At 32.8% G+C, this 72,089-nt stretch overlaps 2 pseudogenes; both read left to right on the top strand.

Moving 5' to 3' along the window:
* The first annotated feature begins 31,830 nt into the window (after positions 1–31,830).
* On the top strand, positions 31,831–33,955 carry LOC149535186 (uncharacterized; annotated as a pseudogene).
* Positions 33,956–56,088: 22,133 nt separating this feature from the next.
* On the top strand, positions 56,089–56,772 carry LOC149535187 (phospholipase A1-Igamma1, chloroplastic pseudogene; annotated as a pseudogene).
* The last annotated feature ends 15,317 nt before the right edge of the window (positions 56,773–72,089 follow it).

A 72,089-nucleotide genomic window follows, 5' to 3' on the forward strand; every position in this document is an offset into this window, starting at 1 on the left:
TCCACATGATTTTCCAAGATCTTGTCTAGATCACCATTATCCACCTCCAAAATTTCTCCTTCCTTAAAGTAACCCTCTATTCCATTATGTTCCTACCTCTCAATCTTATTTTGGGATAGATGATTTGGTTGGTTTGACACAATGTCTTCTCCTACATTGTTCTTGAGGGGGGATCAAGAGGAATTTATACCATCCTCATGGTAGTATTGTGGGGTCTAAGGAAGGAGGAGGACTTGAAGGGGTCTACAAGTAAGTGTGAAATTTATTGCACCATATTGTAGATTACTTGTGTAGTGGCTTGATCTATCTTTCTCGTGGCCTATACTTCTATGTGTGGTGTTTATTTGAGTGCTTGTATTCATTGTGGAAAGTTCTTGTTCTTTTGACTTAATTGTTTTCTGATCTCCTTTTCATAGTCATGGTTTAGGGTTTGAATGTATCCTTGGGTGTGCATGTGTGTGCCTTGATTACCTTAGATTTTTCATTTTTTAGTGCCTGCTTTGATTTAACCTAGACTTGATTATTTGATGGTTTCTTCATTGGAAAATGATGCTAGAGAGAGGCCAAAGGATGTGAATAATGACCCTAGTGATATTCACAGTTTTAAAGCCCATAAATTGTCTTATCGAGAGGTGGTTTTTGTGTCATCACTACCTTTGATAGTGGAATTGGTTGCCTTTAATAGAATGGTCACAAGAAGAGAATTGAATCCAGGAGGAAGAAGGACTTGTTCCAATAGAGATAGACCCAAAGGAGGAGACGATGGAGGAAGGGGTGAGGTGGTGGGCATTAGGGAAGGTAAGGCCTCATTGCATACTATGGAGACTCTCACTCTACTGCTAAGTAATGACATGATAAAGGGAATTAAATGTGAACAAGATAGATTGAAAAATCTTGCTATGTTTTTCATGTGAATAGATATTAAAGATTTACCTACTCTTAGATTTCTAGATGAGTGGTTTAATAATGTGTGGGGAAAAAAGCTTGAAATCATTGTTAATTTTAGTAGAATGGTGCAAAAAGGTTTATTTGTTGTGTTTTTGAAGCATCATTTTATGTAGGAGAAAGTATTGAACAAGGGTCTTTGGAATGTTGGGAAAACTCTATTTAGGGCTTTTCCGTGGGCACCCAAAGCAATCCTAAGTGTGCTCAGTAATCCTCATCCCTATTTTGGGTGAAAATTCATGGAGTCCAACCAAAATTTTGGTCTTTTATTTCCCATATGTTGAAACCCCTAGTATTTGTTCTATAGGTTGAGGAATCTAAACTACTTTACCTCATCTAAATGCCAGGGCTTTAATTTCCATCAATCCTAATATTTTGTTTCTGAAGGAAATCTCACTGAAAATTGAAGAGGAAATATTTTTTTGGAAAATTTTCAAACTAGGGGATGTGGGTGCTTGTTTTAATTGTAATATTAATGGTCATAACTGAAGAAATTTCCATACTGCAAAATATTCAAAAGCACTGTTTCCATAATAATATGGGGGGTAAGAGTGATACTAGTAATATTACTAGTAAGAAAGATCAAAATAATGGAAATAAGAAAGACAATCTCATTTCTGGGAGAGATATTCAAGATAGTCTTTCAAGGAAATTTGTTACTCTAACCAACTCCTTATATGAAGAGGATTATGTTGTTGTTCAAGCTTCTCATAATGATAAATTAAGTCCTACTAACCTATTTTGTTTCTTGTCTTAGTAAATTCCTATTAATAGGGAGAAATTTAATGAAGATAATCCTCCTATTCTAAATGCACAGAACCTAGCCATTAGAAAAATACACCACATGAAGGACTCCAGACTTAATTGCTCTATCCTAGGTCCTGATAAGGTTGTCCTTTACTCCAAACTTCATGATATAGAGATTGTGAATGTAATTTATTCCACCCCAAGCAATGACTTAACTCTAGCTCTAAGTGATGGAGGTTTCAAAGAATTCATCAATAAGAAAAATAAAAGAAAAACTTATGAAGGAACAAATAGTTGATAAATTGGTCTATCATAATTGTCCACCTTGTCATAGAGATATTTGGGCTACTTTTCAGAATAAAGAAAGTAAAGTCAGTATTTGTAATATTTATGCCCAAAATGATAATAGGGGTAGGGATAGATTATGGGATTGGTTAGTAATTAACCTCCCTGACAGTAATTGGATTTTTATAGGTGATTCTAATATAATTGAAGAGAGGAAAGATAAGAAAGGATGGACTATGCATGACTGGAAAGGTAATGAACTTTTCTTTTGGTCCAAATTTAAAAGAAGACTTAAAATTAAAGACCCTGTTGAGAATAGAAGACAAGAATTTGATGGCATCTGGTTTACATGGTGTAATAATAAAGGTAAAAATAGGAGAATGTATTGTAGACTTGACAAAGTGTATATGAATCAACACTTACCAAGAACTTCTCCTATTAAGGTAGTGCCCACCAAATTATTTGATCATTCCCACATCTTTATGAACTTTCATTTCAGTGAAAAAAATGATAACAATCCCTCCAATAGAAAAAGGCTCTTTCAAGTTGATTAATTCTTTATTACTTGATGCTCAGGATATGATTTATGGTTTTAGGCAAGTCTCTACCCTCTCAAAATTTTGCAATGGCAAATGTTCTATTAGGAAAAATTGGGAGATTATGATAGACACTTGGAAGAATCTTTTTCAGATCATAGGGAATAAAGAATCCAAAGTAATTTAATGAATAAGAATTTATTTTAAAAAAGACTCAATGAATTTGAAAGAGAACTTCAAGATAAGGGGAATGATGTTAGTCTTGAAATTAATCTAATTAACACTAAAGCTCAATTAAGAAAGATTCAAAATCATAAAATGTAGGGTCGAAAGTTCAGAGCCAAATCCAATTGGCTTAAGGATGGAGATAGAGGGTATAAGTACTTCTTTAATCTACCTAGAAATAAGCAGGCAAAAGAATCAATAGAGGGTATTCAAACTGACAATAGCTTAAACATTAATAATAAGGAGATGTTAAAGGCTTTTCATAAGTACTAAAAAGAAATTTTAAAATTAGAGATGGATCAAAGCAATATGGAAGATCTTTAAAATTGTCTGAGTTTTACCCCTCGCAAGGTCACCAATAAGAAAGCTAAGATTCTTAGTCAAACCATAAACATTCAATAAATTGAAGACTTTATTAACTCTCTTGCTAATGCAAAGTCTCCTAGTTGGATGACATCCTTGTTGAATTTGATAAGAAGACTGTAGAGTGGATTTCTAATGAACTCCTACAGCTCTATGATGAGGCCTATGAATTTGGTTCCTTTGAAAGTAGTATTAATAAAGGGGTGATTAATCTCTTTCCCAAAGTGAGGGATAAAAATTAAATTAAAAACTGGAGGCCTATCACTCTTCTAAACCTTTCCTACAAAATAATTGCCAAATTACTTGTGAGAAGTGTTGCCAATATGCTCAATGGAATTGTTTCAATTTTTTATTCTAGCTTCATTAAAGGGAGATATATTATTGAAAACCTTATAAGTATTTGGGAGGCTAAGAAGTGGGCTAGAGAGGCTAGCTACATAAGAAATAAAAGATTCTATCATCTCAAGTTAGCTTCTCTCTTTGAGATACTACAGTTTCTTGAAATTTGTTTTTAGATTTTGTTTCTTGGTAAGTATTCTTTGTTGGTGTTGATGGACATGTATCATACATATTTATGAAGATTAAAATTTTTGGATATAAGTTTTGCGTTTGGTGAGGCTACTGAATATACATGGATATTATCCCTCTGGTTAGAGATAGCATATTATAGCCATGTTTGTGAGGATCTCAATATGGATGGTTGTCACAAGTAATTGAGATCTATAATTTGAGAGATCAAGATTGGGAGCTTAAGGGTTGAAGGGGCAGCTTAATGAAGCCCCACTTGACTTAGAGTTTTTTATTTGAATATGGTCTTCACAAAAATGTCTATTACTATTGTGCAACAAAATTTTTTGGATGCTAATTAATAAATTATGAGAACATGAGATCCCAAGGAATTTTCTTTAGAATTTTACTTTCTATTAAGGAATCTACCCTATTTTTTGTTTTGAGAAGGATGATGTTCCTATATGATATCTATTTTTGGGAATAAAGAGATAGAGGCGAATAAATAATATTTTAAAGATTTGAACTCTTTTTTTTTTGGCAAAGTGGACTAGCCAATATATATATATATATATATATATATATTATAATCTGGTTCGAGGACTCAAATGGAAAATAACTAGAGAAGAAAACATGGTATCCTTGTCCAATACATAGTATAAACCTAATAACCTTTTGGAACCCAATCCTACATCAGATTACTTAGATGTAGATTATATACATCTAAGATGACTCAATGTAAAATGATTTTTCTCTCAAAAACTGGAATTGGGGAGTTGTTCATTTCTATCAGCCAATTGACAACCAATGATCCCATAATATGATGCACCCTAATTCCCATTTGCCTATTGTCCATAATCTTGAGATGGAGAAAATATCATTAATACCAATGCCATCATGTCTTAACTGACTCACCATTAATAATTTTCACCAATCTTGGATGAGCATCAATAATAGTAACCACTTCATTCTCATGTGTTGAAATGTCATCACAACCTAAGTTTGATAGGTAATATTTAGCTTGGTTTCCTTCCCAAAATATATGCAAAAAAACACATTCTTGAAAAGAGTCAACCAACCTCGAAACTTGTTTAAAAATATAATCTAATTTTTAGTTATGCACTACTCTACTAAAGCAAGCATGGATTGTAATGAGAGATTCACCTTCAACATGAACTCAAGTGAGATTGAGAGAAGCAACAAGAACTAAACCTTGCAGTAAAGCATAGAATTCTACTTGATTGTTTGTACCTTTAGGGATTGGTAAAGATTTTAGTGCTAATGGAATTCCATAATGATTTATCAAACAAATTCCAATGCTAGACTTACTTGGATTGTCCCGAGAGGCACCATCAAAGTTGATCCTGATAATCCCATGCTCAGGATGTAGCCAATGAACATTAGATGTATCCACTTTTGCAACTCCATTATAATTTAGAAAGATTGAGAGAGAGATATGTTTCCATTCTTTCAATGTGGCATCATCCCAAGTGGAAAAAATAATATTCAATGAATTGTTTCTAATGTTTTCTAAGACTACTTCTGAGATTGACTTCTCAATAATTAGTATAACGTTATCCAATGAAGAAGTGGATTGTCTAATTTTTTTTTTGTTCATCTCCTACCATAAGGCCCAAACAACTAGAGAAGGTGCACATTTCCAAATGGATGCGAGGAGAGAGTTATGATAGGGCACTAGCCAAGACTCAAATAGGTCCCATCATGAATTAGGAAGTGGTATCATGTATTTCAACTTCCCAAGTACAAATTTCTAGTAATTTTGAGCAAAATCACATTGTAAGAAAATATGATTAGCATCTTCTAAAGCTTGATGGTAGAGGAGACAAGTGAACCTCTGGTTAATATTAAATTTCTCAAGTCTCTCACTTGTTAATGGGTGCTTTCTAAGTGCTAGCCAAGAGAAACAACCCACTTTAGGTAGTGTACATTTATTCCAATAGAAAGAGAAAGCTCTATGTTTATTTAGATCATCCTCCTTCTTAGAAAGAGCCTCATTACTTGCCTTAATTGAGTAGCACCCATCTTGTGCTGGCACCCAAATAATCACATCTTCATGAGCATGCAAGAAAACCTATCTTGTGCTAAGAGTTTTTTTGAAAATCATAATAGAAGGTTGAGGAATTAGAAGGTTTGAAGGGTCTTTCCAAATAACTTGGCACGATATAGGTTCCACTAGTTCAACATAATAACACACCTTGTCACCCCAACTGGCTTAAAAAATCTGCACATAGTTTACAATCTCCTAAACATTGATAAGAGGTAGGAGACCATTCCTTGAATCTTCCCAAAATTGAGCTTTGTGTGACCATCATTGATTTCCCAAGAAACATAATTTGTGATAACTTCTCTTGAGCTAGCTAAAAAGTTCCACACGTCTGAACCTTGAGGAAGATTTTCCACTGTAATAATATGAATATGATTCGTAGAATCAAGATACTTTGACTGCATAATGTTACACCCCATGCTATGTGGCTTATTTAACATTTGTAGAACTAATTTTCCTCCACAAGCCTTATTTCTTAGAGCCAAATCATGAATTCCCACTCCACACCTTTTTTTGTCAATCATCATATCATGTAGTGATACAAGAGGTATTTTCTTTTTCCCTGACATATTTCCATTCCATAGGAAAGTGGAATTAATCTACCTAATCTTTCTTAACACTAAAGGTGGAACTTGAACAAAAGAGATAAAGTAATTAGGTATATCAAAAAGCATTGATCGAATAAGGAGAATCTTGCCTGATAGAGATAGCCATGTGGTTTTCCAAGCTACCACTTTGCCATTAATTCTATCTATGATAGATTCCCAATATGTTGGCTTATTAATTCCCACAAAGAAGCGAATTCCCAAGTAGACTGACGGAAGTAGCTCTTGCTTAAAACCAAGAATCTTTACAATCTTTGAAGAAACTATGGCATTGGTAAAAAAGATATAAACTTTAGATAATTATTATATCCATCTTCAAAGTTTAGAGTCATGCTTGAGTGGATATCACATATTATAGAAGTGAATCTAGTTATTAATGACATAACTTTCAGTCTTGTCAATATGAGGAGAGGACATTTTGATAGTGTGATTCCCTAATATGTTTTATCTTGGAGGGCATGAATGAATAAATACTTGCTCCCCTCTTTCGATAGGTTGATTTTTTCATCTATAATATCATGTGAGACTTGTTTAGTTATACTATTTATCTCACTAATCTTATCATTCATGGTTAAATCCAATGAAATAGACTATTTTAGGCCCATATCCAACATTTTCCTCTTTAAATCAATTTCAAGTGAAATAAAATATTAGAGGAAAAATAGATGCACTTTTCCCATGACTAGAAGCTTTTTGTAGCATAAAAAAAGCATAAAATAGTTGTTGAGATATGTGAGATAGATCATATAAGTAATTATCTTTACTTCTAAATCTATAATTATAAATTAGTATCTATATTACTACATATCTTTATTAGAACCTATATTAGAGGAGAAATAGATGTGCTTTTCTTATGGATAAAAGGTTTTCTTATCATAAATAAATGCCTTAAAATATTGTGGAGAGATGTGAGTTACCATATTATAGTACTTATCTTTACTTCTACATCCATAATTTTCAATTAGTACTTATACTAGTATGTCTTTTTTATTACCAATATTAGTACCAATCTTAACTAGTAGCTATGCAGTACCTAGATTAGTACTTGTCTTTACTAGAACTAGGATAAAAATCTATTTTTCAATAGATTTATTGGAGATTGGATTGGATTCCTAGAACTAGGGTTTTAATTTCTCTTATGACCTTGATGTTATATCAACATAGTTATACTTTTTATATCAGTAATCTTATTTGTCATGATTAAATACAATGGGGTAGATTGTTGTAGGCATTCCTAACATTTGTCTAGTAAAAACAATTTCAAGCAAAAAAAAATATTAATCTTAGCATGTTATATAAAAAAATTAATCTTACCATACTAGAAAACTTATGACACCTTCTTTCGAAGTTTGTGCTTTATGTCTATGGGTTAGCCCTCATTTTTTTTATGATGGATACAATGATGTCATTCTTGTGTTTGGGTGTTGTAGGAGAGATGGCTTTTGGTTCTAGATCTGTTACTAGGGATCATAGCTCGGGATTTGGTACAACTCTAGATTTAAAAGTATTATTATTATTTATTCTAGTGACAATTTTAAGATCAAACAATGTGAGTTTGACACACAAGTTAGCTTTTATAATTGTAAATGTAAATAGTTTCTAATGATAATAAAAATTACATCCTTCCTCAATAGTATATATGTTTACTATTTTCTAAATGATATAGGTTTATAATAAAAATTGGGACATTAGTTAAGTGAAAGATGGGGAAAAGTGTAAGAAGAAAAAGAAAGAAGAAGGTCGTTGTGTTATATATTGATATCCTTGTTGAAAATTAATAATATATAGTTATTCAATAAGTTATAGTTAAAGAAAACATTTTTTTAAAAAGATACAAGTGTCCTAAATATATATCTTAGTAAAATTTTGGAGAAATGATGAATGGGTCTCATTTCTAGGTTAGAGTATTCATATGGAAAAGCGTTACTTGTTAAATTGTACTCTAATAATAATAAAGGTCTTTCTTGAAAATAGTTTTGAATAAGAGTATTAAGAATGTCCTTTTGAATAGATTGGAAATGGAATCTATATAAGATATGCAAAAATTAATTAAAGTTCATTAAGTGATCTCTTGTTGAGTCCATGATCATTAATTTAAAAGTAGTTGAATTTGTCATTGTGGGATTCTAATAGAGCATATTTTTACCCACACAATTCACTATATACCCAAAGGTGTCTAATTACTCTAAAGATTTAAATATAAAATTCTTGAAGTTGCAAACATTGATAAAATAACTTTCCACAAGATCATTGACATGAACTATGAGAATTGGAACATTTTGTCATTTCACATTTGTAGATTTTTAATTTTGAAACTAGAATTGCAATAATTCATAGACATAAAAATATTCATTACATCAAATTATAAAAAATATATTCACAAAATATATTAATATTTTAAGTGTTCGAAATCTAATTGAATGCAATAGCTTTTTAATTAATATAAATAATTTTAAATTCTAGCTTAATCAACTAAATTAGATATTCAGGAATTAATTAAATTGTTGAAAGTAATCTAAATATTTAAACCTATAATTCAGATTACCACTGAAATTGGTGAGGAGGACTTTGATGTTGTTGGGTAATTGTAGGTTGATTTATATTATTGAATATTTAAAAATTGAAAAGAAGAAAACTCAAATAGAAATGTGATTTTAATGTCAAATGAACGTGTAATGTTAATTATAATCTGAATTTTTTAATATGAAAAGATGAAAATAAATTAGATCTAAAATTTTAAACCTATAATTCAAATCACCAGAATAATCTTAATCTTAATTTTGTTGACTTGTATTATAGAATTTTTATAAATTGAAAAAGAATTGTCATAGACATGTGACTTGAATGCGAAATGGGCGTGTAATGTTAATCATGAATGGGACGGGGGAGATGAAAATTGAAGATTAACGCCAAGATTGCTGCTGCTCGGAAATAGAAAATTCCAGTTCCACCACTGTTCACAACAATTAAAATTAGAACTTTCATGGATAGTTGTTAGATTGCATGGTTGTCGGCAGTTTTTTAGTAATTTCTAAATTTGATGGTTAATAATGAATGCAATCATGCTGAAGATGCCATATAGAACTTGAGATTAGGTAGTAGTTTTAATTAGTTATTTTCTATATAAGTATACCAGCAGTGGTATTAAATGTAATGGTTTTTTGGAATAGTATAATCAGTAATAAAAAAGTTGTTTTGATTCTGCTCTAAAAAATAGAGCGTACTCTGTTTCTTCATTGTTGGAGGGTTGTTTATTTTGCTTGTTTATCATCTTTGCTGTTATAGATTGGATTGTGTAGGTGTTCATATTCTACAAAAATCAATTTGAATTGACAAGGGGTGAAGAGGAATATTATTGATTTTTTAATAAACGGCACCTGAACGTTAGGTTTGAAAACAGCAACGCAGGATGAATAAACGGACGAGACAAGTAAGAATTCATTGAAGAAAGGGAACGTCTGGTTGGAAGATTCAAACGCATTCCACTTTGGCCACTGTGGGAATTGTCTATTTATTCGCTCATCCTAATCCTATCGTTTGAATCCAGTTCCGCTTTTTGCTCTCTCTCAAACATTGCACTTTTCTAACATGTAATTTCACATTTAATCACTTCTATGTGTGTGAATGAATGTATTCAATAAGGTATGGCATTCATTGTTGTTTGATCACACGTGAGATTGAAGCATGATTTATCATCTCATCATCATGTGTTCTCGAGATTACATCCATGTCCAATGAACTCTACATTAAAGTTTTTCAACATGTAATTAGTCAATAGGCTTTTAATATGGGATTTCCCTTGTACTTTTTGCCCGAATTTTTTTGTCTCACACTATAAATTACTTTAAAAGTTATATAATGACCTTTAGAAACTTGTAAAACCATTTCCTGGCAATCAAAACATCTATTCACGTTAAGAAAACGATGTCCAAAATTACATATTTTTAATTTTATTTGAAAAAACTCTTCTTATCTATTTATTAATGAGTAAAATAATTATTGCTAATTATTTTTTTCATTAATCAATTTGAAAATTAAAATAAACAATAACATTGTATAATATAATAATAGAATATATAAAAATAATTGTATAGAACCTAAGAATTATGCTTTTTAGGTAAAAAAAACATATGCATGCTTTTTCTAATAAATTATCATATAGCAAGTTTATTTCTTCTTTAATTTAATTATTCTTTAAGCAATAAAAGTAAGAAAAAATATATATTTTAAATTAATTTAGATAATTATTACAAATTTTAATTTTTATTAACTAAAAATAATAGTATTCTTGAGTAAATAAAATAACATATATATATATATATATATATATATATATATATATATATATATATATATTCTTATAAAAAATAAATTGAACATCTATTGAATTAAATTAAACAAAAATAGTATACTAAGTTAAGATTATTATTATTATTTTTGGCTATAGAGGAAATGATTCCAATGTTCTTATCTCAGACGGATCTACAAATTAATTCCTTCAACTTCTACTTCTTCCTAGCTATCAATGCATTGTTCTCCCTGCACATTAAAAACATATTCTTCAAAATTTGATAAAATCTAATAATATGATGTTATCTTAGGTTGCGCTTTGCAAGAAGCAGTGAACTAGACCTTAATTAACAACGATTCTTATCAACTTTAGGAAGGGAATTGACATAAAGAGAGAGCATATTGCTAAGGACAATTTGATGTTTCTTGGCAAGAAATAGTTATGGGTGAACAAAGGCATTTTTCCAGAAATATTTATTGGCCTAGAAGATCTCCTCATTGGATTCCATTAGACTTTCATCAAATAATATCAATGAATTTCATCAGACTTTCAATTAATGAATTTCATTAGCAAATTCTTTTAGATAACCTTCAAAGTTTCTATCAGGGAATAAGTAAATAGAGTCAATGAATTCTATCAACAAATTTTCTTTTTTAGCAATTGGATTCCATTAGAATTTCTCAACGAACTCTGGTTGAGAATCATCTCTCTTTACATTCGATTTCCTTGTGAAGATCCTTGGTTGACAATCGATTGATTCAATTGACACCAATTTTTAAATATAAAAGAGAATACTTGGATATTAGAAACATAGACGAATATGAGTTAACAGATAAAAAATAAGCATTTTGGGCACTTACTCAGCAAAGCAGAAAATTGAAAATTTGAGTTTATGAATGGGTTAAAACATACAAAGTAAGGAAAATAATTAATATATTATAATGGCCATGGATGTGAACTTACCAAAAATGGAAAACAAGGCATAACAAAACCCTAAATTTGTGTAGCTTGAAAAAAATTCTCAAACCAAATCAAACCAAAAAATCAAAGTAAAGGCCTTTGCATTCACTGCAAAAATAGTTTCACTCTATTGGCTGCCCTCTATGACAATAAAATTAAGGAAATTAAGAAAGAATGGAAATCCAGAGGAAAGCAAGGTAGTAGTAATTCGAAGGATAAAACCATAGGTAAAAATCCATGGCACGAATCTAAAAAAGAGAATGGATGGAAAATAGTGTGAAGGAAAAGGAAATTAAACAAAAAATCACAACCATGAAAAAGAGGAAATCACAGAGACAAGTAAACAAGATTTCAATAGGGCACACTTCTTCAAAACTAAGTATTCATGCCAAGCTACAAATGTCCCTAGCTTGAATGGACGAAATGGTAACCTTTCCAAAATTGATGTCATGGCTAATAAGTGTTCTTTTGGGGCTCTCAATATTAACCTAGGAACTACACAACAATGCAATAAAGAGCATAATTTGATATTGAGTTCATATTTCCACCCAACAAAGTATGCCAAAAAAGAAGTTGTCATTGTAAAACACTCTGGATTTCTACATCACCCTCATCATGAACTAGAAAAATTCACCAAATTATGACCAAACCCATGCTAATAAGAACCCTAATACCAATCACCCACTCCCCAATTTCATCTTTGAACCTAACAATTTCCTGCTAGGTCTCCCTTAAAATCCTCCAAAGAGTCCAATTAGCTATTCAATTTCATGCCCGAGAAAAGTATATATACCTTCCCACAAGAGAGGCTTTCCTCCCAATAATCCACTCCAGAATCAAAATTCTATTATACTTTGTAAAGAGGGGCTTAGATTAATGAATAGTAAACACGAGGAGGAAATATAAATAATGCAACTATGTAAGCAATTCTTATAAAAAAAATCTCTATTGAAGATATAAGAAAGAATCTTAGAAAATATAAGCATCTCACTAATGAGTTTCTATTATTTCATAATGGTATAGGAGACCATCTCATCCTTTGGGAAGAAGCTCACAAAAAAATCTATAAATTGTTCAAAATAATCAAAACATACACAAAAAATCTAGAAAGATGACCAACATGTAGAAGTAGGCATTAAAAGAATCTAGGAAAACAAGAATCATTCAAGAAAAGGTGTCTGGAAAACTAGAGGTATGGGAAATGAGGCCAGTGATATTGAAAAATGCAAAGAATGGAAACTTTGAAAAAGAAAAAGAGATTGAGTGTGATTACAATGCAGAAAAAAATGAGATTGTCATCCTAGACATGAACAAGATAGGAGAGAATATGGAAAATAGCTACTACTACAATGCAGAATCAGAAAAAGGTCATCTTCCTATAAGTGATGAAAGAAACCATTCTCAGGTTACAACTAGGATCCTAGAGAAAAAACAAGTCAATAGAGTCACAAGCGAGGAATTAAACTCACTCACTCGATAATATTATCCTAAGGTGGAAGTAGGTAAAATACATAACAACCAAAAGCCCCTTAACAATTGAAAATATTCACAAAGGAAAGGATGACTAAGATTCTTTCCTTAACCCTCCTACTCTATTCACTATCATTTTCCTCCTCGTAGTGGACTTGTATTAAGCCTTGAGGTTATGTCAATAGTTCTACTATATTCAATATTGTTGTTGTCATTTCAGGCACCAACTCGTACACAATCTTTCAGATTACATCGACAATGCCCAACAAACACTACATTACAATTTTCAAACATGTAACTATATATCAAATTACTTCTCATTTCAATTATTGAATGAATGCATTCAAAAAAAATTTTCATTTATTTTTGTTTGAAAACAAGTTATCCTCAAAAACTAAGATAGATAGTTTACCTTTTTTTAAGATTTCTTTCTTTCCAAAATGTTACTCATGTGATCAAAGTGTACCTTGTATGTGTCTACATTTGTGCAGAGGTTATTATAAAGTCTTCATCCATTATTTTCACAGTTCTTAAACTCACAATTTTTCTATCTCATCTTTTTATTTCTATTAATGGATAATTTTTATCAAATTCTTTGGTAAAAACATTGCAAACAATCATACATATTGGTAATATGTTTATTAGATAAAATATATTAGCTTATATATGTATATGCTTTATAAGGGGTAAAATAATTATTTTCATAGAATACATTCAAATGTATAATTGATTGAAGGGTACAACAAGTAATTATTAGCAACAAAATTATGGATGTAGAAGTAAACATAGGTACTAATATGATAATTCACATCTTTCAACAAGTTTTTTAGGCATTTATTTTATGATAAGAAAATGTTGTATTCATAGGGAAAGAACATCTATTTCACCTCTAAAATTTGTTTTCCCTTGAAGTTGTCTAATCTAGGAAAATGATTGTTATGAGCCCATAACCATCTCTCCCATTGTATTTGATCAAGAATAAAAAAACATTCGTGGGATAAAATTTATAATTACATAAGTATCACATTAGATTATGTAATGTGAATTCAACCCGTTTAAAGAGCAGAACAATTTGGATTCATCACCTAGATCCAATGAGTGTTAAGTGTTCCATTTATTTTCATGAGAGATGGATTCATGTTGAATCACTACTCATGAAACATTGGTCAATGAGTTTGACTCAAAAAATCACACAGTTAAATCTTGATAGCAATATCACAATTTGACTTGTTGTGGAAATTATCTCCTACTTATCAGTTGATGAGCTTAAAGGGATTTCTAATGAATGGTTCATAAGGCACAACACTTGGTGAAGGTTTTGCAAATGGGGATGCAAGCTTTGGGTTTAACCATGGAGGAAACTCTGTAGTTAAGTGTGCTCAGGCTGGAGTAGTACTAGGATGGGCGACCTCTCGGGAAGTCCCAGTGCTTCACCCTTGTGAGCATCACCTAGATCCAATGAGTTCCAAGTGTTCCATTTATTCTCATGAGAGAAGGATTCATGTCGAATCAGTACTCATGAAACATGGGTCAATGAGTTTGACTCAAAAAATCACACAGTTAAATCTTGATAGTGTGGAAATTATCTCCTACTTATCAATTGATGAGCTTAAGAGGCTTCCTAATGAATGGTTCATAAGGCAGAACACTTGGTGAAGGTTTTTTAAATGGGGTTGCAAGCTTTGGGTTTAACCATGGAGGAAACTCTGTAGTTAAGCGCGCTTAGGCTGGAGTAGTACTGGGATGGGTGACCTCCCGAGAAGTCCTAGTGCTTCACCCCTATGAGCATCACCTAGATCCAATAAGTTCTAAGTGTTCCATTTATTCTCATGAGAGATGGATTCATGTTGAATCACTACTCATGAAACATGGGTCAATGAGTTTGACTCAAAAAATCACACAGTTAAATCCTGACAGCAATATCACCATACTAAATAAACTATCAATTAGGTGACTAGATGATTAGTCACTAATAATTAACCATTTAATGTACTTCCCTTATTCACTTTATCTAAGGTTTAGTTATCAATATATTAGGTAAATTTTATTTTCCATAACTCATTCGTGGCCCTTGTATATATTATTTCTCGCACTAATCATGGTTTCACTTTGAATCTTCTAGGATACATGACACTTTATTAAATGGCTTGGGAGATTTTATTCACCATTTTAGAAGTCGATGCAACCTCATTTGGAAATGAAAGGAGTCACTATAAGTTACTTATGGATTATATTAATTTTGAAATGGCTGAATTTTTGTCTTCCTTTTGTCTTGTACATCTTCTATAACATTTTGCTCTAAAAATAATTGCTTGTTTGTTTCATGTGTCAACTGATCTATTGATGTACCTTGATTTTTTCATGATAGAAGTCTATTATTATAGGATGAATCTGTTGGAAATCTGATTGAAAAGATCATTGTTGAAGATCAAAGAAGGAGATTATTGTAAAGGAATGTTTTCAATCATTGTTTTGTCATTGATGTCAAACCTGCTATTTTTAGGAATGACAATTGCTTATTAGATCCAAGTACTATCACTTAGTTGATTGATGAAGAGGATTTGATCAACAAGATGTAACAAGAGCACCTAAAGGAAAGGTTGAGTTATGGTTTTGTAATGAAGTGCAAGGATCAGTTAAGACATTGATAAAATTATGTATTGATAATATACTTGAAGATACAAAGGTTGGTCACACTTAGAAACATTGGAGGAATAAGTTGGAATAAGGTTGACTACAAAGCTTAAACTAAGTTCATTAGTAAGTGCTGAGCAAGCTAGTTCAAGTCAAGTAGATTCTATAGTTAGAGCCAAGCAAATGAAAAATCTAGTGGGTGCCAAGTGAACTTCAGGTGCCGAGTGAAGTTCAAGTGTCGAGTGATATAGAAGGAGCCGAGTAAATGAAAAACTTAGTGGATGCCAAGTGAATCCAAAGTAGGTGCCGAGCATCAGTAAAATGTAGTGGATTTCGAGTAACACAATGTGTGCTAAGCACTAGAATTTCATTTGTGCCGAGCTGTTGCATTATTTAAAAAGTCAAAGATTTGCCAAATCTGAGCTAACAAAGTTGTTACCTAGAAATTTGTGAACTAGATGGAGGATAAGGATGATGAGCTGGAAGCACAAAATTTTATGTAAACCATTTTTGAGTGAATTCAAGAGGATTTTTCAAGATGTTTCTAGAAGGAACAAGATATGGGTTAGATTCAATGAATCCTACCTAATCCATTCGAACTAAAATTAAAGGATGGAAGAATTGAGCGAGAAAGAGGATTCTAGACTTCTATTTAAGAAGTCATAGGCCAAGAAGCAAGAGTTTCTGGTGTGCCAAAAATTGCAAAGTGGTTAAAGGGTGTCAAGGGGAAGACATCAAGGAGAACGAAGAACAGAGCATAGAGACTCTGCTTTGATAAGTGCTGAGACAGATGGTTGCACTGGTACATTGAGCATGAAGACTCAAGGAGACAAAGCTTGAAAGAGGAGGACAAGTTGTTAGAGTTGAAGAGATTGAAAGCCAGAAAAATGTTGTGAGCTGATCAGAGATCTAAAATCTGCAAGATAAGTTGTGAATTGTAAGAAGGTCAAAACCTCTTATTGTTACTCTCTAGCAATTGTATCGGTTAGGGTTAAATTCTATGGACTTAGGTTATTTTAATAGCCATTTGTAAATCCTTTAATAGGGTGGCATTCCAAGTGAATGTTCTAAAGTCCTCTAACCAGGCTCACTTCTAACAGGGTTGTTGAATCCTTTAACCAAGTCACTTTTAATAGTGTGTTGTAGCCTTTAACATGGTAGGCCTTTCATAGGGCATCACTTCAGAAGAGTGAGAATTGAATAGCATGTTACTGGTGGTTTTTCCAAAATTGGGTTTCCACATAAATCACAATGTTATGTGTTGATTCTTCATGTGTTATGCTTGCATGTTGATTTACAGTAACTTGCTAAGCAGGAAAGTTTTAAGCTTCGATAAAGAACAGTTTAATAGGCTCACTTTTCTAGATGAAAAAGTTTGAATTGGACATTTGGACCTTGAATAACTAATTTAATCCCCCCCCTCTCAATTATTCTAAAGCATTTCTAACAATTAGTATCAGAGACATCTGCTGATTTAGTTTAAAGGTACTAGAAGCAGGAAGATCAAGATATCTAAGAGAGAAGTTCCCAAGCTCAACAGAGATAACTTCACTGCATGTCAAGTCTAATGAAGCTACACCTTGGATCAACAGGTGACTATGCAAAAACATCAATTGGAGTGGAACATGTAAATCTAGCTGGACCCCTTTTTGCAGATGATTTGAACAAAAGGAAGGACCACAACCAAGGAATGTTGGAGATTGCCCCTACACTCAACTATGCTAAATTTGATGACATCAAAGGATGTGATTTTGCATTTAAGATGTGGAAAGCTCTATTAGATAAATATGGAGGAGATTTGAGTGTTCAAAGAGCAAAAGGAGAAATCCTTAGAGGAAAGTTTGATGAGATGAAAATGGAAGAAGCTGAAAATGTTGCTTAATATGCTACTAGAATGAAATAAGTGGTAAGTGCAATAAAAAGTTTGGGTGGTCAATTGGAAGATGATACTACCAAAAGAAAATACTCAAGAACCCTACTCTCTATCTATGCTATTAGAGTTTCAACCATCGAAGAGTTAATGTGTGTACTAGGAAACACACTAACCTTTGAAGGTATAGTGGGAAGACTTACTGCATTTGAGTTGTCCAACTTTGATAACTACAGACCTAAGAATCTTGATTTTTCTTTCAAGGCCAAGCTGACTTTGAAACACACTGAGGAGGTGAAATCAAAGAAGAAGAGCAGAAAAGGAAAACATGCATCCAGTGATAGCATCACATATGAAGAAGATGTGGAACAATTGGAAGCATTATTGGCTAGAAGGTTTCATAGAGGCAAAGATAAATTCAAAGGTAAGCTGCCTATCATTTACTTTAATTGTAATGAAGTAGGACATATTGCTATAAGGTGTACATAAAAGAAGAACTTCAAGGAAGGAAACAAGTATAAAAACAAAAGAGAAGATGATAGCAGAGATTACAAGGACAAAGGCAAAAGATTCTACATTGTTGAAGAAGATTCTGATGAGAATGATGATGAAGTAGTCTATGTAGCCATGAAGGATGAATTAGATGAAGATGAGGCAACAACACTGGTAACTTGTGTGAACAAAAATGACAAGTGGATCATAGACAATGGATGCTCACATCACATGACAAGAGATAAAAGTAAGTTTATTACCTTTACTCAATATGATGGATATAGTTTAGATTTAGAAATGACACTCCGTGTCAAATCAAAGGAAAAGGTTCTATTAAACTTACAAAGAAAATCTCATGTGATAATGCATACTATTTGAAGGATTGAACTATAATCTTATGAATGTGTCATAACTAGGCAATATAGGTTGCAAAGTAGAGTTTGGAAACAAAACTGCCAAAATCTATGACACTGATGGAAATCTGATATGAAAAGGTGAACAAACTAAGAGTAATCTATTTTACCTAGATATGGAAGATGCACCCTGTCTTGTTGTTAGACTTGATGATGTGTGGGTATGGCATAAAAGGGTGTGTCATGTTAACTTTGATAACCTGATTAGTATCAACAAAAAGAAGAAAGTTAGGGGATTTCCAAAACTAAAGAAACTTGAAAATACAATGTGCAAACAATGTCAACTAGGAAATATGACCCAATCTAGTTTCAAAAGCAAAACATACATTTCCAAAAAAGTACTAGAGCTAGTCCATACAGACTTATGTGGCCCAATAGAAGTTCAAAGCTACCAAGGAGATAGATACATAATATTATTTGTGGATGACTACTCTAGGATGATGATTGCAATGTTTTTTAAAGAAAAAATCTGATGCATTACAAATGTTCAAGTGGTATTTGGCCAGAGTTGAGAAGTAAATAGGGAAGAGTATGAAGTGCCTAAGATCAGAAAGAGGAGGAGAGTTTACATCAAAAGAATTTGAGACATTTTGTAATGACAAAGGTATTAAAAGACAAACATCAGGACTAAGAACTCTACCTCAAAATGACATTGCAGAGAGAAGGAATAGATCAGCGATACATTGTGCAAGAACATTGATGATGGAGAAAAATGTTGCTCTGAAGTACTGGAGAGAAGCTATAAGCACTTCAGTCTACACCCTAAATCGAGTTCAAGTCAAGAAAGGTAGAAATACAACACCTTTTGAATTATGGTATGGTCACTCACCTAATGTAAAACATTTCAAAGTATTTGGTTGTAAATGCTATATTCTTAAAGATACTGGAAATGAAAAGTTTGATGCAAAGAGTGATAAAGGCATATTCCTTGGATACTCCTCTAGAAGTAAGGCATACAAGTGTTTAAATACTAAAACTAACAAGATTGTGGAAAGTGAAAATATAAATTTTGATGAGCATGTAGAAGTCCAAGTTGATGAGTCTAGGAAATCAGAAGATTACAGATCCTTTGTATACTTCTATTAAGGATTTCCTACTAAAGATGAAGCTTCTAATCAAGTTAGGGATCAACAAAAAATCTCAGTATTGGCTGAGTCACAACTAGTGAATACCAGGCTACATTTAGAAGCCAAGTTGTAGAATGAAGAAAATGCACACTCTGACTTTGAAAATAGTACACATGGAAGAGATAATTAAATACCAGATAGTGATGTGGAAAGTGACTCCAAAGCTGAAGAACCAAACATGGAAATAAGGACAGAACCGAGACTAGCCAGGTATGTGAGAAGGCATCACCTTGCATAACAAATCATTGGTGACAAGGATGCCAAACCAATGAAAAGGAGCATACTAAGAAGTGAAACATGTCTGATGAGCAAGATCGAGCCCAAAATAGTAAAAGATGCACTACAAGATGATGACTGGTATAAAGCTATAAAAGAAGAGATAGATCAGATTGAGAAGAAAAAAACTTGGACCCTAGTTCCTAGACCAGCTGATAAGAATGTAATTGGTACAAAATGGATGTTTAGGAACAAACTTGATGAGAATGGAGAAATCACAAGAAATAATTCCAGACTAGTTTGCAAAGGTTATGCACAAGAAGAAGGGCTGGATTATGGAGAAACATTTGCCCCTATTGCAAGAATTACTTGCATATGCTGCTTACAAACATTTTAAAGTCTACCAAATGGATGCAAAGTCTACTTTTTCGAATGGTATACTAGAACAGGAAGTCTACATGGAACAACCAGAGGGATTTTTTAATGACAACAACAAGAATATGGTCTAAAAATTGCACAAAGCACTCTATGGTTTGAAGCAAGCACCTAGAGCATGATATGAGAGATTGCACAAATATCTTGTGAAGATAGGATTTGAGAGAATAGATGACAAAAAAAACTTGTATATCAAGGCCAAAAAAGGTAAAGAGACTCTATATATCTAAAATCTTTGTTGATGATATGATATTTGGAGGAAAAGATGTTCTATGCAAATATTTTGCTGATCAAATGAAACATGAGTTTGAGATGTCAATGTGTGGATAAATCAAATTCTTTGTTGGATTGCAAGTACATGAAATGAAGCATGTCATATTTGTGACCCAATCAAAATATATCAAGGAGATACTCAAGACCTCTGGGTTAGTAGATTCAAAACCAATTAGCACACCGATGGTAACAATACATAAGCTATCCAAGAATGATGAGTTTGCTGAAGTGAATTATACTTTGTATAGATCAATGATTGGAAAGCTGTAGTATATTATACATAGTAGACCAGACATTGCATTAACTATTGGAATAGTGGAAATATTTTTTGTTGATGCAAGAGAAAATCATTCGATGGCAGTAAAAAGAATATTGAGGTACTTAAAAGGAACTGATGACTTTGGCTTGTATTACAAGAAGAGTGAAAAGTTTGAGTTGAGAGCCTATAATAATGCAGAATGGGGAGGTAATATTGATGATAGAAAAAGCACTAGTGGAGGAGCACTTTTCTTAGGGAAAAGATTGGTCACCTGGACCAGCAAAAAGCAAAGTTGTAACTCATAGTCCACAACAGAAGCTAAATATGTTCCAGCTACTATCAATTGCACCAATATTGTATGGATCAAACATTTGTTACAAGGATGAAGGAAGAGGTAACTAAACCTGTGATACTCTATTGTGATAACACAAGTGCCATCAATATATCAAAGAATCCTATGATGCATGCTAAAACTAAGCATATTGCAATTAAGTATCACTATTTAAGAGAATTGGTGGAAGATAAGTAAGTGAGAATGGAATATGTTATCTCAAAGGAATAGATTGCTGACATTTTCACAAAAACACTACCTATAGATGCTTTTGAATATCTTAGAGGTAAGTTAGAGGTGATACCTATAGCCAAGGCTACTTTAGAAAAAGCAAGACTACCCTGAATCAAATGAGTTGAATGTTGAAATATTATAAATTGATGTAGAGGATACTTGAGGATTTTTCTTGAAGTAAGCAAAGTGATGAAATTCCAAATCAGTCACAAGCAAGGTGACAGAGGGAGAAAGTGGAAGTTCCAGAAGATGCTATACTTGCATGTTAAGATGCTGACATTATATGTCTTTGGAATTGTTGTCAAGAGGGAGAAATAGCAAAAAATTGATCAACAAAAAGAGGAAGAGATATGGAGAGGAGAAAGAATAGTAGCAAGAAACAGATCAAATCTACAAGATCAAATGGACAAAGGGAGAAATAATGTAAGAGGAAGATAGGAGCAGTACAAGATCAACGTAATCAGGATAGCAGATTAGAGAAGGAGATGTGAAAACTAATGGTAACACAATTACTTTCTGGCATGTTTCACTTACTATTCTAACCTAGCTAGCATTTTGATAACTTGGGTGAATAATTTGGTCTGATGGTTGATCAATTTGGTTTTCCATAAATGCCAAAGAGGAAGATTGTTGAAAATTTGATTGAAAAGATCATTGTTGAAGATCAAAGAGGGAGATTGTTGTAAAGGAATGTTTTCTATCATTATTTTGTCATTAATGTCAAACTTGCTATTTGTAGGAATGATAATTTCTTATAAGATCCAAGTACTATCACTTAGTTGATTGATGAACAAGATTTGATCAACAAGATGTAACAAGAGCACCCAAGGGAAAGGCTGAGTTATGGTTTTGTAATGAAGTGCAAGGATCAGTTAATACATTGATAAATTGATGTATTGATAATATACTTGAAGATACAGAGGTTGGTCACATATAGAAACATTGGAGGAATAAGTTAGAACAAGGTTGACTACAAAGCTTAAATTAAGTTCATTAGTAAGTACCGAGCAAGCTAGTTCAAGCTGAGCAGATTCTACAATTAGAGCAGAGCAAATGAACAATCTAGTGGGTGCTGAGTGAAGTTCAAGTGTTGAGTGATATAGAAGGAGCTGAGTAAATGAAAACTTAGTGGATGCCAAGTGAATCCATAGTAGGTTTCGAGCATTAGTAAAACATACTGGATGCCAAGTAACATAGTGTGTGCTGAGCACCAAAATTTTAGTAGTGCCAAGTTGCTGCATTATTGGAAAAGTCAAAGATTTGCCAAATCTAAGCCGAAAAAGTTGTTACCTAGAATTTTATGAACCAGACGGAGGATAAGGATGATGAGCTAGAAACACATAATTTTATGTAAAGTGTTTTTGAGCAAATTCAAGAGGATTTTTCAAGATGTTTCTAGAAGAACAATATATGGGTTAGATTCAATGAATCCTACCTAATCCATTCAAATTGAAATTAAAGGATGGAAGAATCAAGTGGGAAAGAGGATTCCAGACTTTTATTTAAGAAGTTGCAGGCCAAGAAGCAAGAGTTGCTGGTGTGCCAAAACTTGCAAAGTGGTTGAAGGGTGTCAAGGGGAAGACATCGAGGAGAAGGAAGAATAGAGAATATAGACTTTGCTTTGATAAGTGGTTAGAGAGATGGTTGTGTACACTCGAAAGTGTCCCACTCTAAACCCTTCTATCCAAACGATTCCATGAGTTGGAATGTTTGAATGCCGGCTTAGAGCTCCCTATCCATGGAGTGCAAGAGAGTATATTTCAAGAATAAGAAGGCTCTCAGATGAGCCTTAGAGATACTCTTCTTGCTAGTAAACCATGCAATGGGAGGTTCCAAAGACAAGATGCAAGAATGCAAATGTCCCAAGGAGTTCCTCAAGGATGCAATGCAAATGAAGATTAAGCTAGAATGAGAATGTCAAATGCAGCTATGCTAAAACATGTATGAGAGTGTTACAATACCATTATTAAGCTATGTGAGATTAAGCTACATGTAAAAATGAAAGCTAAGCTAAGATGCTATGGTATGAGAGAATGTAGACAAGAAATAGAAGTTCTCCACAAAGCTCCAAAGAAACCTATTAGAAAACCTGCAGCATAACAATATTCAAAATGAGGATTGAGGGGGAAAGCTCTCTCCCTTTTAAAGATCTATGGACGGTGGAGATCAAGATGAAGATGGTGGATGATCAACGGTGGAATTCGAAAATAGGAGTGATCCATGTGCACACATAAGTCCACCAATAGAATATAAGTTGACTTGTCATATAAGACAAAAGTCACAAAGCCTTTTCTTTTAATTGCAAAATAGAAAAAGGACTTTATGTGTGCACTTTAAGTGGGTTAGAAGAATGGGGTCTTTTATTTAATTAAAAGGGGACATGTTCTTTTAATCAAATAATGAACTTAGGATAGCATAGTCAAACTATAGGTTATAATCAAATAAATTGATTATTAGCAATTTGGTCTAGATAAATGATTAAATTAATTTAGCCAAAATGCTGAGAAGGGGGCTAATAGTCTAGATGACCATTTTTAGGTGATTACAGGTTGCACTGGTACATTGAGTATGAAGACTCAAGGAGACAAAGTTTGAAAGAGGAGGACAAGTTGTCAGAGCTAAAGAGATTCAAAGCCATGAAAATGTTGTAAGCAGATTAGAGATTTGAAATTTGTAAGATAAGTTGTGAATTGTAATCAGGTCAAAACCCCTTATTGTTACTCTCTAGCAATTGTATTAGTTAGGGTTAAATCCTATGGACTTAGGTTGGTTTAATAGCCATTTGTAAATCTTTTAACATGGTGGCATTCCAAGTGAATGTTCTAAAGTCCTCTAACTAGGCCCACTTAAAATAGGGTGGTTAAATCCTTTAACCAGGTCATATTTAACAATGTGTTGTAGTCTTTAACACTCTATACCAATACACATAAAAATAACATTCTTCTTTTATTGTGTCCATTTCAAGAAATAAGTAATAAACAAATTCAAATCATATTTTCTATGTATTATCGTCTAATATAGAAGATTTGTTTAAGATTGAAGAAATATAGGCTCTATAAGCATCTTCACATTAAAACCATATATCATAAGGACAGTGAGATTCATAATCGAAAGATAAAGTGATTTTTCTTTTCTCTTTTACAATACTCCATTCCCTTTTCTTTGTACAAAATATTCAAAAAAAAATCATTATATACTGGATGTGGGCAACATAATTTGAGGTTTCTTGGCAACAAACTCTAATGTAGGATATGTTGTTGGTATGTCTATAGAATGTATGAATTATTTCTAGATTTTACTGTGCATTTTTTTAGCATCAACATTTTGGATCACACCTATGATCCATCATTAGGATGAGAGAATGTAAGAATACAAAACAAAATGAAATTCAAGGGGTCATTGGTATTATCCCAAGCACAATGGGAAATAATATGAAAGATTAAGAGTCCACTGAAATGGTTGTCTTATTTTTTATTATAATATTTGGGAACCATATTTAATAAAATTCAATTGTATTGCATTGGATTTTTTATTATCAATGAGACTACCTAAATACATATTGAAGTTCAGAGGAGACTAAATGAACAATTAAAGGTGAGATTAAATATGCATTTTGTTATATCCTTCATATGGTAATATTTTAAAACATTGATTGAGAAATTTTATGAAAGGATCCCTAACCCAAAAAGCTTTAGGTTCTTGAAGATCTTGTTTCATAATCATAGTTCTACATGTATGTATATGTGTGATTTAATTCATACACATTAGTTCATTATACGTGACCAGCCATGTCCACAAATAATGCTAGCCTGTATAAAGTTTATATATTTCTCATTACCTTCAATACATCATATAGGAAAATACACTCTTAAATGTTTTGCTCAAAGAGTCAAAATAGAGTATGTTCTTGTGAGAATATAGCCAACAATTCTATAACCATTAGCATGGGGGAAGAAAGCATATCTATGTGAACTAGGAAAAGAAGAGAGATTTTTAAAAATGTGGAGACTCTAAGATAATTCTATTTGAAGATGGTGTCTACCATAAACAGTGACAAGACTATGCTCGTTACTGTTAGTCCTTAAAAAGCCAAACCTATACTCATTTAAGTTTTGAAGATTAAGTCCATAACTTGCAATGAAAATCTTGGTGGGTTTCTATCAAGATATGAATGAGATCCTCCAACTAGGAACAACACCAAGTTCCCTTAACCAATCCACTTAACCCTCACATTCTTAAGACCTTTACTGATCAAAAACTCATTTCACTGACTCTCCTAGTTAACATAGTGTTATACTCAATCTTTGTCCAATACATATCAACATCCTCATTACAAAATTTCCTATTAACATTAGTTGATTTTTTTAGTCATATTCCAACTTCCCTTAAATACCTCCTCACCATAGATCTAGGGCCTCATCCTTAGTCTCCTAATTCCCTAGAATTATGTAACTCCATCCAATGAACTTCACGATCAATCCAAACACTAATAAAATTCAAATCTGATTACAATTTCAATGTTTTCCCTCCTTTTGTTATCTGTCATTCTTCAAACTACACTAAGTGGCTTAAGGTTCATTGTAACTCTACACTTCCATCGATCCTACCAAGACCCTATTTCTTCATTCAAGAGATTTATATTAGGCTTACATTCCTTTATCCATACACCAATCTTGTCAATACTGGAAAATCCAAGCAACTACTTCTCTCTTCAAAACAAACCCTTGTTACATGTTTTCATATGTTTACTCTTTTTGGTTAAGCTCCTAGCCCTTCAATACCTGACTCCCTTAGGTCCAATAAAAAACTTCTCTATTAGAACTCTCCTTTTTATTTTATATTGTATTGTTACAAACTTCCAATCCCCAACTCTGTCAAACTAGGTGATCCCACTGGTCCTATAGAGATAGTCACTTAGAATTAATGGATGAACTCACATGGTAGATTTAAAGGAATCTATGGATAGAGTTCTCAAGTATTGTTAAATTCCTTCTTAGAGCCATATATGAGTTAGTTTTTCTTCATAAACAAGAAATATCATGTTTGAATGTAAGTTTGAGCCTATCACAGTTATGGAAAAGAAAAAACATATCTTCATTCTAAGGAAACTATGAATAAATTAAAAGTTGTCAAAGATCTATAAATCACACACATCATTTCTTTGTGAGATCATACAATGAAAAACATTTATGACACTTCCTTGGTGAATATTTATGGTATAACAAAGAAGTTTACATTTCTATAAGCTATCAATTGGGATTATTAATCTATTTCTACAATGGAGAGGTAGTCATGATATCTAATTGATCCACAATACCACTGGTGGAAGTTGATTGAAGGATAAATTTTGGAATTAGCTAAGCATCTACCCCTAACATGAGAATCACAAATATTATCTATTTGAGGTTTTTGTTGAGAATTTTACTAAGCACACATGATTGGTATATATGGTGAACAATTGTCGAGATTAATGTAGGTGTCTAATGCATTCTCAAAGTATTCGTAAAGTTGGAGCTTGGTGCAAGAGCACCAATAGATTGTCCAATTTAATCATGTTTTGTGTAAAGTCTAATGTTTTCTTATTGAAAATGATAAGCATTAAGCCCATTCCAATATGCATTAATGTTTTTATATGCATGAGTTGCCAAATCTAAATGGGGATTCAAATAGTAATTGTAACTAAATGGTATCTGAACAAACATGATAACTATGTGAGTATGTAACCAAACATTCTTGTAACCATCCCCAAATACATTATAAAGGGCCAAATGTAAGAGGAAAAATTAGGCAGAGAGGGTGAACAAAATTGGGCTAATATTACATCCCTCTAGCTTTCCCTTGTAGGAGAATGACTATTCAAAGATCTCCAAGTAACAAATAGATTATAGACTAAGTATGGTATCGAGATTCGACTCTGAATTTTTGTAATATATACTATTAGAAATAAAGTATTTGTTAGCTTCCTAATCTACTTGTACTGATGGAATCATAAACCCCATTGATTTAGTATTTGGTTTAAATCAACACTTTGTGATTGAATTTGGGCTATTTTTTAATATAATTATTTTAGAATTTTATGTAAACCCTGGTTCAAGATATGGTTATGGACATCAATGTTTTAATTTTTAATCATAATCCTCTAGGTTGAAATGATGTATTGGTCTTGTGAGGTTGAAATTTTAGAATGATTCAAATGAGTTATTATGATATGATTTCAGCATTCTTAAGTTTGAATTTAGAGGCATCGGTTTGGGTGATAATTTTAAGAGCATCTTTTGCTTTACAAAAAAATCTGATTTAAGGATTGTTTGATCATGTCATGGGAATTGGTTCATAAAAGAAATTTGAGGTTGAATAAGATGTCATTTGAATCGGAAATGTAGACCAAATTTTGTCAATGGAAAAACTGATTTTTTAATTCAGATTTGGCATGTTAGAAAGAATGATAATGGTGTTGATGGATAAAATTTAATGCAAATCTTGGTTTGACCATAGTTTAGATCGTAGCTTCATATGGTTTTTGGGTTTTATGAAATTGGTTTGTTTGAGGAAACTTAGAGAAGAAATAAAGTAGAAAATTCTGATTTTAATAATGATCTTGGTGACCATTCTAATTGGAGTACATATATGATTTGGGAGCCCAAATTGAACATCAAATTAAAGCTGTATTTTAAGAGCAAGTTGTACTTGGAAATTCTGAATTTTAATGACCACGCAATGGGATGTGAATTTTATTAATTTGTTAATGATAGAAGTACTATGTTGAATGTGTAAAGCAGATATATTGATGAAAATGAATGGACTTTTTTAGTCTAGAGGGAAATGATTTGAAATAACTAGTGACATAGTTGTTCATAAGAAGGAAAGTGTGAGTATGCAAAATGTTGCTTGCATATTTACAATATGATGACAATAATAAAGTGCTAATAAGCAAAATTGGGAAATTTATTTGATGCTCTACATCAGAGCTTCTTTTATAACTATGAAGGAGTGAAATGATCAAGCAAAATTTTGTGTGTTTGTTGTTGTAAATTAGGTCACTCCATTAGTTAAAGGCCCATCAAGAATAAAACAATTGCCATGTTGAAGCATTGAGCACATTTACAAAGGGTTTACAACTTTTCTTTTTATCTTTGCCCCTTTTTTTTTACCATTGTGATGCTCACATTGATTGTGACATTTTAAATGTTGTGGGCATCTATCCGAAGAGAAATGGTTCATGCTAGCTGATTTGAGAAGATTGAATGTTGGGCTCTCATCAAAGAGAAACAATGAAGAAGTTTGGAAAGGATGAAATTGAGTGTGTAAGTGGACTCATTCATTGACTTGTTTGAGTTATGATAGCCTATTATGGTTTCAGCAAAGTGAACAAATTGATATTTAACATGTACCATGTTATACATGGATCAAAATGCCTTCATTCCTCATGGCACTACACACTTGTGCTATTGGTTTCTTTAGTGACCCTCATTTGAGCATTGTCTGGTAATTGCAAGGAATAATACAGATTGATTAAATCCTCAGCATCAATTTGGTTTTCAGTCACTTCATTTTCAAGGCTCTCAACAATTTTCTTCAGAGTAAATTGATAGTGCACTTGGACTTTCTAGAAATCTTAAAAGGATGGTTGTTTGGTATATCATAGGATGAATTTTGCAATTAAACTGGTGGTGTTTGTTTTGATTGTGATTTTCAATGTGAGACATTAAAATTTTGATGTCAACATTGCAAATACGTAATTACTTTGAGTTTGAATTCCTAGCTTATTCAAATGCTCACCAATTTAGCAAAACTTGTAGTGTGGGATCTAAGAGTTTCTCCCATAAGTGGTCTCCCAGTATTACAGTTTTAGGGACCATTAAAAATTAAGTTGATGAAACCATATAAAGTGGGAGTACATTTGACTTTTGGGGTGATAAAAATAAAGCTACATTTATAGAACCTTTGAATTCCCCATTTTTTAGCAGTAGTGTAATTGAGATTGTCTAGTGAAGGAAAGTTTTTTTCATTAACTATTATAATAGTGAATGTAGTAGCCATCTTCTAATTTCTTATAAAACAATATCTAGATTTTTACACTTAAGTTTAAGAATGAGAGTCTTGTTCTGCTCTTTTAAGGTTTATATCTCTAATGTGTTATGTATTAAATCGTTTAAGGTTTACATCTCTAATATGTTAAGTATTACATGATATATTTCTATGTAAAGTATTTTCAATGATGTCATCAAGAAGTAGTTCTATTCAGAGAGGATAGTCTTGAAGTGGACATAAGGGTTTGTTGTGGAGCTAAAGTCCAAAGAGTCTAAATTGCTTTTGACTATCAAACTTATGAAGTATTCATTCAAAGAAGTACTAATGAAGTACATTAACACTAAGTTAATTAAAAATAATTCTAGCATTGGATACCTACTAACCATTAACAATATTGGTACCATGTGTACCAAGTTAAGTTACAGGATTTGCCAAATTTCATCCATTAAGTTTGAATTTTAGTGAATTTTTATCTTTCTAGAACTTACATCTGAATCTGATGATATTTGATATAATTACTTATAGGTAATATTATTTTATTTTAAAATAAATTTGAGTTATTTATTTTGATTAATTAGCAATGTTGAACTATTTTGACAATTTTGTGGATATATTACTTATATTTAAAAAAAATTTAGAAACCCCAAAGAAAATTTGTGGCTAATAAAACTTCAGAAACTCCACAGAAAAAATAAGAAATGAAACCTTAAAGAATGGAAGAAGGTCTCAAGCTATCTTTAGATGATTCTGGGTACCTTAATCTTTCTTTGAATTGTAACATGATGGCATCTAGCATTCAAGATATTTTTCATTACATTCTTCTCCAACTTTTTGGCACTTCATCCTACAACAGAAATTTGTATTTATCTTATTTTGATATTCCCATGAATAATTATTAGCTTGAGTGAAAAATTAATTTTACTGATGCACTTTATCGTTACTAGTAAATATTATCCTTCCTAGGAAAAACCTCAAACCATAAGGAACTTAGAACCTTTTTTTATATTTTGAACATTTACCAAATATAAAAACTTTGAGCATTATGATTTTCTTAGTAGTACATTGGTTTTATCATTTTGACTCTCAAAGTGTCCTAATTTGTATTTATTGAATGTTTGAGACTACATGAAAAATTTGCATAAAGCTTTAGCAGATTGAAGAATTAAAAATTTCCACAATGGAAGATCATCTCTAGAGAATAAGATAGCAATAGTTTCAGATTTAATATTAGAATCTGCATCTAATCATGATGTGTTTATAGATTTTGAGTTTCAGGGTCAAAGGTGCTTGTAGTCAGGATTTCCATCTCTAGTAGATCATGTATTTTAGTTCAACAAGAGAATTTCATTATCTCAATATTTACAAAAATAGAATTATCTAGTTGAATCTTCACCATCGAATCATCTAAGATTTGTGCAGAGCATTTAGCAAGGAGGAAAGTATGGTTCATCAACTACATGTGATAGAAACTCTTAGTCTTCTTTAATTAATAATTTATGAAAATTTCTACTAGAAGCTTAGCTTTTAAACACTAGGATGATGTTTGAACCAATTCATAAGAATGTTCATCATAGTAGTTCAAGTCCCCTAGCTGTGAAGTCCCCTAGCTAGTGGACAGAATTATGGAGTGAATACATCCACATTCAGACCTGCAAGGATCCAATCCTTTAATAAACTATCATCAACTACAAAGAATTATTTTGAACATGATATAACTTCTTCAAGCTATCCATTACACCTAGGAGGAACTTTAGGTTATTTTTTAGTGGAGGATAATAATCTAAGAAAAGAAATGGATTCTCCAGAGGAGGGGCTTCTATCACATTCTACTAATTGGTAAACAAGTTCATCTTAAACAATTAGAATGAATCCAATGCACAAGAATTCCATTTTATAGTCAAGGTCTTCTCTTGTTAGGACTTTAACTAGTGGTTAAACATCAATTATATTGAAAAGCTTTGATTTTAAATTTGATCTTGGTTATCTTTGCTGAGTTTGGTCCTATTGATGACATAGATATCATGAAAGATGAATAGAAATAGAACAACGGTGGGGTAACTTTTACTATTTTTAATAGTTTGGTTCATAAAAATGTTTTAGGGTTGATATTGTCTTTGTTAACTATTAAATTATCTATGTAGGATGTGCATTTGTTAACTAGATAAATGGATGTGTCAGCTATTAACAAATTACAAGGATAAGTAGGAGATAATTTCCACAGCAAGTCAAATTGTGATATTGCTATCAAGATTCAACTATGTGATTTTTGAGTCAAACTCATTGATCCACATTTCATGAGTAGTGATTCAACATGAATCCATATCTCATGAGAATAAATGGAACACTTAGCACTCATTGGACCTAGGTGATAAATTACAAGGAGCTTTCCCAATGAAAGTAAACATTGTTTTTTCAATTGGTAATATTTCCTTCAGTGGGTGCTTATTTTTTTATATAGTTCTCAAATTTAAACTACATTTTAACCTTACAAAAATGTATTTTGTTAGGGATGATACCAACCTTTGATTGTATGGTTTGGAGAGCCTAAAAGATCCAAAGTTGGAGATGGAAGGTTCAAACTTCTATTTATCTTGTCACCTAAAACATATTAAATCAATATGTATCTTGAAATACTAGTGTATTCCCAACTTATTTTAGGTGTTAATTTTTTTGTTATATTATCTAGAAATGGCCCTATGTTTAGAGGACTAGGCTTTGGTGCTGAACAATAGAGGCCATTTCGATCCAGGTAAGCCATCAGTAAGTTAATGTGTTTGAGTTGGAGGCTTCAAGTAATGTATTTATTAGAATCATGTGTGTTGTTCATGTAGGCCTACTATGAGTGGTGGAGGCCACATAAGAGGACAAGGTACACCTTGAAACTGGCATCCCATGGGTGTAGCGAATATGAGAATACCATCCCCACAAGTTGGATAAAATCCATATGGTAGACCATCAACTCCCAGTGGAAGATCATGACTTGTAGGAGGAAATTCACCATTGGTAAGGCCATTCAAGTATTATTTTGTTGATTATATTATTTTTATATATAATATATTATAAAAATTTGCGAGTTTCCAATAATATTTTTAAGGAGAGTTGTATCATTGTTCAATATAGACATCAAGTGTGATGCAAATGTTGGATCTATCGATGGCCCCCAGATTTCAATAAATGGCCCTGTTGAAGGGCCTCTTCATGTGTCTGCTCCAGTAGGAGGCTTTGCAAGGGTGACTACCCTTCTCCATAGCAGGTATTTTTTAGATTTTTCTTTTTCTTTTTGTATTGACCAATCGGTATGATACATTTTCATTTGATAAGTTTTGAGAAGGATTTGCATTTTTTGGTTGCTTGTAGAAATGGTTTGGATAGTATTTTGTTTATGACATTTAGTGATGTTTTGGAGGTTGTCCTTGACAGGGCTATAATTCATCTTCTTTGCAGCATCAGACTCAAGTTCAAGGTTGGTTACCACTAGTAAAATAAAAATGTCAAATGCAGCAACAGTTGTAGCCACCATTCCAAATTCAACATCAATCCATGCAATCTCATTCACAGTTGCAAAAATCGCAGCAATTATTGAATTTACAAAAATATGATCAACATGTGCAATCCTCTCAATTTCATAACCAACAACCAACACAATCTAAATTAAAAATGTAGGCCCAACCATCTTTACAAAAATATCATCAACAACTGCAACAACATTCACAACCACATGCCCAATAACCCACACAATTTGCTTCACAATTGCAGGCCCAATAGTCTATGCAATAGTATTGTCAATAGTTGCAATCCTCAAAACAATATGTTCAAAAAACCCCATTTGGCCATGCACTAGATTCATTGCAACCATCTAAATATGGGCAATTTCATGTCTCTCGGTCTCTAATCTAGCCAAGTGTTGCTTCCTTTCTTTAGCAGATTCCTTCCCAAGCTGAGCAACTATCACAACAACATCCAGTACAAAAACTATCACAATAGCAGCCCTCTAGTCATCTATTACAATAGTAGGTGCCTACTATGTAGAGAAATGTTCAACCCCAACAACACCTTTCATTTCAACAGTAGATCTAGTTACCTCTGGTACTAGCAGCTTTAGCATAGGCTTCAACTCAATCCTAGCAATAACCACTCTTGATGCATCCTCAGCAAAAGAAAGTGCAAGATAAACATTGTTAATAAATGTAATGACTCAAACTAGTTCAGTGAATGTGAAATATCTTAAGAATACTTATTCATGATTTTCATTTTTCAAGGTTATTATCAAGTGGCTTCGACACAATAATCTAGACTGCAAAAAGTTAGTAATGCATTTATGACTTAGTTGTTGATTTATTTAGGACTGTTAATGTGGTATAATATTAACATTGTTATGTGTTATTGATAAAGCCATGGAAATTCTCAGCATAGTTGCAAGGAACTACGATAACTAGCTCCACCAGTGCACTTTCTGTGTCTGCTAAAACCAAGACTACTGCAGTTGTCACACCAATTAGTGCCCCTAGTTCTGCACCACTGACTTGTGTCTAGACAGGGCATACTTCTCCAGAGGGATACAAGTATTATTATAATAGTGTAAAATGTCAAAGAAAGGTTTTAAGAAACATTCTTTTGTTCAATTTTGTTAGCTTCACTTGAAACTTTGTGATTAATGTTAAACATTCAAATTATGCAACTTGCTCGGTAGAGGCCACTCTTATAAGTGAAAATGCTATCATTTGAAAAAAAATATGTTACAGTTTCTTATGGTTTCCAATTTATGTTATCTTGCAACTAGTAGTCATGCTGAAAAAAATTGAGCAACAAAAGCAACTACAACATCCTTGGCCAGAACTACAACAACCTCATCAACAATAATCGCCTCAAATGCTCCAACCCCAACAACAATAACAACATCTGATGTAGTATTCCAATGCACAATAATAACCACAACTTCAGAAAACCTAGCAACAACATCAGCCTCAACTACAACAACCTTAGTAACTTGTTCAACCTTAATTATCAACTGCAAGTTTCCTTTTATATGATGTTCCATGTGGACCTTAGTAGTAAAATATAACAGTAATTTGGTACTTAAAATTTTGATATGAATTTTTACTTGGACCTTTGTGTTAACCAAAAAAATAGAGCAACTATGTTTTCAATAATGTATAAAACTCATGCAGCCTCTCTAACATGAAATTTTACAAGTTTCCACCTCTAAAGAATGTGGGTGGAATTAGTTGTCCAAATTTTAAAGATAATTTATTTTAGCAATAGAAATATAATTCGTGCCTATGGAACACTTTGCATGCTTATTTGTGCACGTTGATGTGGCTTCAAGGAAAATTTTGAATTTTTCTATATAAGTAATTATTGTTTTAGTGTTCTTGATACATTAAATGCACTCCTTGCAATACTTGATGTAATGAAAGATAGGATTGAAAACAACTTCAAGTCATCTAGCTTTGGAACTTCTAATGCTATACATAACCTATTATAGTTAAATATACTACGAAATATACTCATACAATGCTATACACATTGTATGATTATTCTTCAAAGGGTATTAGCTCAATGGAAGAACACTTGCTTTTAAAGTAGGAGGATGGTGGTTCGATTCCATCATGCCCTATTATAAATAAATATACTACTAAATTTACTAATTATGTGACCAAATAGATCACTACATATAAAACTAAATATATGACTAAATCAACTTTCAAATTTATGACTAAATATGTGATTAAATATACTATTAATTATATGACTAAATGTGTGACTAAATCAATAATTGAAAACAGTGACTTATATAAGTCAAGTGACTAATAGTAGTTAATATCCAGTCATTTATAACACTACTAAATATGCTACTAGGCAATTTTAGTCAGTAATTTTGATCTATGACTAAAATATACTACTAGTTATAATACTGAAAATCAGTCAAGTGACTAATAGTAGTTAATATCCAGTCATTTATAACAATACTAAAAATACTACTAAGTGATTTTAGTCATTGATTTTGATCTGTGACTAAAATATACTACTAATTTAATAGTATATTTAGTAGTATATTTTAGTCATAGATCAAAATCAGTGACTAAAATTGCTTAGTAGTATATTTAGTAGTGTTATAAATGACTGAATATTAACTACTACTAGTTGCTTGACTGATTTTATTCACATATATACAATTTTTAGTGGTTTTTTTAGTCACATATTGTTGTTTTTGCACTAGTGGAGATAATACCAAATTGCTTAGCTCTTTAAAGTGGTTGAATTTGAATTACATAATCTGATGTGGTACTTGTTTAGTTATAAATTTTATCTCACTAATATTTGTTTATTCTTGATTAAATACAATGGGGGAGATGGTTGAGGGTTCATTACTATCATTTTCCTGTATTAGACAACTTCAAGGGAGAAAATATTAGAGGGAAAATAGATGTGCTTTCCCTATGGATAAAAGATTTTCTTAGCATAAAATAAATGTCCAAAAAAAGTTGAAAATTTTGAGTCATCACATTAGTACCTATCTTTACTTCTACATCCAATGTTTGTTTCTTATAATTACTAGTTATACCCTTCAATCAATTATGCATTTGACTGTATTCTATGTAAATAATTTTTTTACCACTTCTAAAACATATACATATATAATTTCACATATTTTACTTAATAAACATATTATCAATATTTGTTATTGTTTGTAATATCTTTACCAAAAAATTTGATGAAATTTTTTGATAAAAAGTATCCATTAGTAGAAATATTAAGATGAGATTAAAAAATTGTGAGTTTAAGAACTATGAAAAGCCTGGATGAAGACTTTATAATAACTTGTCCACAAATGTAGACACATACAATGTGTATTTTGATTACATGATAACATTTTGAAAAATATTTTTAAAAAGAGGGTAAACTATCTATGTTAGACTTTTAGGATAGATAGATTTCAATCAATAAATATAAAAATTAGTTTAATACATTCATTCATGTACCTAGATGAGAAGTGGTTTGATATACAGTTAGATATTGGAAAATTGTAATGCAGAGTTCATTGGGGAATGTCAATGTAATGACAAGGACTTGGTACATGAGATGACATCCACATATTTTACTAGGATTTTGAAAGGCTTAGAGCATAGGTAGGAAGGATTTGAAGAGAAGACTTAAGAAGAATCACTTTCCCAGCTTGACTAAGCATATTTCATTTCCAACTAGCCATTTTCTTATTAAACTTTTCCATGAGATTCTCCCGAAAGGAATCAGGGGGTTTTTTCTCCAAGAGAAAAAAAGATAGGTCCCCGACAAAGCAGCAATAGGACAACCCAAGATATTAGCTATCTTCCTTTGCCTAGGGATGGGGGTATTAAGGGAAAAAATAGATTTTTTCTCCCAATTGACCAATTTTCTAAAATCACTAGAATACAAGTTAAGATACCTTTAAAGCTCCTAGCTTCCTTTACAGACACCATGCCCAAAAAAGTATTATCATCCTCAAATTATTCATGGGAATGTGATAGAGGTTGAGAAGAAGGAAAAATGCCATGAATATCCTTTTTCCACAAGACCTCCAATATAACTACCCATACATTCAGCCACTATAATAAACAAAATTAGAGAAATGGGATCAACTTGTCTTAATCCTCTAGAAGGTTTCAAGAAATTGGATGAGGCCCGATTAACCAAGACTACCAAGGAAACCATATTGATTGATTAGGACATAAGTTGTAAGCATCTTTCACCAAATCCAAATCCTTTCAACACTCTCAGTTGGAAACTCCATTCCACTCTATCATAAGCTTTCTCAATATCCACCTTCATCTCAAAGCCCTAAGAATTAGAGGATGCCATAGAGTAAATATTTTCATGCACTACAATAATGGAATTTAAGATTTTCCTCCCTAGGGAAAATACATTCTATTACTTTGAAGTCAGATGGGGAGAATCTTTAGAATTCTCAAAGTCAAACCCTTAGATATAATTTTATATATCATGTTACAGAGACTGGTCGGTCTAATGCGCTCCAAGGAATCCACATCCACCTTCTTAGGAATCAAGCATAAAAAAGTAAAATTGATCTCCTTAAGCATTCTTCTAGCTCCAAAGAGCTCCTTAACTACATTACATACATCTCTCACTACCACATCCTAGAGAAACGAGAAGAAAAAGATAGGAAAATCATTTGGGCCAAGTAATCTATCTCATTTAAATGATAAAATGACCTTGTAGATTTTATACTCAGAGGGAGTGGGAGTCAACATTATATTATTCTCTTTAGACATAGTCTATGGAATAAATAGAAGAAACTCTCCCCACCTATCCATATCAATATCCAGATCTAAGGAAAGAAGAGAGGAGAAAAATGAGATCAACTCACTAGAAATCTCAATTTCATCAGTGATATCTATTGGTCCCACGTTCAACCTAGAGATGTGATTAGCAAATATATGCTTCATAGTAGTTAAGTGGAAATATTTAGAGTTTATGTATCCTTCCTTCAGCCAAATGGCCCTATATATTTACCTCTAGAAAGTTTCTTCCTTGGATACATTGTCATGATACTTAACAATCTTTTCATTTTCTTCCACTAAAATTGATGTAGTACAACGTAGGAAAATCCCCAAAAGAGATGGACTAGCCCCCAACAAATAACCACAAAATAAAAACACAACATTTAAACATGAAAAAAATGTAAGATCTTATACCAAATATCAAATCTTTATTCATAAAATAACTAATTACATGTAATATGCCCATGTGTGAGGCCTTCTGAGTTCAGGCCAAATATAAGATCAATTACAAAATAGTTCTACAAGACCCAACTCATAATCCTAATCCCAGCTAGTCTAGATCTACACTCTGGTAGAAACCTCGAAGGAAATATTAACTTGTGCTCACAAGCCCACCAAGAAATCTCCTAGTTTGTAAGCTGCAGATACTAGCTCTTCAAAGTTTGCATCCTCTTCTCCAAGATGGATGAATAAAAATAACTAAAAGATTCTACAAGACTACGTACTTATACCCAACTAAGCCACAAGTCAGCCCAATTCATTAGAAATTAAATTAAAACCCTTACATTAAATATATGTTGAGCCACAAGGAAGCTACAATACAAATCAAATGCCCAAAGTTGGCTACAACACAAATTAAATACCAAAAGTCAGCTCACAGATAACTTGGCACCTTCAGAAACCAAGATGAGACCGAGTGTCAAAGAAACTAAGCCAAAGATTATCCAAACCACAAGTATTGTCAAGCTCCTAGTGCATGTCAAGAAATCAAAATATGTTGATCACTGCAGTGAATGCAAAGAAATCTATAGCTGTCAAGCTCCTTCGATGATCGATCCCCTTTAATGACTGAGCTCCTTAGCCATGACTACACCATTCAACGAGTGAGCACCATTGTTTTGTGACTAAGTCCACAACTCCTAGCCAAAATCCCTCCAACATGTAGGGTTTCTAAAAATCCTAGCATGATCCTACATCAGAAAGCTTCTACAAGTAGCCATCCATCTGAATTCTATCTTGAATATCTTTTGACTCCATTTTCAGTTTGGACTTTTCCTTAATGATATTTCCAAATGTACTCTTACTCCACTCCTTTACTTTATCTTTAACATAGCTTAGTTTTATGGCAACTTGAAAGGAAATCATCCATCCACCTTAATATTTCACCATCATTTAAAAGCCTGGGAAAAATTTAGATGATCAACCCACATTTTCTCAAATCTAAATGGGAAATTGGGACACTATCCAATGGAGCTTGAATACAATTTTACCCTACTCTCTTGTTGCTCCATGTTTAAAACTAATAGATCTAAATCCATCAAACCTTCCTCACTAATAAAGTCCATTAAATCTATTTTCTCTTCTAAAAGACTATGATTATAGGTCCCATTTTTTCATGCACATAGAGAGAAACATTGAAATCCCCCATCATAATCTAGCTACCAAAATAATATTTACTTTCAAGATTAGATAATCTATCCCAAAACTTTTTCCTCACACTCTTACTATAGGGGCATAAATATTAACCAAATTCTAGCAAGTTCCCATTTTTAAATGTTGAAGCTTGACTACTATAAAATTCTTATTAGAATCAATAAGATGATCGGAGATAATAGATTGATTCCACATTATAAGGGTACCTTCTGAGGCACCTTCAGAGCTATCAGCCAACACACCACATTTTTCAAAAGGCTTAAACCTTTTTGCTTTTTCTTTTTCCATTTTGGTTTCCTAAATCACCAGGATATCTGGTTTATGATCAAAAACTACATTCCTAACCATGTCTATCTTATGAAGACTATTAAATGGCCTTATATTCTAAGATATTATATTCATTTCTTCTTGGAAGTGAACTTTAAAATAGTAGCTTACTTCCCATTAGCTATATTCTGCAAACTCTCCATTTCCCTCTTATTATTGAGACTCTTTCTTCCAATTTTTCTTGGAGATCCAACATCTATCTTCATATAAGGAGAGGTCAGCTCCATTTTCTTCCTCCTAGGAGAAACTCCAGATGATGAAACTGAAGAATGACCTTCATTTTAAATTTTCTTCCTTATTCACGTCTTCTTCTTTTTTTCTTCTTTAACAAATTTGTATGCCTCTTGCTTGAGAAAAAAGTTAGGATTAGTCTTAGGAACCATATCAACAAATAGAGTATCATCAGGGATAGGTTCCGAGATTGGAAGATTACCCTCTTCAAGAGAATCCTCCACATGATTTTCCAAGATCTTTTCTAGATCACCATTATCCACCTCCTAAATTTCTCCTTCCTTAAAGTAACCCTCTATTCCATTATCTTCCTACTTCTCATTCTTGTTTTGGCATAAACGATTTGGTTGGTTCAACACAATCTCTTCTCCTACATTGTTCTTGAGGGGGGATCAAGAGGAGTTTCTACCATCCTCATGGTAGTATTGTGGGGTATAAGGAAGGAGGAGGACTTGAAGTGGTCTACAAGTAGGTGTGAAATTCATTGCACAATATTGTAGACTACTTGCATAGTGGCTTGATCTATCTTTCTCGTGGCCTATACTTTTGTGTGTGGTGTTTATTTGAGTGATTGTATTCATTGTGGAGAGTTCTTCTTCTTTTGACTTATTATTTTCTGATCTCCTTTGCATAGTTGTGGTTTAGAGTTTGAATGTATCCTTGGGTGTGCATGTGTGTGCCTTGATTGTCTTAGATTTTTTATTTTTTAGTGCCTGCTTTGATTTGACCTAGACTTGATTGTTTGATGGTTTCTTCATTGGAAAATAAGGCCAGAGAGAAGCTGAAGGATGTGAATAATGACCCTAGTGATATTTACAATTTTAAAGCCCATAAATTATCTTATTAGGAGGTGGTTTTCGATTCTTCACTACCTTTGATAATGGAATCAGTTGCCTTTTATAGAATGGTCACAAGAAGAGAATTGGATCCAAGAGGAAGAAGGACCTATTCTAATAGAGATAGACCCAAAGGAGGAGAGGATGGAGGAAGGGGGGAGCTGGTGGGCATTAGGGAAGGTAAGGTATCATTTCCTACTATGGAAACTCTCACTCTATAGCTAAGGAATGACATGATAAAGGCAATTAAATGTGAACAAGATAGATTGAAAAATCTTGCTACTTTTTTCATGTGCATAGATATTAAAGATTTAACTACTCATAGATTTCTAGATGAGTGGTTTAATAATGTGTGGGGCAAAAAGCTTGGAATCATTGTTAATTTTAGTAGAATGGTGCAAAAAGGTTTATTTGTTGTGTTTTTGAAGCCTCATTTTATGTAGGAGAAAGTATTGAACAAGGATCTCTGGAATCTTGGGAAAACTTTATTTAGGGCTTTTCTATGGGCACCCAAAAGCAATCCTAAGTGTGCTCAGTCATCCTCATCCCCATTTTGGGTGAAGATTCATGGAGTACAACTAGAATTTTGGTCTTTTATTTCCCATATGCTGAAACCCCTAGCGGTTTTTCTATAGGTTGAGGAATCCAAAATTACTTTACCTCATCTGAATGGCAGGGCTTTAATTTCCATCAATCCTGATATTGTGTTTCCCAAGGAAATCTCACTGAAAATTGAAGAGGAAATATTTTGTTGGAAAATTTTCAAACTAGGGGATGTGGGTGCTTGTTTCCATTGTAATATTAATGCTCATAACAAAAGAAATTTGCATACTAAAAAATATTCAAAAGCACTTTTTCCATAATAATATGATACTAGTAATATTACTAGTAAGAAAGATCAAAATAATGGAAATAAGAAAGACAATCTCATTTCTGGGAGAGATATTTGAGATAGTCTTTCAAGGAAATTTGTTACTCTAACCAACTTCTTATATGAAGAGGATTATGTTGTTGTTCAAGCTTCTCATAATGCTAAATTGTATCATATTAACCTATTTTGTTTCTTGCCTTAGTAAATTCCTATTAATAGGGAGAAATTTAATAAAGATAATCCTCCTATTGTAAATGCAAACAAGCTAGCCATCGGAAACATACACCCCATGAAGGACTCCAGACCTAATTGCTCTTTCCTAGGTCCTGATAAGGTTTTCCTTGACTCCAAACTTCCTGATATAGAGATTATGAATGTAATTGATTCCACCCCAAAAAATGACTTAACTCTAGCTCTAAGTCATGGAGGTTTCAAAGAATTCATCAATAAGAAAAATAAAAGAAAAACTTATGAAGGAACTAATAGTTTATAAATTGGTCTATCATAATTGTTCACCTTGTCATAGAGCTATCTAGGCTACTTTTTAGAATAAAGAAAGTACAGTAAGTATTTGTAATATTTATGCCCAAAATGATAATAGGGGTAGGGATAGATTATGGGATTGGTTAGTAGTTAACCTCCCTGACAGTAATTAAATTTTTACAGGTGATTCTAATATAATTGAATATAGGAGAGATAAGAAAGGAGGGACTATGCACGAGTGGAAAGGTAATGAACTTTTCTTTTTGTCCAAATTTAAAAGAAGACTTAAAATTAAAGACCCCATTGAGAATAGAAGACAAGAATTTGATGGCATCTAGTTTACATGGTGTAATAATAAAGGTAACAATATGAGAATGTATTGTAGACTTGACAAAGTGTATATGAATCAACACTTACTAGAAACTTCTCCTATTAAGGTAGTTCTTGCCAAATTATCTGATCATTCCCACATCTTTGTGAACTTTCATTTCAGTGAAGAAAATGATAACAATCCCTCCAATAGAAAAAGGCTCTTTCAAGTTGAATACTTCTTTATTACTTTATGCTCACAATATGATTTATGGTTTTAGGCAAGTCTCTACCCTCTCCAAATTTTGCAATGGCAAATGTTCTGTTAGGAAAAATTGGGAGATTATGATAGGCACTTGGATGAATCTTTTCCATATCATAGGGAATAAAGAATCCAAAGTTAATTTAACGAATAAGAATTTATTTCAAAAGAGACTCAATGAATTTCAAAGAGAATTTCAAGATAAGGGGAATGATGTTAGTCTTGAAACTAATCTAATTAACACTAAAGCTCAATTACGAAAGATTCAAAATTATAAAATCCAGGGTTGAAAGGTTAGAGCCAAATCCAATTGGCTTAGGGATAGAGATAGAGGGTCTAAGTACTTCTTTAATCTTCTTAGAAATAAGCAGGCAAGAGAATCTATAGAGGGTATTCAAACTGACAATGGCTTAAACATTGATAATAAGGAGATGTTAAAGGCTTTTCATAAGTACTAAAAAGAAATTTTAAAATTAGAGATGGATCAAAGCAATGTGGAAGACCCTTAAAACTGTCTGAGTTTTACCCCTCACAAGGTCACCAATAAGGAAGGTAAGATTCTTAGTCAAACCATAAACATTCAAGAAATTGAAGACTCTATTAACTCTCTCGCTAATATGAAGTCTCCTAGTTGGATGACATCCTTGTTGAATTTGATAAGAAGACTGTAGAGTGTATTTCTAATGAACTCCTACAGCTCTATGATAAGGCCTATAAATTTGGTTCCCTTGGAAGTAGTATTAATAAAGGGGTGATTAATCTCTTTCCCAAAGTAAGGGATACAAATTAAATTAAAAACTAGAGGCCTATTACTCTTCTAAACCTTTCCTACAAAGTAATTGCCAAATTACTTGTGAGAAGTGTTTCCAATATGCTCAATGGAATTGTTTCAATTTTTTATTTTGGCTTCATTAAAAGGAGATATATTATTGAAAACCTTATAAGTATTTGGGAGGCTAAGAAGTGGGCTAAAGAGGCTAGCTACATAAAAATAAAGGATTCTATCATCTCAAGTTAGCTTCTCTCTTTGAGATACTGCAATTTCTTGAAATTTGTTTTTAAATTTTGTTTCTTGGTTAGTATTCTTTGTTGGTGTTGATGGACATGTATCATACATATTTATGAATGTTAAAATTTTTGGATATAAGTTTTGTGTTTGGTGAGGCCACTAAATATACATGGCTATTATCCCTCTGGTTAGAGATACCATATTTGTAGTGCCTGCCCCTGGTTCACATTTTGTTATCATTGTTGAACTCTTTTAGAACTAGTTTTATATTGTTGGTTAGCAGCATTCTTTTGAGATTATCAGATATTGTGCTATGGATTCAGTTTATTATGTGATGAGATTACTTAGACTCTACATTTCATGTATGTATGATGATTATTTTTAGTGTTCATGCAATTATTGATGATGATTATTACATTGCTTTCAATTATTAATGATGATTACTAAGATGATTTATTATCATATGTGCTTTCTTATGGATACTTACCCCATACTTGCATGTGTATGGTGTGTGTGTTTTCCTTGCATGTTTGCTTTTGTATGGCGTGTCTGATGTGGTTAAGGAAGGGAGTCGTAGTCACCTGCTAGTCGGGATCTACACGATGCACCACTTCCTACCATTGCCTATTTAGTTTAATATATATTGTGCTTGTACATGCATGGTTTTTATGCAGGTTGTAGGTACTGGGTATCGACTTCCCTGAATTGCCAGGATGAGCGTACCCTATCACATTATCTCAATGATAAGAGAGGGGAGATAAATTCTCAAGTCCAAATCCCAACCCTTTAAGCCATTTGTTCTAATTAAAAAATTAGGACAAGTATCTAAGTTGAGTACCCTCCGAATGCGTCAGATGATGTAATTTGTGATATAAACCCTTTGGTTTGATTTGTATGTATTTTGGTTATGATGGGTTTTTTGTATTTTTACCTTTGTGAGTCTTTGAAGTATTTTCTATTAATTAAGCCTAATTAAAAGATTTAATTAATGGTTTAATTAAATAAAAAATTAATATGATATTTTAATATTTATTTTATTTAATTAATTGAAAAATTAATTAAATTAAATAATTAAATTTGAAAATAAAATAATTAAATTGGAAGATAAAAGTTATAATATTAAATTTGGAATGTGACAATATTTATTTTAATAATAATATATTTGGAGCTCATTTTTAAATAAATGACTAAATAATATTATTATTAAAGCTAATAAATATTTTAGCAATAAAATTTTGAAAAATGAAATTTAAAAGTGGAAAATATATTTTAAATTATTAAAAGATTGTAAATCTCATATGATTAAAATATAAATATATTAAGATTGAAAAGTGGAGATATTAAAGTTAGTGCATAAATAAATTAAATTGGAAAGAGTAAAGTAAATTGGAGCTATAAACTTGCATGGGAATTAACACGTGTCAACAACACAGGGGTTAGTGCATCAATTAAGCACAAGGTGTCTACAATTCTATGACTCATAAAAAAAAATTGGAAAAGACCCATGCTTAGTTGGTGACACCTTTCAGCGGTTTCAAGAAGCAATTCAAAGGTTTCTTGAGAGCTCTTAATATTTAGGCATTCATAGAAGCTTAAATGAAAAGCTTAATAGAAGCTACAAGCTTAAGGGAAGCTACAAGCTTAATGGAAGCCACGAGCTACAAGCTAAAATAGAAGCTTAAAAGCTTACATGCAGGAGAGAAGATTCATATGCTCATATATTTTTTACTTGCTTCTATGCTCCTTCTAGCACTTCTAATCACTTGGAGGATTCAATCGGCTTGGATTCTCGAAAGAATTGCAAATGATGGAGAAGGAAGGGATTTTCTATGGACTTCTGAGGCATGGCAAAGTAGCATCAGTGTCCAGGTGCACTCGTGATATTCTCATATTCCCTTTGCACTCTTTCTCTTCCTGTCTTCATCATATCTGTTTTATGTGTCTGAATACTCTCTGTGATTGAATTTACTATTTGAAATTGGAATCTAGACATTTTATTTGAATGAGAAGAAAAAAATAGAAAAATCCTAGTTCCAAATGAGAAAGAAATTAGATTTTAATCGAATTTGGGTTCGAATTTATATTAAATTAGAAAGACAAGATTTGGAATTAAAATAAAAATTTCATGGTGAAAATTCGAATGATTAGATGTAATCTGTCTATTAATTATATTTTTAGATGCATATGAACAAACCCTTTTATGGTTAAATTTAGAGAACAATTATTTTAACAGGAAATTCTTAATTCATCACAAATTGTCCTGTTGCTGCCCCTTGGATAGACCCGAACTCAGTCATTCATAACTTTTTATCGGAATCGAATTTATTCGATCGCTCCAATCAGAACTGGTGCAACTTGGCCCTCTTTAACATATTTAAATTTCAGCCCGATTCAACAGTTCATTAGGGAGATATGGCCGTCGTACTGGGACTGTTTTATTCAAGGACAGATAATTCTCTATTTCCCATAATCAAGAGTTCTTTATGCTTAAACTTCACAAAAATAATATATCAAAGCATGGAATGAATTAAAGATATTATTGAAATCTTCCCTTATTAGAATCTTATTAATATGCATTAGTTTTATATGATTTATTATCTAATCTAATTAAATCAAATTTAATTAAGATTAATTAATAGTAGAAGAAATGTAATTAATTATTAGTCAATCTAAGTAAATGGATGAGAGAAAATTTTTAAAAAAAAAATTTTAATATAGTTTATATAGTGGACTTTTTTATAATGTATATTGAATACTATTTAATATATATTAAACAATTTTAGAGTTGTTTAATGAAGATGATAATGTTAAGAATTTGGAGATTATTCATGTTAAAATCTACAATGAGACTTATTGGTTTGTGATAGGAATCTCTTTCAAACAACGTTTATATAGAGAAAATATTATTAGAACAATTAGAAAATGGAGTCTAATGATTGATTTTAATATTGATTAAATAATTGTAAGATGATAATTTATATTATGTTGATTTAAATTTAGAAACTCTAAATGATATTGGATTAAGATTGAATTATTATGTTATTGGTTAATACGTTTGAATACCTTCATAGTATTAAGAGTTAGCTAATGAAGTTCTATGTAAAAGTTCTCTAGATTGATTATTTATAGTTGTGATAAGTTTATTATTTATTAATGTTTGTTGGGTCTAACAAACTATTAATAAATAATAGTATAAATAGTTTAAATAGTTATCAACTAATACAAACAGAGTTACTCTAAAGGAGATTAGTTAATGATTGAAGTACTGTAAAAGATATTAATCAAATTGAATTGGTTAATAATTTGGAAGAGTATCAATTAACTGAATCAACGTACATAGGAGAAACTTATTTGAGATAATAATACTTGGTATTGGGGATTTATTATAACTTGTTATTATTAAAATATAAAGGAGAACTTTGTTGAAGAGTGATGAATTTGGTTAGTATAGAATTATTAATAAGATTTCCAATATAGCTTGTTATTAACAAGATTATTATTATTGAATTATTAATATGATCATTTGAGTATTGAATTATAGTTGACTTTTAACTTACAAAATTCTAGTTAGTTATTAGTCAACTGACGTTAATTAGAACGTTGCTATGGTTATACAATTATTAATTAAATCAATTAATGAGAGTTAATTAGATTTAATTAATAATTAAGTTATGTAATAGAGATTTATTTGATATGATTCTTTTAATGAGATTGTAGATTATCTATATTGAAGTCGATAGGTCTTATTCTTATGATTTGAATTATGACTTTAGATATTGTATGGTTTTCAACGATGGTGACGATTAAATTCAAAGACTCAAACTTTAATAATACTTAATTAGGTTTCTAATTGAAAACTAATAAGATGTTAATAGGTCATGGATGGTGTACCTATGTTAATGGATTGAGATAAATAAAGTTATAATCTCTTATTCGAAGAATGATAATTGGTCCTCTTATAATATAGCAAATAATGATCCTAAAATTTTTGAAAGGTTAATCAATTAGAATATAGATCATGGTTAAATATAAAAGACAATTTAATTAAGGTCAATGATGATCAGTTTAGTGAATATTTATCCTTAAGTTATTCTTAGAATAATGCTATTGGGGAACAAATGGGTTGACTTGTAGGTCAAGTGATGAAACTTAAAACACTTGAAGTATACTTGCAAACAGAAAACAGAAAACCCTTACACATTATTCAACTATGTGAATTTAGTAAACCAAAACATGTGTTTGCATCGTGTATTCTATATGCTTCTTGTTTTGGGTTTTGGGTTGACTAGTGTTTACCAGTCCTAGGTTGTTACTAGAGGCTCGGGGGTTATGAGATGTGATGGCATATTGATCTTATTTGGTCTTGATCTTTATAAGCACAACCATGGTTATGTGATCGTATGCTCTATGAAATGTTTGTATTTGTTCTTCAGCCTTCATGTGTGAAGCTGAGATGTATATATATCTGAGATGCTTGAGCTAATCATTTTTGAGTCATCGATCAATTATCCTTGGATTACTTTCTAGTCGCCATGATGGGACTGAAATGTGGATTTATTTCTTGATGATGTCATATTGTGACATGTTTGACTCAACCATTTTGGAGTCTTTGATCAGTATGATTTTGAGATATTCTTGGTTGCTTGTTGAGAACCAATGGATATTGTGATTTATCTTGAGATATATTTTGGTTATTGAGAACCAATTGATACTTATGATTATCAGTGATGCCTTCAGTTGCCAATAAAGAACTGTTGTGGTCATGATTTTCTATGAATGCTTTTTCAGATGCTCATGGAGATTTGATGATTCTTATTATGGATATTTGATGCTTTTATGCATATTTGATAATTTTATTATGGATTATTTTTTATGATTTTGAGATTAATGATTCCATGAGCTTAGAGTAGGTAATCTACTTGTAGTGTCGAGAAGTGGCTTGCAATGGGGGCCAGGGCCCTAAGTGGCTGCCAGGGTAACTCATTGTAAGTTTGGTTAATAAGTGATAACATTTACACACTAAATGGGGATTAAATGAACCTAAAAAGATAATTGTTTTGATGTTCTCGCCCATGCCTTTAGTGCTTGTATAGGCTAGGATGGGAGTAGTGAGAACGCATGGTTGCGACCGTGCATTCTGTAGTATGCTTTGTCAGTATGAGAGGATTCTAGTGGCCGCATGAGATCAGTATGGACCCGTGGAGTTTAGCTAACTACCAAGGTAACTTGTACATGATAAATGTGATGACACTTTCTCACTTGCAGAGTAGGTTTCCTACATGTCTTTGTGTGCCTCTGGAAATTAGATGTCGGTTTTGTGTGATGGAACCTTTGAGTTAGTATACTTTTAGGATTCCTGGACTTATAGAAATTTGTGCTTCGTGAATTGATATTCTGTTTGAGACTTGAGATTATCTCCTCAGCATGGTGGGAGTGGACCACTTAGGTTCCACACGGTCGGGTGGTAGTGTATTTTCACTCTTATCATTTGAGATCTGTCCGAGACACCGTGGCTGGAGTATCCTTGGTTGGTATTTATTCTTCATTATGTTCTTGGAGCATTATGATATATAATATACCTTATGATGGATGTATTTACTGGTATGCTTCTTATATTGATGATTTCCTTTACTTTGCATATGTTAGTTGATGATTTATTATGCTTTACTTTGCATGTTAGTAGGATGTTTTAGGAGTGACATTCCTACTATGTTAATACCGATGATCTCTTCGGTGCTTTGGAATTTTATGCACGGAGGGATGGCTAGGATCCACGATGGTCTAATGATGCTATTTACGGTTGGGAGGAACCATGCACTTAGTTATTTATGTTTGTGATATATGGTTATCTTTTGTGATGGATGTTTATATCTTTTGTGATGATGTATCATGTATGATATGTGGTTTCATTTATGTTATTGCATCATGGATTAATATTAGATGATGATGATGTACTTTATTTACTTGGATGTTTATTCTTTTACGCTTTTCATACCCTGTGATATGTACAGTGGATGATTGAGCTAAACTAAAACATAATTACAAAAAGACACTTGTATATTGTATAAGTACATTGGATGTATCATTGTTATTTCATAAGGATGGGATGTTAGATGAATAGTTAATCTAGATGTGATACAACGTTAAGGGATCTTTAAAGAATGTAGTCTGTTATGTATAATGTTATGTTTATTTTCATTTGAATTGTTGCTATTGCTTTCGCAAATGTTATGAATGGTTTTATCTTTCATGATTAAAAAAAAATTGTTTGGAAAACTTAGTAAAATTCTTTGGATCCCTTGGCGGGGCATTACAATATTATAGCCATGTTTGTGAGGATCTCAATATGGATGGTTGTCACAAGTAATTGAGATCTATAATTTGAGAAATCAAGATTTGGAGCTTAAAGCCCTACCTTTCTGAGGGTTGAAGGGGTAGCTTAATGAAGCCCCACTTGACTTAGAGTTTTTTTATTTGAATATGGTCTTCACAAAAATGTCTATTACTATTGTGTAACAGAACATGAGATCCCAAGGAGTTTTCTTTAGAATTTTACTTTCTATTAAGGAAACTACCCTATTTATTGTTTTGAGAGGGATGATGTTCCTATATGATATCTATTTTTGGGAATAAAGAGATAGAGGTGAATACAACTCCCAGAAAATCTTAATAGGATCATGCAAGTCAAGAAAGATGAAATGATATTTTTAAGATTTGAACTTTTTTTTGGGCAAAGTTGACTAGCCACTATATATATATATATATATATATATATATATATATATATATATATAATCTAGTTCGAGGACTCAAATGGAAAATAACTAGAGAAGAAAACACAGTATCCTTGTCCAATACATAGTATAAACCTAATAACCTTTTCAAACCCAATCCTACATCAGATTACTTAGATGTAGATTATATACATCTAAGACGACTCAATGTAAAATGATTTTTATCTCAAAAACTAGAATTGGGGAATTGTTCATTTCTATCAGCCAATTGACAACCAATGATCCCATAATATGATGCACCCTGATTCCCATATGCCTATTGTCTGTAATCTAGAGATGGAGAAAATATCATTCGTACCAATGCTATCATGTCTTAAATGACTCACCATTAATAATTTCCACCAATCTTAGATGAGCATCGAGAATAGTAGCCACTTCATGCTCATGTGTTGAAATGTCATCACAACCTAAGTTTGATAGGTAATATTTAGCTTGGTTTCCTTCCCAAAATAAAGTGAAAAAACACATTCTTGAAAAGAGTCAACCAACCTCGAAACTTGTTTTAAAATATAAGCTAATTTTTGGTTATGCACTACTCTACTAAAGCAAGCCTAGATTGTAATGAGAGAGTCACCTTCAACATGAACTCGAGTGAGATTGAGAGAAGCAACAAGAACTAAACCTTGCAGTAAAGCATAGACTTCTACTTGATTGTTAGTACCTTTAGGGATTGGTAAAGCTTTTAGTGCTAAAGGTATTCCATAATGATTTCTCAAACAAATTCCAATGCCAGACTTATCTGGGTTGTCCCGAGAGGCACCATCAAAGTTGATCTTGATAACCCCATGCTCAAGTTGCAGCCAATGAACATTAGATCTATCCACTTTCACAACTCCATTATAATTTAGAAAGACAAAACAAGAGATATGTTTCCATTCTTTCAAAGTGGCATCATCCCAAGTGGAAAAAATAATATTCAATGAATTATTTCTAATGTTATCTAAGACTACTTCTGAGATTGACTTCTCAATAATCAATACAATGTTATCCAACGAAGAAGTGGATTTTCTAAAAATTATTTTGTTCTTGTCCTACCATAAGGCCCAAACAACTAGAGAAGGTGCACATTTCCAAATGGATGCGAGGAGAGAGTTATGATAAGGCACTAGCATAGACTCAAATAGGTCCTATCATGAATTAGGAAGTGGCATCATGTATTTCAACTTCCCAAGTACAAATTTACAAAAATTCTTAGCAAACTCACATTGTAAGAAAATATGATTAACGTCTTCTAAAGTTTGATGGCAGAGGAGAGAAGTGAACCTCTGGTTAATATTAAATTTCTCAAGTCTCTCACTTGTTAATGGGTGCTTTCTAAGTGCTAGCCAAGAGAAACAACCCACTTTAGGTAGTGTACATATAGCCCAAATAATCACATCTTCATGAGCATGCAAGAAAACCTATCTTGTGCTAAGAATTTTTTTGAAATCCATAATAGAAGCTTGAGGAATTGGAAGGTTTGAAGGGTCTTTCCAAATAACTTGGCATGATATAGGTTCCACTAGTTCAACATAATCACACACCTTGTCGCCCTAACTAGCTTAAAAAATCTGCACATAGTTTGCAATCTCCTAAACATTGATAAGAGGAGGGAGACCATTCCATGAATCTTCCCAAAATCAAACCTTGTGACCATCATTGATTTCCCAAGAAACATAGTCTATGATAACTTCTCTCAAGCTAGCTAAAAAGTTCCACATGTCTGAACCTTGAGGAAGATTTGCCACTGTAATAATATGAATATGATCCATAGAATCAAGATACTTTGACTGCATAATCATACACCACATGCTATGTGTCTTATTTAAAATTTTCCAAACTAATTTTCCTCCATAAGCCTTATTTCTTAGAGCCAAATCATGAATTCCCACTCCACACCTTTTTTTGTCAATCATCATATCATTTAGTAATACAAGAAGTATTTTATTTTTCCTTGACATATTTCCATTCCATAGGAAAGTGGAATTAATCTGCCTAATCTTTCTTAACACTGAAGATGGAGCTTGAAGAAAAGAGATAAAGTAATTAGGTATAGCAGAAAGCATTGATCGAATAAGGAGAATCTTTCCTGATAGAGATAGCAATGTAGTTTTCCAAGCTACCACTCTGCCATTAATTTTTTCTATGATAGATTTCCAATATGTTGGCTTATTAATTCTCACAAAGAAGGGAATTTCCAAGTAGACTGAAGGAAGTAGTTCTTGCTTAAAACAAAGAATCTTTACAATCTTTGAAGAAACTATGGCATTGGTAAAAAAGATATAAACTTTAGATAATTATTATATCCATCTTAAAATTTTAAAATCATGCTTGAGTGGATATCACATATTATAGAAGTGAATCTTATTTTTAATGACATAACTTTCAATCTTGTCAATATGAGGAGAGGACATTTTGATAGTGTGATTCCCTAATATGTTTTATCTTGGAGGGCATGAATGAATAAAGACTTGCTCCCCTCTTTCAATAGGTTGATTTTTTCATGTATAATATTATGTGAGACTTGTTTAGTTATACTATTTATCTCACTAATCTTATCATTCATGGTTAAATCCAATGAAATAGATTATTTTAGGCCCATATCCAACATTTTCCTATTTAAATCAATTTCAAGTGAAAAAAAATATTAGAGGACAAATAGATGCACTTTTCCCATGACTAGAAGCTTTTTGTAGCATAAAAACATGCATAAAATAGTTGTTGAGATATGTGAGATAGATCATATAAGTACTTATCTTTACTTCTACATCTATAATTAGAAATTAGTATCTATATTACTACATATCTTTATTAGAACCTATATTAGAGGGGAAATATATGTGCTTTTCTTATGGATAAATTTTTTTCTTATCATAAATAAATGCCTTAAAACATTGTTGAGAGATGTGAGTTACCATATTATAGTACTTATCTTTACTTCTACATCCATAATTTTCAATTAGTAATTATACTAGTATGTCCTTTTTATTACCAATATTAGTACCTATCTTAACTAATAGCTATGTAGTACCTAGATTAGTACCTATCTTTACTAGAACTAGGATAAATAATCTATTTTTCAATAGATTTATTGGAGATTGGATTGGATTCCTAGAACTAGTTTTTAAATTTCTCTTATAACCTTGATGTTCTATCAGCATAGTTATACTTTTTATATCAGTAATCTTATTTGTCATGAGTAAATACAATGGGGTAGATTGTTGTAGGCATTCCTAGAATTTGTCTAGTAAAGACAATTTCAAGCAAAAACAAATATTAATCTTAGCATGTTATATAAAAAAATTAATCTTACCATACTAGAAAACTTATGACACCTTCTTTCCAAGTTTTTGTTTTAAGTCTATGGGTTAGCCCTCATGTTTTTATGATGGATACAATGATGTCATTTTTTTGTTTAGGTGTTGTAGGAGAGATGGCTTCTGGTTCTAGATCTATCACTAGGGTTCATAGCTCGAGATCTAGTATAGTTCTAGATTTAAGTGTATTATTATTTTTTATTCTAGTGACAATTTTATGATCAAACAATGTGAGTTTGACAAACAAGTTAGCTTTTATAATTGTAAATGTAAATAGTTTCTAATGATAATAAAAATTACATCCTTCCTTAATAGTATATATGTTTACTATTTTCTAAATGATATAGGTTTATAATAAAAATTTGGACATTAGTTAAGTGAAAGATGGAAAAAAATGTCAGAAGAAAAATAAAGAAGAAGGTCGTTGTGTTAGATATTGATATCCTTGTTGAAAATTAACAATATATAGTTATTCAATAAGTAATAGTTAAAGAAAACATTTTTAAAAAAAGAAAAAAGTGTCCTAAATATAAATCTTAGTAAAATTTTGGAGAAATTATGAATGGGTCTCATTTCTAGGTCAAGGTATTCATATGAAAAAGCGTTACTTGTTAAATTATACTCTAATAACAATAAAGGTCTTTCTTTAAAATAGTTTTGAATAAGAGTATTAAGAATGTCCTTTTGAATATATTGGAAATGGAATCTATATAGGATATGCAAAAAATAATTAAAGTCCATTAAGTGATCTCTTGTCGAGTATGTGATCATTAATTTAAAAGTAGTTGAATTTGTCATTGTGGGGTTGTAATAGAGCATATTTTTACCCACATAATTCACTATATACCCAAAGGTGTCTAATTACTCTAAAGCTTTAAATATAAAATTCTTGAAGTTGCAAACATTGATAAATTAACTTTTCACAAGGTCATTGACATGAAATATGAGAACTAGAACATTTTGTCATTTCACATTTGTAGATTTTTAGTTTTGAAACTAGAATTGCAATAATTCATAAACATAAAAATATTCATTATATCAATTTATAAAAAATATATTCACAAAATAGATTAATATTTTAAGTGTCTGAAATCCAATTGAATGCAATAACTTTTTAATTAATATAAATAATTTTAAATTCTAGCTTAATCAACTAAATTAGATATTCAGGAATTAATTAAATTGTTGAAAGTAATCTTAATATTTAGACCTATAATTCAGATTAGCATGGAAATTAGTGAGGAGGACTTTGATATTGTTGGGTAATTGTAGGTTGATTTATATTATTGAATTTTTAAAAATTGAAAAGAAGAATAGTCAAATAGACATATGATTTTAATTTCAAATGAGTGTATAATGTTAATTATAATCTAAATTTTTTTATATGAAAAAATGAAAATAAATTAGATCGAAATTTTTAAACCTATAATTCAAATCACCAGAATAATCTTAATCTTAATTTTGTTGACTTGTATTATAGAATTTTTATAAATTGAAAAGAAGAATAGTCATGGACATGTGACTTGAATGCGAAATGGGGGTGTAGTGCTAATCATGAATGGGACGGGGGAGATGAAAATCAATTTGAATTGACAAGGGGTGAAGACGAATATTATTGAATAAATGGCACCTGAACGTTAGGTTTGAAAACAGCAACGCGGGATGAATCGACGGACGAGACAGGTCAGAATTCATTGAAGAAGGGGAACCTCTGGTTGGAAGATTCAAACGCATTCCACTTTGGCCACTGTGGCAATTCTCTATTTATATGTTGCTGGTCCGCTTTTTGCTTTTTGCTTTTTGCTTTTTGTTCTCTCTCAAACGCATTGTGTTATTACTATTATCGTCCCAGAAACATTAAGACTCACACGCATATATATATATATATATATATATATATATATATGGCTGTATCATGGAGAGATGTGCAAGGTGCCCAGAATTGGAAGGATCTGCTGGACCACACCCATCCCCTTCTGAAAGCCGAAGCTCTGAGATATGGAGATCTCGCACAGCTTTGTTACGACGCTGTTATCACAGTGAGAGAGATCAGTACGAAAGGAAACGGCTACCAAGTCACCAAATACATCTATGCCAACACTGATGTGCTAAACCATCTGTTTGGCGAGAAAGCAAAGGACGGAGGTGTTTGGAGAGGTTTCATTGCAGTTTGCACGGATGCGAAGGAGATAACAAGGCTGGGGCGAAGAGACATAGTGCTTGCATGGAGAGGAACTCAGACTACACAAGAGTGGATAGAAGACCTCAGAGACGTTCTTGTACCTGCAAGAGTACTGTCCTACACATCATGTCAGAGGATTGGAAAATAGCCGAATGACAATGACAATGACAATAAGAATGATGGAGTGCTGATCGAGAGAGGATTCCTGAGCTGCTACACTTCAAATGTCAGTCAGCGTCAACATGAGGACTCTGGTGGTATCGGATATCGGACGGCTCCTTGGAGTGTACGAGAGGGAGATGGACAATCTGAGCATTACATTTACGGGACACGGCTTGGGAGCGGCTCTGGCAACATTGAGCGCTTATGACATCAAACAGACGCTCTGCGCTAAGAATAACATTCCTGTCGCCGTCTTCTCCTTTGCCTCTCCCCGTGTGGGGAATCTGGCCTTCGCTAAGCGGGTGGAGGAGGTTGGAGTGAAGGTGTTGAGGTTTGTGAACGAGCGAGACGTGGTTCCCAAAGTGCCCGGAGTTTTCATGAACCAGAGCATGGGATTCCTCGCCAGATGGCTGCACTGGCTTCCCTGGACCTACTTCCACGTGGGCGTGGAGCTCCCTCTGGCCAACAACTCTCCATTCATCAGGGACACCCATAACATTAACATTCCCTACTTTCATAACTTGGAGCTTTACTTGCATCTGCTCGACGGCTACACCACTACTGCTCATGGAAGCAGCAACTTCTCTTGGAGCGGAAGAGACCACGCTCTCGTCAACAAGAGCTGCGACTTGCTGAGCGACAAGTACGAGCTTCCCACGAAATGGTGGCAGCGGGAGAACAAGGGCCTCGTCAAATTAGGTCCAGACGCCAAATATTGGACACAGCCAAGATCAGCAGCAGCACAAGATGGATGTAGCGGATGAGTGTATTTAACAACTTGTTTACATCCATTGTTTGAAATTAAGGTGTCTTCATATAATATGCATTGTCTTGCATTTTGTTGTGTAAGAAATAATTTTTCAAATTTGGAATTAGAATTGAAAAATGTGATCAAGGTTTAGATTCATCGTGTGCATGTATGTACCCACCTATAATGAAGTCTACATAAACCATCCACTATCTCCTCTTTTTTAAATAGTTATATTTTAACAATTCTTATTAAATTATGCTGATGAATCGTCAAGGTGATGAGAGAAAGAAAAACACTAATTCAAGGAATCTAATCTAATTTCTGATAAAGAAATTGAAGAAGAGATTACTTATCCTTGGTCAAGTAAACATAGGACATAATATGATAAATCACATCTCTCAACAGCCTCTTTATGAATTTATTTTATGCTGAGAGAATCTTGTAGCCTAGAAAGAGCACATATATCTCCCATCTAATATATGCACTAGTAAAGATAGGTACTAATATAGGTAAAAATTTAGAGTTATGAATGCTGAAGTAAAGATAGGTATGAATATGATAGGTCACATCCCTTAGTAACATTTTTAGTCATTTATATTAAGTTAAGAAAAGCTTGTAGCCATAAGAAAAGCACACGAAATTCCCCTCTAATATTTATAATCCCTTTAAATTTCTTAAACTATGCAAATGTTGGGTATGAGGCTACAATAATCTACCCCATTGAATTTAGTAATGAATGATAAGATTAGTGAGATTTAAAAAATAAAAAAAATTAACTAAACAAGTCTCGCATAAGATTATACACTACAAAATAAACCCATTGAAAGATGTGACCAACTTGCTATTAGTTCATTCTTTCTAAGATACAACATTTAAGGGAATGACACTATCAAAATGTCATCTCCTTATATTGACAAGACTAACATTTATCTCATCACAAACAAGATTCAATTATATAGTATGTGATATATCCACACAATCATGACTCTAAGTTTTGAAGATACATATTATAATTGACTTGTATCTTACAAATATTTCTTCATCATGCTTATTCTGCATAAGCCTTCTATGCTTTTTTGGGAGTTTTATTCATCTTTGTCTCTCTATTCCAAACATAGATATCATATAGGAACATCACCCTTCCCAACATAAATAATACGGTATAGATTCCTTCATAGCAAGTAAAATTTTAAAGCTAATTCCTTGGGATTTTATGCTCCTGCAATTTATAAATTATCCTCCTAAATTTGTTAGCTAAACAAGATGAATACACATTTTTGGGGAAGATCATACTCAAAGTAGAAACTCTAAATCAAGTGAAGCTCCATCAAGCTACCTAAACGTCAACCCTCAAAAAGTAGGACCTTAAGCTTCCAATATTGAACTCTCAAATTTTAGACCTCGATTATTTGTGACAACCATCTTTGTCAAGCACCTCATAGGCACAGATCTATTATGCTATCTCTAACCCGGGGAGATAATTCTTTATCATAGTATCACACTTTCTAGATAGCCATGTATATTCAATATGCTCGCCAAATAGAAAACCTATCTACAAAATTTAACCTTCATAAATATGTATTATACCTGTCCATCAACACTACCAAATACTAAGCAAGAAGGCAATAATAAGAAGGAAAAAAAAAACACCTAAAAATTATGTTCTCTAGGTAAGAAAGATATGTATGTTTTTTTGATAAATTATCATATAACAAGTTTATTTCTTCTTTAATTTAACTGTTCTTTTAAAAATTAAAGTAAAATAAATAAATACTTTAGCTAAATTTTTATTCTTATGGAAAATAACTATTGTCTATTTAATTAATTTAAACAAACTTAGTATACTAAGTTAAGATAATTATTATTTTTTTTTTTGGCTACAAAGGAAATAGTTCTAGTGTTCTGATCTCAGATAGATCTACAAAAGAATTTTTTTCATCTTCCACTTATTTCTGCCTATCAATGTATTCTTCTCCTTGCACATTATACTCTTCAAAAATTTGCTAGAATATTTTTGATAAAAATTGATGTGACAACCTATCTTGCTCTAAAACTCTAAGCTCTCTAGGGTCTTATTAGGTCTTTCATCTTACCAAATAGGGTTTCTATCACACCCTATCCCCTTGAGGATTCTATCAAAGATATCCTACTGCTTCAACTGGTGCACATGAACTAGTTAGTATAAACTTGCTCATAACTTCGCAAACAACAAACATAAACCCAATGTTGCTTCAATCTCCCACATAATGAAATGGATGCCTAGGCATGCCTTAGGTCACTCATCAACATACCAAACCCAAAAAAAGTAAAAAACCCTATTTGAGTTGCAACCCACAAGTCAATTTTTACTTAGGTGATTGGAAAAAGGCTATAAGAATTAGCCCTCCAAATGCACTAAGACTGAAATATTTTGAAAAATCCCTTAACAATGACCAAAAAAAATCACCTTTCTAGACATCCTTTTTAGATTACTTACCATGCACCTTGATTGATGTCCCTATACTCTCAATCCACTCCAAATGCTCTTTTTCAAATCAATGATCCCTAACCAAACATAGTTTGCTTGCTTAGGGCATTACCTTGAACAACTTCTTGTTGTGATTCCCATCATTGCTCCATTATAGTACATGGATCCTAGGTCCAAATCCCAAGAGTCCATACAATGAATACAGAGTGAAGTGGCCCTAGCACTCCATTTTGCACTGATAGTCTTGTTTAGACTAGCAGATTGTAGACAACAAAATGACTTATTTTGTCATGTCCCCTTTTCAAAAAAAAAAAAAATAATAATCTTTGCTAAGACAGGCAGGCCCAAGAAAGTGAAGTTTCGGAAAAGGGGAGTTAATCTTTGGAAACTGTTGGACTAATAAATGATAATTATTATTAAAATATGTTTCATTAACCTCTCTTGGACGTGAGTTACAGTTATGCCCTTTTTAAAGAGGTTTGGAGGCATTTTGGGGGGGATTCGAGAACTTGATTTTTGCTCATTCTTTGTTATTCTTCAGAGGCTGCCAAACCTGTGGAGAAGGAGACCCAAGAACGGGAGTTTGCAGGTTTCCAGGATAGCTAAGGATGGGAGTTTGAAGCCATTCCATGTGCATGCTCATACAGAGTTTTCCTTTGTGCTGAATAGTGCAGATTTGTGAGTTTTTGGGTGTGTTTTTGTATGAGTTTGGTGTTTACAGTTGAGTATTTCACATCAGTTTGGGTTGCTGCTGTATATCAGACTTTTAAATGATAAAATAGAGCTGAATATATATATTGGTACGTGATTAAACTTTTGAAATAGATTATTAGTGTTTTTGTGGTGTTTCTGGGCATATTTTGTGCTATTTCGGGAGCCCGATGAGCATAGTTTTGGTCCTACATTTTCGAGCTGTTGTGTAAAGGCTATACGGATCTGGAAATTTCAATTTGTAGGCTGTTATGCTGCTGAAAGTTCTATAAAAATTTCCATTTTCAGATTTATTAAATAATTTGTGAAGTTGTGAAGCTTTTTGCACTATTTTCAGCATACCCGATTTGGGGTTTCTTGAGAAATTTGGAGGATCTTTGTGATATTAGTTGTTTGATCTTAAAGATCTGATTAAAGGTTGGAAATATCATACAAAATTCAGAAAAGGGACATTTCAGTGGTATCAGAGCCATGATCTTGCCAGCCTGAGGGTTTGTAGAAGTTGCAGGTCAGTTTTGACAACTACCCAGATCTTGCATGTTAGTTTTGATAACTACCCAAATCTTGCATGTCAAAATTTATGGTTGCATTCTACTTCTAATCATATGCATGTTAGTTCTTGGTGAATTTGGTGGTTGCATGTTGCTTCTAATCAGTTGCATGTCAAAATTTATGGTTGCATGCAACTAAGTGAAAGAGAAAAAAGATATTTGCAGCGAGAAAAGAATAAAGAAATTTTGATCAAACCTCCAGTTGAAAGTAAAAGTACAAAATCCAAGGAAGGGAAAAGTATGGCTGATCCAGATAAGATGGCAAAGAAATTCTTCCAAGACATCCAAAATACTTAGAAGCAAACAGTGGATAGTTTGGCAAAAACTAGAGAGGCTTTGCGAATATTGACAGAAAAACTACAAGGAGTTGCATCTATTAATGAGAAAGGGAGCACTTCAGAGGAGCCAAGAAATTTGAAATCCACACCATCTAAATCAACCAAAACTATTTTCTTGCCTGCAGATGAGCCACCAGTACCAAATCCAACCATTAATCCTATGGAAGAGGTTACAGGTAACTTGATTACATTAAGAGCTACTTATAATGGCTTAGATGATGACTTTCGTAGTTCAGTTCCTTTTAGAGAATATGTGGATATGATGAACACTTTGATGCCCAAGAAAGAGTACAGAAGGGAGCATGACATAAGTGGAAGAGAGCTCAAAAATAAAATAAGCAAGTTTATAGCACCTACTTTTGATGGAACAAATAAAATTTCAGCTAGAGCATGGCTACAAAAATTACAGACCTTCTTGACACTTAACCCCATGAAGGAGAGTGATGTTGTTCAAATTGCAAGTCTACACTTGGAAGATGCAGCCTATGATTGGTGGTATCATGGAATGACTACTCAAGGTCATGATCAGGTAACTACATTTGATGATTTTAGTCAAAGAGTGATAGATAGATTTGACCTCAAGGATGATGATTATGAGGATGTTGTTGTGCATGATGGTGAGATACCTGGTGTAGATGAGCAGACATTGAGCATTCATGACTTTTTTGAGAGAGAGTACCAGGCACAGTTAGATGCTTCGTCACATGAGGTTGAGGCTAGTAGTACTTCACATGATTTATCCCGCCAGCTGAAGGTGTGTGAAGACAGTATTGTCATTACATTATCTCATCATGACAGGTATGTGGAGTTAGTTGGTATTGGTCATATTACTCAAGTCAGGATTTTGCTTGAGTTACCAGCTAATTCTAGTTTACAGATATGGACTCGAGATTCTTATATTGGCATTTGGGGTTCAATTGACTGTAAATCATTAACACTTTTTGGTAGCAGTGATTGTTTGGGTGCTACCATGGATTTGATTAGCAAATTGCACGGTGTTGTATTTTCTTGTGCCAGGAGCTTATCCGATATTTGTATTAGTTTTTATACACCGGTGTTGGGCTTTGTTCATATATCTATTCGATCATACTTGTTGGAATGTGTTGATGATATTTCATATTTGGCAGTGTGTATAGATGAGTCCCAGGATCATATTGGCACTGATGACATCCAGGAGGATGTAGTGGGCAGTTTTGAAGACTTAGTTTCCTTGGGTACAGAGGAGTTGGATAGCAATGCTAATGTTTTTGATACTTCGAATGAGGACACTCCTTCAGACAGTGCATCAGAGGGGGTTTGTAGGAGACAGTCAAGCCAGTGCCATCATGTGTCTAATCAGTTGAGAGTTAGTGAACAAGACATTGCTATCACTTGCCAACATTTCGATGCTGCTCATCAGTTGTTAGCTGTTTATGGATGGGGTTCTCCTACTAGTGATGAGCAGGGAGGAAGTTATCTTTCCTTGACAGAGATCCACTCTTTATGGGAGGCTATTCAGATTTTGAGACAAAATTATATGCAGTTGGTAGCCGACAGAGATTATCTTATGGAGTGGGGCAGTACAACATATGATGCATTGTTGGCCAAGGAAGATGAGGTGAGTGAGCTTACTGAGCAGCTTGAGGTGACTTCTGAGATTCTTGAGAGTACACAGTTGGATCTCAAGGAGTCACAGTTTCATTTGGCTAAGGTGACCATGGAGTTAGAGCGACTACAGTCTTTATCTGATTCTATACAGTCACAAGCTATGGTGTTTGGTGATTCGAGGATGTCCATGGCTGAGATTGTCAGAGACAGTGGAGATGGGGATGCATCCATCCTTGATACTAACATTGGCATATTAGGTTCATTCCCACTAGAGTCAGGTTTAGTTGAGTTGGGTATTGTAGCAGATTATTGTATGCCTGACAGGGTGGTGGCCTCTAGTACTGAAGGCACAGAGACTAGAGATGTATCAAAGGTCATGTGTGATGTTGGTGAGTCGACAGTTGGCATGGTTCCTGCTAGTAATTCTACTCCCTTGGTGATATCTTTGGAGGTAGTAGTCAGTTCCAACATGGTTGATGATCAATTGCAGTTAGTTTCATCTGGATTACAGTCTGAGCCACTAACTGAGATTGGCGCATTCTATCAGCATTACACTATGAGGTACGCTCATCAATTTACCTTTGATGACCATGTTGATGAGATTATGATACAGAGATGTACTTTGGTTCCTAGTGCTTATCATCAGTTATGGAATAGTTTGATGCCTCGAGATGAGAGTTGTGATGGGCACGACATGGCGACAGGTTCTGTAGTTGATAGCTTGATAATACATGACTTAGAGCAGGAGTTTTGGAGTGATGCTTCAGCAAGTGTTGTTATTGATTCTACTCCTTTGGCTATGACATCTCTTGACTTAACTAGTGATCAGTCACAGTGGGTTGTATCACTTGTTCATGGTGAGCTATTGACTGAGGTTGGTTTTTTTAATCAACATTATATTGCAGGGTATGTACATCAGTTAACAATTGATCCTTATGCTGAGGAGTTGATGGCAGGAAAATTTGGTTTGGGTTCCATTTCTTGTTGTTTATCTTGTGATGGCTTTTCACCATTAGGGGTGCATGGGAGTTATGGTTATGAGACAGTGGCCAATGATCTACAGAGTTGTGTTGACTGCAGGAGTTGTACAGTGTGTGGATTCTCCATACTTGGTATAGTTTCATTTGAGAGCATTCACCATTGTTGCAGAGTTGGATTGTACATTCCATATAGGCCAGTGGAATGCATTGATGGTATTTACTATGTTGGTAGTCCACTTTACTTAGGTTTTGATATTCTAAGAGTTTGTGTCTCATGGGTTTTTGACTATGGTAATGGTGATTTTGGAGTTTGGTTGAGCTATAATTGCCAGTTTGATTATGGATTCCTCTTGGTCATATTGCAGAGGATCTTGCAGGAGTCTGTGTTAATTGGTAGTAGTATAGTTCATGACTACATTTGGGATCCAGGAGGATTGATTGGTTTATTGTTCAGCCATTGCTTGAGGACAAGAAATGTTTGGGAGGGGAGGACTTTTCATGTCCCCTTTTCAAATTAAAAAAAAAAAAAAATCTTTGCTAAGACAGGCAGGCCCAAGAAAGTGAAGTTTCAGAAAAGGGGAGTTAATCTTTGGAAACTGTTGGACTAATAAATGATAATTATTATTAAAATATGTTTCATTAACCTCTCTTGGACGTGAGTTACAGTTATGCCCTTTTTAAAGAGGTTTGGAGGCATTTTGGGGGGGATTCGAGAACTTGATTTTTGCTCATTCTTTGTTATTCTTCAGAGGCTGCCAAACCTGTGGAGAAGGAGACCCAAGAACGGGAGTTTGCAGGTTTCCAGGGAGACCCAAGAACGGGAGTTTGCAGGTTTCCAGGATAGCTAAGGACGGGAGTTTGAAGCCATTCCATGTGCATGCTCATACAGAGTTTGCCTTTGTGCTGAATAGTGCAGATTTGTGAGTTTTCGGGTGTGTTTTTGTATGAGTTTGGTGTTTACAGTTGAGTATTTCACATCAGTTTGGGTTGCTGCTGTATATCAGACTTTTAAATGATAAAATAGAGCTGAATATATATATTGGGACGTGATTAAACTTCTGAAATAGATTATTAGTGTTTTTGTGGTGTTTCCGGGCATATTTTGTGCTATTTCGAGAGCCCGATGAGCATAGTTTTGGTCCTACATTTTCGAGCTGTTGTGTAAAGGCTATACGGATCTGGAAATTTCAATTTGTAGGCTGTTATGCTGCTGAAAGTTCTGTAAAAATTTCCATTTTCAGATTTATTAAATAATTTGTGAAGTTGTGAAGCTTTTTGCACTATTTTCAGCATACCCGATTTGGGGTTTCTTGAGAAATTTGGAGGATCTTTGTGATATTAGTTGTTTGATCTTAAAGATCTGATTAAAGGTTGGAAATATCATACAAAATTCAGAAAAGGGACATTTCATATTTACACACACAAAACTTATTGAAAAAATAAATTTGTTGACAAATTTTCTAAAAAACCTAAGGAAACTTAACTAAAATAAAATGAACAAGGTCTAATCCTTTTCCATGCCAAGCACAATAAAAATGTAGAAACTATCATTAAACTTGTTGTTGCACGTAGTCTGTATAACCATAAAGCTACTTTCTCCAACCCTCAAAAAAAGTTGGATTTAGTATTATATATTCTTTGCATGACCAAAACCAAATATAGTAAGTGTTTTAAGAATTCCCACAAAGAAGTTTCTCTTTTGCATAAAAGTTGTAAAAGTTTTCAATGACAACTTTGCAAGAAAATAGCAATTTTTTTCAATTTTGCAAATTGACTACTCAAAATTGCTCCAGTTTCTATCAAACTTTCCAAAAGGCCTAATATGGATCTAGAATACCTAATAAGGACCTTAAAACACTTCCCCCTCCCTTTAGCACTCAAAACCTAAAAAATTCTCTATTGATCTAAATGAGCACTTTTTGAGTAATTAGGAGCAATATTGCACTATGGGGCTCTTCTAACCTATCTAACCTCACCTTAGGACCAATTTGGACCTCTAATTAGTCTAGTTATGTGGATAGTATCACTACAAGAAAAAACCAACAAAGAATCCCTAGGTCTACCCTTAGCCTACCTAGGTGCTCCTGCACCATACTTTGACCATCAAAAAAAATTAAGTCACACCTAATGCAAACATGTCCATGGGTATTCCAGCCTTCTTGAACTCTTTCTCAACAACTCAAGTAGCTTCTAAAATTGGCTTTTCCTTCCACTAGATGAGATGCTCCATATACATCATGTGCCTTATAGATTTCTTCACCCTGGAATCTAACACCTTCTCTACCTCTAACTTGCTAACTTGAGGTGCTATAGTAAGTCCAATTTCATCTTGAACACCTAGACTAATATGAGGTAATGTGCCCTTGAAAGCCACCATGCATTGGACATTAAATATAGGGGATATACCTAAATATGAAGGTAATTCCACCTTATAGGAATTTACTCCGTACCTTGCCAAGATTTGGCAAGGCCCTACCCTCTTCATCTATAGCTTGGTAGGAACACCTTTTTGAAGCCTTGCTTTATTCAAGTGGACATTACATAGTCCCCAATAGCAAACTGAATATCCTTCCTCTTTTCATCCACTTTGGCCTTGAGATTTTGAGTTCTATCTTGGATGGTCTTCTTGACTTGCACTTGAATCCCCTTCATGGTTTGAAAAAATCCCTCATCTTGACCACTTCTCTGATCTATATCACCATAATATCTCAATTCACATACACCCCTTGGATGCATCCCATAAACTATCTCAAAAGGATTCTTTCCAGTGGTCCTATTCACACTATCATTATACATATATTATGTTTGTGAAATGATAACATCCCAACTTTGACCATATTCCTTAGTTAGGCAACTTAGAAGGTTCCCTAAGGTCCTATTAACCACTTTAGTTTGACCATCATTTTGGGGATGGTAAGCTGAACCAAATGACATGTTTGTATAAAGCTTTTTCCACAAGGTTTTCCAAAAATGGCTCATAAATTTGACTTGCTCTTGAATCCCCTTCATGGTTTGAAAAAAGTCCTCAACTTGAACACTTCTTTGATCCATATCACCAAGACATCTCAATTCACATACACCCCTTGGATGCATCCCATAAACTATCTCAAAAGGACTCTTTCTAGTGGTCCTATTCCTACTATCATCTCATCATTATGTGTGGGGTTTTGAAAGGCTCTCTAAACCTATGAGTAGTATAAATAATACATATTAGCAACATAAACCATTAATTTAAACAAAATGTATTAGATATCCCTCTTAGCCATAAGATCGAGTTTTGAACTGGCACCAAAAATAAGAATAATGTTGTCATCAATGACTCTCTAATAGAATAACCTTTGTAAACCAATAGAAATCCTTTCCATATCAATGTAAAATGTATCTAACTCAAAAAGGACAATAGAAGTAGAGGCGAGTGTAACAAAAATCCACGATCTAACCCATCTCTCCATCAAGTAACCAAGGAAGGGAAAGACCTTTAATGAACTACATTAAACTAAGAAGACCTTCACCTCAATAGAATATTCCCCCATGTTAATAGGGAAGTTAGAGGAAGGTAATAAAAGGACAAAGAGTCCAACCCATCCAAAAATGACAAGAAGAATCCTGACATCTATAGGAGAAAACCTTGCCTCTATATCCTAAATCATATCAGAGAGGGTAGAGAGAAAACATATAGAAGCATTAATAAATAACACTATGAAAGGAAAAGAAATAGAGTAGATCCAAACAATTCATTTTTTAAGGAAAAAATATTTCCAAAACTACATATTTAAAAAATGAAGGAAACTCAAACAAGAATAGAAAAAGCTTGGGCAAATTGTAATAGAAGAAACAGGCCCATACATAACTAACCACATAAGTCATTGTTTTTGCACCCAAAAAAACTCTAGAAGATCTAACTTCCACATAGGTCAAGAGGAGGGCACACAAAATCCATAATAATTCCACACACACACATGCACACAAACTATAAGACATTATAAAAAAGAATATTCTCCACAAAGACGAGGCACACCCTACTTCCACCAATAGGAAACCAAAGATATGAAAAAGGTGATCCTGAAATAATAGGGACACGAAGTCCAACTTATGCTTGAACGACCAAAGGAAGACAGGGACCAAGTCATCTCAAGTTGAACCAAGCAAAATTAAAGCAATAAACTTCTCAACTAAACTGGCTACACTCCAAACAAGCATGTAGTAGAAAATGATAGATATTGTTAGGTGAAAAGAAGTATCCACCTAGAAGATCAATAGCAAACGACCAACCTCATGAAAATATGAATGAATGAATGATCAATCAGTCAAGCCACCCAATAGATTCTTGCCTCAATCCCCTCGCACTCTATTCTCCATTTTTGTCATCTTAGTGGGGTTGTACTAAGACTTGAGATTACATCAATATATCACCCAATGAACCCTACATTGCACTTTTCTAACATGTAATTTCACATTGAATCACTTCTATGTGTGCAAATGAATGTATCGAACAAGGTTTTTCATTCATGTTGTTTGATCTCATGTGAGATGGAAAAATAATTTAAATTGTCTCATCATTATGTGTTCTCAAGATTACATCCATCCCGAACGAACTCTGCATTACAGTTTTTCAACAAGTAATTAGTAGATAGGATTTTAATGTGGGATTTCCCTTGTAGTTTTTGCTCAAAAAAATTGTCTTACGCTATAAAATTACTTTAAAAGTTACATAACAACCTTTAGAAATCCGTAAAACCATTTTAAGGCAATCGAAACATCTATTCACATTAAGAAAACAATGTCCAACATTATATATTTTTAATTCTATTTGAAAAAAATCTTATTATCTATTTATTAATTAGTAAAATAATTATTACTAATTATTTGTTTCATTAATCAATTTGAAAATTAAAATAAACAATAACATTGTATAATATAATAGAAAAATAGATAAAAATAATTGTATAAAACCTAAAAATTAAGTTTTTTGGCAAAAAAGATATGTGTATTCTTTTTTTATAAATTATCATGTAACAAGTTTGGTTCATCTTTAATTTAATTATTTTTTTATTAATAAAAGTAAAAAATAAAATAAATTTTTATTTAATTTAAATCATTATTACAAATTTTATTTTTTATTAACTAAAAATAATAGTATTCTTGAGAGAATAAAATAATATACATATAAATGAAATGATAACATTTAAAGAAAAAAAAATTTAATAATATCTTCAGAACTTTAAATAGTAAATTCAATATTACTTTCTATATTAAGAATTAAATAAATACTTTTGCTAGATTTTAATTCTTATAAACAAATATCATCAATTTAATTAATTTAAAAAAAATTAGTATACTAAGTTAATATTATTATTATATTATTATTATTTCTGGTTACAGAGGAAATAATTCTAATGTTTTGATCTCAAACGGATCTACAGATGAACTCCTCCGACTTCTGCTTTGTCTTGCCTATCAATGCATTCTTCTCCCTAAATTCTTCAAAAATTTGATAAAATATAATAATATGGTGTTATCTTAGGTCATGCTCTCTAAGAATAGTAGTGATTCATATCAACTCTAGGAAGGGAACTGACATAAAGAGAGCAAATCAATAAGGACAATTTGAAGTTTCTTGGAAAGCAATACTTATGGGCAAACAAAGGCATTTTTCTAGCAATATTTATTGGCATAAAAGATCTCCTCATTGAATTCCATCAGACTTTCATTGAATAATATTAGCAAATTCCATCAAACTTTCGATCAGCAAAATCCAACAGACTTTCAATCACCGAATTTCATTAGCAAAATATTTTAGAAAATGTTCAAAGTTTCTATCAATGACTAAGTAAATAGAGTCAATGGATTCTATCAATGAAAAAATGTTTTATAGCAAGTTAATTACATCAGACTTTCTCAACGAACCCTAGTTGGGAATCATCTCCCTTTACGGTCGATTGCCTTGTGAAGATCCTTGGTTGACATTTGATTGATTCAATTGGCACCAATTTTAAATATAAATGGGAATACTTGGATATTAGAAACATAAAAGAATGTAAGTCAACAAATAAAAAATAAGCATTTTGGGCACTTACTCGACAAAGTAAACAATTAAAATTATGAGCTTATGAATAAGGTAAATCATTCAAAGTAACAAAAATAATTAATATATTATAATGCCCCTAGATGCGAACTTACCAAAAATGGTGAACAAGGCATAACAAAACCCTAAATTTGTGTACCTTGAAAAAAAATTCACAAACCAGATCAGACCAAGAAATCAAATTAAAGGCCTCCACATTCACTACAAAAATAGTTTCACTCTATTGGTTGTTCTCTATGACAATAAATTTAAGGAAATTAAGAAAGAATGGAAATCCAGAGGAAAGCAAGGTAGTAGTAATTCAAAGTATAAAACCATAGGTAAAAATCCATGGCACCAATCTGAAAAAGAGAAGGGATGGAAAATAATGTGAAGGAATCAGAAAAAACAATCACAACCATGAAAAAGAGGAAATCACAGAGACAAATAAATAAGATTTCAATAGGGCACACTTCTTCAAAACCAAGTATACATTCCAAGAAAAACACTAATTCTAGGAATCCAATCTAATTTCCAATAAAGAAATTGAAGAGATTACTTATCATTGGTAAAGTAAACAGAGGCACTAATATGATAAATCACATCTTTCAACAACTTTTGTATGAGTTTATTTTATGCTAAGAGAATATTGTAGCCATAGAAAAAGCACATATATTTTTGCTCTAATATATGCACTAGTAAAGGTAGATACTAATGTACCTACAAATTTAGAGTTATGCATACAGAAGTAAAGATAGGTAATAATATACCTACAAATTTAGATTTATGCATGCAGAAGCAAAGATAGGTATGAATATGATAGGTCACATTTCTCACTAACATTTTTAGGCATTTGTATTAAGTTAAGAAAATCTCGTAGCCATAAGAAAAGAACATGAATTTCCCCTCTAATATTTATAATCCTAATAAGTAGGAGATCATTTCCACAGCTAGTCAAATTGTGATATTGCTATCAAGATTTAACTGTGTGATTTTTGAGTCAAACTCATTGACCCATGTTTCATGAGTAGTGATTCAACATGAATCCATCTCTCATGAGAATAAATGGAACACTTAGCACTCATTGGATCTAGGTGATGCTCATAGGGGTGAAGCACCGAGACTTCTCGAGAGGTCACCCATTCCAGTTACCCAGTACTACTTTAGCCTGAGCGCGCATAGCCATGGAGTTTCCTCCATGGTCAAACCCAAAGCTTGAAACCTCATTTGCAAAACCTTCACCAAGTTTTGTGCCTTATGAACCATTCATTAGAAGCCCCTCAAGCTCATCAATTGATAAGTAGGAGATAATTTCCATAGCTAGTCAAATTGTGTTATTGCTATTAGGATTTAACTGTGTGATTTTTGAGTCAAACTCATTGACCCATGTTTCATGAGTAGTGGTTCAACATGAATCCATCTCTCATGAGAATAAATGAAATACTTAGCACTCATTGGATCTAGGTGATTCTCACAAGGGTGAAGCACCGGGACTTCCCAGGAGATCACCCATCCCAGTACTACTCCAGCCTGAGTGCACTTAACTATGGAGTTTCCTCCATGGTTAAACCCAAAGCTTGCAACCCCATTTGAAAAATCTTCACCAAGTTTTGTGCCTTATGAACCATTCATTAGAAGCCCGTTAAGCTCATCAATCGATAAGTAGGACATAATTTCCACAGCTAGTCAAATTGTGATATTGCTATCAGGATTTAACTATGTGATTTTTGAGTCAAACTCATTGACCCATGTTTCATGAGTAGTGATTCAATGTGAATCCATCTCTCATGAGAATAAATGGAACACTTAGCACTCATTGGATCTAGGTGATGTTCACAGGGGTGAAGCACCCAGACTTCTCAGGAGGTCACCCATCCCAGTACTATTCCAACCTGAGTGCCCTTAACGATGGAGTTTCCTCCATGGTTAAACCCAAAGCTTGAAGCCCCATTTGCAAAACCTTCACCAAGTGTTGTGCCTTATGAACCATTCATTAGAATCCCCTTAAGCTCATCAATTGATAAGTAGCAGATAATATCCACAGCTAGTCAAATTGTGATATTGCTATCAGGATTTAACTATTTGATTTTTGAGTCAAACTCATTGACCCATGTTTCATGAGCAGTGATTCAACATGAATCCATCTCTCATGAGAATAAATGGAATACTTAGCACTCATTGGATCTTGGTGATGCTCACAGGGGTGAAGCATCGGGACTTCTCGAGAGGTCACCCATCCTAGTACTACTCCAACCTGAGTGTGCTTAACTAAGGAGTTTCCTCCATGGTTAAACCCAAAGCTTGCAACCCCATTTGCAAAACCTTCACCAAGTGTTGTGCCTTATAAACCATTCATTATAAATCCCCTTAAGTTCATCAATTGATAGGTAGGAGATAGTTTCCACAGCTAGTCAATTTATAATCCTTTTAAATTTCTCAAACTAGGAAAATGTTGTGTATATTTATAATCCCCTTATATCTTGAGGTTCTCTTTCAATCTCGTTGAGCCTTTTTTGAAATTAATTCTCATTCATTATTTTACCTTTGGCTTCTTTATTCCCTATGATCTAAAAAAGATTCATCCAAGTGTCTATCATAATCTCTCAATTCTTCCTGACAGAACATTTGTCAT

Source organism: Cupressus sempervirens, chromosome 10 (assembly GCF_028749045.1).
Source record: "Cupressus sempervirens isolate cs-2001-9-10 chromosome 10, ASM2874904v1, whole genome shotgun sequence".
Lineage (NCBI taxonomy): Eukaryota > Viridiplantae > Streptophyta > Pinopsida > Cupressales > Cupressaceae > Cupressus > Cupressus sempervirens.